Source organism: Ambystoma mexicanum, chromosome 8, assembly GCF_040938575.1.
Source record: "Ambystoma mexicanum isolate Mex_15411 chromosome 8, UKY_AmexF1_1, whole genome shotgun sequence".
NCBI classification, from domain to species: Eukaryota; Metazoa; Chordata; class Amphibia; order Caudata; family Ambystomatidae; genus Ambystoma; species Ambystoma mexicanum.
In genome coordinates this window covers 165,232,691-165,304,779 of record NC_090929.1, presented here as the reverse complement: position 1 = coordinate 165,304,779, position 72,089 = coordinate 165,232,691, and positions in this window count along the sequence as shown.

Here is a 72,089-nt window from a genome sequence, read left to right as displayed (position 1 = left end):
GGGTTCCCAAGTTGAATCCTCTTTCTGTTTACTGATAAATACTGCAAACCTCTTTGGGTCACCAGAAAATCGTTCGGGCGGAGCCAGAGGTACATTCCCAGGTAGGTGGCGCCAGGACTGGGTCCAAAAGGTCCCAATTGGGACTGGTTGGCACTCGGAACCTGGGTTATGGATCTGCTTCCAAGGGAGTTGGGAAAACCCTGACCTTTTGGAAGCAGAGATCATGACAGTCTGCCTGGCTTGTTAGACATGATAGCTAGTATACTGGGAAGATGATACATTAATTAATAGTTACTGTGAAAGAAAGAGTCTGGTCACTAGTTACTGTGAAAGAATGATTGCTGGTCATATTGACATAGAGTACTATTGGACAGTTATATATTTAAAATCCACAATTCTTTGAAAAATGGCGTCCCTTGTCTTAAAGATACCCTGTCCAATGGGAAAAAATGATAATCTCCTGATGGGTTTATGTTTGTCAATCCTGGAACCCCGATGGACAGGTTCGAGCAATGTTAATGTTTCATAAAAAAGAATACATTTCGTTGTCCGAATTCAGGCCTCTTTCAACTGTACGAAATTTACAGATCAATTTAGCTTCCTCTTGTCTTAATTTCAACTCTTGGTTCCCTCCTCTTGGTCCTAAGATCACTCTCTTAAGTCCGGCAAATTTTAGAGTTTTTTTGGTGTCACATTGATGTTCCTTTTGCCAGTGCTGGGCCAATGGTGAATTTGTGTTTGGATTCCCTATGGATGAGAAATGTTCTCTGATCCTGAACCTTAGTTCTCTAATGGTGCTCCCTATGTAGATCTTATTGCATTCACAAATGATAGTATATATAACGTATTTGGTTCGGCAGTTGATATGTTCAACGATGTTATAGTTGGTGCCATGTTGGTCTTCAAAACTTGTCAAATTATCCATCGCATGTTTGCACATTGTGCAAGTCCCACATTTTCTGAAGCCCTTCGTTTGTTTCGGTAACCAAGTAATGGTGCTCTCCGGTCTTAATTCTGGAAGTAGCGATGGGCTCAATATGTTTTTGATAGTTTGTGCCCGTTTATAAATGATCAATGGGTCGTCATTAATGTAGTTCCTGACATGTGGGTCCAAAAGTAAAAGGTGCCAATTTCTTTTAAGGATACTTCTCAATGTTCCATTGTTTTTACAAAATGTGGTAATGAAGCTGACTTCTTCCTTTCGGTTATTGGTTTTGGGTTTCGGGGTTAAAGTCTCTTTCCTGTTCAGTGCTCTAGCTTGTGTCTGTGCCTTCAAAATAGTCTTGGAGCCATATCCCCTAGCCTTAAATCTTCTTGAAAGCAGATGGCATTCTCGTTCAAACACCTCTTGTTCAGAACAATTGCGACGGGCCCTGATGTATTCTCCACTTGGAATATTCCTGATAACCGAGTTCTGATGGCAGCTAGTTGCAAATAGAGTTGAGTTGGCCTCTGTTGCCTTCCTAAAAGTTCTGGTCATCAATTGATCATCTTTCACATAGATGTTGAGGTCTAGAAAATCTATTGATGATTTACTGAAGTTTCCAGTAAATTCTATCCCCATGTGATTGTTGTTGGCTCTGTTCCTGAACTTTTCCAAATCGTCCTGTTCTCCTTGCCATATCAGTAGAACATCATCTATGTATCGAGTCCATAGAATCACGTGTTCTTGATATGCTTCGTCTTTGTAGACATGCTTGTCCTCGTACATCGCCATAGTCAGATTGGCGAGGGCGGGGGAAAATTTAACCCCCATCGCCACTCCTCTTGTTTGCCGGTAAAATTCCCCATTAAAAATGAACACATTGTTTTGCAAAGTCAAAAGAACCATTTCCTTGAGCATGTTGACTGATTGGAATTTAGATGCAGTTTGTATGGAAAATATATAGTCTATTGTTTCAATTGCCGTTTCATGTCTAATGGATGTGTACAATGACTTCACGTCCCAAGTGGCTAGAACGTAATCAGGTTCCCATTTTATCGAAGCTAATTTGTTGATTGCAGAAGTTGTGTCCTTCAGATATGCTTTGGTTTGGTTTACCAGCGGGCTAAGTATACTGTCAATGAACTCTGCCATGTTCATGGTTGCCCAGTTGATTCCACTTAAAATGGGTCTTCCTTCTGGTATTCTCTCAAAAGCCTTGTGAATTTTGGGTAAAAAATATATTGTTGGTAACGTTGGTTGTTGCATGTCCAAAAAAGCTTTTTCTTCATCTGTTATTAGACCTTGCCTGTACCAATTGGTTATAGCATCTCTTAATTCAGTTAGAATGTCCTGTTTTGGATTACCTTCAAGTTGTTTGTAACATGAGGGAGTGTTTAGGTGGTTCATAGCCATTGTTACATAATCTTGCCTGTTCATAACCACAATTTTTCCTCCTTTATCCGCTGCTTTTATAGTCAAATTGTGATTTCGTTTGAGGTCCAATAATGCTGTTCTTTCTGTTTTAGTCAAATTATCATAATCATGTTTGATATAATTTCTGTTGTTCTTTTTCTTTTTAGTATTGTTGTCCATGAGGTCATTGAGATCTTTGGTGACTGCTGTGTAGAAGGTGTCCACAAGGTTATCTGGCATTAAATTAGGGGTGAACTTGGATTTCACTTTCAGGTCCCTTGTTAGAAGGCTGGTTTGTTGTATCTTCAAATCGTGTATGGTTTCATGAATGGGTCGCTCTACTGTATCATGTAGTGAGCTCAAGAGATGGATATTTCTTATATCTTTGATCGTATAGTCACTGTCTTCAATGTCTGGTTCTTTGGCATGGAACATCGAGACTTGCGTTGCGAAAAACTTCTTAAGTTTCAGTTTCCTAATAAACTTGAACAGATCTATGTGTACATCTATTATGTCAAAATTGGTGGAAGGGGCAAAAGAGAAACCTTTATTCAGCAAGGTGATGTCTTCCATTTTTAAGTGATAATCAGACAGATTCAAAACTAGGTCGTTTGTTGGTTCTTTCTTGCTGCCTCTCTTGCTCCTGCTCTTGTTAGCCGCCTGAAATCTTCTAGAGCGTCTGGATTCTCCGTGTCGACCACTCCCCCGCTGACCCCTCCTCCTATATTCTGAGATTGTGGATTGGACTGTTGGGGTAATAAAAAATGCACCTGTTTTTGTAGATTGTTTCTGTTGCTTTTCTTGTACCGTCTAATTTGATTGAGGAACCCCTGTCCCTCAGTTATTTTTTCTGCTGTTTCTGAGTCCTTTGTTTGATCCCCTTCTGATTCTGCATCCGAACTGCCTGGTGATGTGTTGGGAGAGCTCTCTCTTGATAGCGGTTTTGTAAATTGTTTGTATTTCTCTTGAAAAGTATACACCTTGTCATCCTGATAATCCCTGTCGTCACGAAAAAACTTGCGCATTTTTCTTAATTTAATTTCATCTTGGTAGTCCTTCAGGATTTCAAACATTTTTTGGTAGTTTTTCTCCTTTGTTACTTCTAAGGCCTTGGCCTCTGTAATCTCTTTTTTGATTATGACTATTTGTTCCGTTATTCTCTTGTGTTCTCGTGAGGCATGTTCAATTAAAAGTTCCAGCATAGTGTTGGAGCTTTGATTGAGATTCTGTTCCCATAAGTCTGCTAGATCTTTGTCGTCATCTTTGGTAAAATCCGGAAAAATCAGGATCCTTAAACCTCTTGGTATTTGCTTTTTGGTTACATCATTTTTTAATGATACAATCTCCCAATACTTGTCAACTTCTTTCTTTGAGGCTCTTTCCAGTTTTACGAATTTGTACCGTAGATCCTCTCTAGGTTTGGGCAGATTGGATGCAAAAGCATGAGCATTGCTGCCCTTATGGGCAAAAAGATTTACGGCATCCGTTTCCCTTGTTTCTAAGTATTCTGCCATTGTGGGTCTGGTATCTGGATTAATCCTGGTCTGCAGGTTCTGAAGTACCTGTTGCAAAAGACTGAAAAAATGTGAGGAATCTATTTGAGGTACTTCTCACTTAGAACTCTGCGCCCTCTTTATTTAGTACTTCAGTTTAAAAGGTCGCATGGAACTAGGGTAACAATGGAGTCTTTGATTCCTCTACTCCATTAGGAAGAGACAAAATGAAAGTTGGTTACCCTTAAGATGTGCTCCTGCGCCCATTATTGAGAAATCCATTGTTTGGAAAAAATCACACGACGTTCAATTTGAGATTAATATTTGTCAATTTATCTTGAAAGATATTGCCCTGTGGTGATAACACGTGTTTCGACGTATCCAACGTCTTTTTCAAATCAGGCCTTCATAATACATGTACAATCAATTTGAAGAGCAATTTACAAAAATAAAAATAACAAAGTGTGGTAAACAAGAAAACACAAAATAGATATTCATTTGAACCGTTAAATTCAAGAAAAACAATTGAAGGTCATTGTTAATTCATTCATAAATTGAAGAAAAAGGAAAGAAAAATAGTCGTTTGAACGAGAATGCCATCTGCTTTCAAGAAGTTTTAAGGCTAGGGGATATGGCTCCAAGACTATTTTGAAGGCACAGACACAAGCTAAAGCACTGAACAGGAAAGAGACTTTAACCCCGAAACCCAAAACCAATAACCGAAAGGAAGAAGTCAGCTTCATTACCACATTTTGTAAAAACAATGGAACATTGAGAAGTATCCTTAAAAGAAATTGGCACCTTTTACTTTTGGACCCACATGTCAGGAACTACATTAATGACGACCCATTGATCATTTATAAACGGGCACAAACTATCAAAAACATATTGAGCCCATCGCTACTTCCAGAATTAAGACCGGAGAGCACCATTACTTGGTTACCGAAACAAACGAAGGGCTTCAGAAAATGTGGGACTTGCACAATGTGCAAACATGCGATGGATAATTTGACAAGTTTTGAAGACCAACATGGCACCAACTATAACATCGTTGACATATCAACTGCCGAACCAAATACGTTATATATACTATCATTTGTGAATGCAATAAGATCTACATAGGGAGCACCATTAGAGAACTAAGGTTCAGGATCAGAGAACATTTCTCATCCATAGGGAATCCAAACACAAATTCACCATTGGCCCAGCACTGGCAAAAGGAACATCAATGTGACACCAAAAAAACTCTAAATTTTGCCGGACTTAAGAGAGTGATCTTCGGACCAAGAGGAGGGAACCAAGAGTTGAAATTAAGACAAGAGGAAGCTAAATTGATCTGTAAATTTCGTACAGTTGAAAGAGGCCTGAATTCGGACAACGAAATGTATTCTTTTTTATGAAACATTAACATTGCTCGAACCTGTCCATCGGGGTTCCAGGATTGACAAACATAAACCCATCAGGAGATTCTCATTTTTTCCCATTGGACAGGGTATCTTTAAGACAAGGGACGCCATTTTTCAAAGAATTGTGGATTTTAAATATATAACTGTCCAATAGTACTCTGTCAATATGACCAGCAATCATTCTTTCACAGTAACTAGTGACCAGACTCTTTCTTTCACAGTAACTATTATTAATGTATCATCTTCCCAGTATACTAGCTATCATGTCTAACAAGCCAGGCAGACAACCACAAGGGCACGTGTTTTCACATGACAGAGTATGCCGTACACTTTTACCAAAAGAACCTTGAATTAGATTTATAGATATGGAAATTTGTGTTAAAACAGGTTATGATATGCAAGATATGCTCAAATTTGTACGTGGTCAACCCTTTTAGACAAGGGGCGTAAACAATGTCATATTTATTCTATTTCTACTTTATTTGGGAATTTAGAATAATCGACATGAGAGGGAACAAGGTTACGTACGTAACATTGGGAAACCAGTAACTTAGCCCGTAAGATGGCGCCCAAGCCAGAAACAGTGACAATCGACATGAGAGGGAACAAGATTACGTATGTAACATTGGGAAACCAGCAATTTAGCCCAAAAGATGGCGCCCAAGCCAGAAACAGTAGTAGGACTGAAGTCGCCTAGCAACCAGTTTATACAACAGACAGGGATCGGGTGGACACGCCGGTACGCGGACGGAAAGAAACAACGAAGCAACCAAGGTGAGTCTAACAGTAAGAGCAGCCCACGCAGACACAGGATATGCAATGCAGGCATGCGGACCCTCGTAGTTTCTGCCTCTGCCAAATACATTTTCTACATTTGACGGGGCTATCACGGTGCAGTCCTATGGCAATCGTATCGCTTTAAAGTCACGGCATGATTTTGATGTGGATTTTCAGTCCACGCAAACAAACAGGAATGCGATTTATCTTGACCAAATGTGCGTAGGGTTTATTGGCTTTTTAGCCCTCACAGTTACCGTGCAATGCATTCACAGTATACCAATTGTGGAAAAATATGTAGATGTAGCGTTGCTTCCCGTGTTTTGAATCAAGGAAGAAGACACCCCCACCATATGTTAATATCACAGGCGTCAAATTTTACAGCCGGTCATGGTAATAACTTTGCCCATGCCCAGGTTTGAGAATTAACAACTACAATGCTATGAAGGGATTATAGGAATTTTTAGAGTCGCTTAGGTGGTAGGAACAAGACGAATATTAACGTTTCCTTGCACTATATTTTTTGCGAGTTCGACTATGACATGGTTAACCTATTGATTACACATGGGCATTTTCCCCCATAGGTAGCAGGGATTATCCCATGACTGGACATGAAAGCTGACAATTATAAGCACATCCACGCTATATAATGGGTAAGATATCTAATTATCATGGGTACATGATCACAGTTATTTACACCTAACCGACACATGATTTTCATCAATGATTTCATAATATATATTTTTTTCCCTTTTTCTTTCTTTGTGTTTTTTCTCTGATTCCCACAAACCTCCTACCCCTCTCCCACTCCCGAACATGGCCATTTTTCTATTTTTCTTTCCTTTTTCTTCAATTTATGAATGAATTAACAATGACCTTCAATTGTTTTTCTTGAATTTAACGGTTCAAATGAATATCTATTTTGTGTTTTCTTGTTTACCACACTGTTATTTTTATTTTTGTAAATTGCTCTTCAAATTGATTGTACATGTATTATGAAGCCCTGATTTGAAAAAGACGTTGGATACGTCGAAACACGTGTTATCACCACAGGGCAATATCTTTCAAGATAAATTGACAAATATTAATCTCAAATTGAACGTCGTGTGATTTTTTTCCAAACAATGGATTTCTCAATAATGGGCGCATGAGCACATCTTAAGGGTAACCAACTTTCATGTTCCTAACCAGTACATCAAAATGTAATACAATGAAGGTCACACTTTGGTAGGGAAAAAGCAATGAGCAGTAAGAAACCATGTGCATCAAGGATGTACAATTGAGGTGCAATACTGCCTTCTGTAGGAAAAACCACGCTGAAAGGAATCCAACCACCCAGACAGGAACCATATAAAACACCATTTCATCAGAACGATCGATCAGGCACAGGTGATATTTTAAGAATATTTATAAGCGTACCCAATAACGCACGCAGTCCCATTTACAATTATATTCATACTATTTTCATTTATACACACATATATATCGTTGCAAGGAAATGAAGTCCACAGATAAATTCAATCCTGGGTTCATAAGGTTAAAGGCAGAGCTCATGAGGGCATGCACAAGCCATGAGAAGGGAAGTGTTGAAGGGGAAGCAAGAAATTTTTACAACGAGGAGTTGCAACGTTAATTGTCGGTTGAACAGTTCATAATGGTTGGAACGGTAAGTTGGTGCCAACCGATGCAGTCTTTGGGAAAGGATGTAGAGTTATAATTTGTATTGCCACTCTGTCCCACCTCACATTGGGATTGGTTGAAAGTTATTAAGTCATTCACCTCACAAATACTTATCATGGAACAGCCAATCTACAATTAAGTTTAGAAAACACACATTATAAGGAGTAACATCCAATCAGCACTATGGGAGGGAAGATGATCTCAGTGTTCATTAATAAACTGATGTCTTGGCCTGGTCATGAGGGTAGGGTAAGCCAATAGGGCTAGGTATTGTATCAGTTCACCTATAGAGGAAATTATGTTGCCCAATCACAGGCTGGGGATGTGTGAATAATCTGTGACATGTTGTTGTCACCACACCTCTGATTGTTACTATAAATGCAGCCATTTTGAATGTCTTTTTGATAATTCCCAGTCTGGGCTGTGTGTAATAAACCTTTGTTTTTCTCACATCTCTTAAATTTATTTTTGGCTCATTGGATTGATTTTTATTATTCGATTTTGGGACTTACCTTACAAGCCAATTTGCTTTCTCTATAATTGGTTTGTGATTGTTTTATTATTGTGCCACTTCTTATTTTATTGTAAACACTTTGGCCTAAAGTACTCTATAAACCAAAATAAAAGTTTAAAAAATACAAATATTGATGATAAAAGAAAAAGTGAAGTGATTTATTTTTGTGTGATACAATTTTTGATGAAAAACATTCACACATAATACAAACATTCAATAATAAAAGTGAAGTAATGGAGGCTAATGTGCCCATTAAAAATGGGCAACTTAAAGAAAGATCAAACGTTTTTAACTAAACTCTTTGATTTTATTGAACACACTTTGGCCAATGACTTTTGGCACCAGAAAATGGATGCCCGGTAATTGCATGTTACGGGAGCATCGAGATTTACTTCACTGTTGGTTATCACACAGGTGGATGCAATTGCAGCGAGTATCTCAACGATAAAGGGGAATGAGAAACCCTATTGGGTGGAGACCTTCCGAAAAGAAAAGCCCTCTAGTTATCCCTCCAGAGTGTGATATACCTATGAAGACATCTAGTGTGGTCTGCTAGGGGGCTGGGTGCTTCCCAGGACCGGTATGGACTGGGGGGTGGGGCAGTATGTGGAGGATCCCAGAGATAATCTACTTTGTCCCGATCTCCAAGCAAGGGCCATCTGAGACGTCCACCTAGAGGCTGTGCTCCTTTAAGGGAGCAAAGTTCATGCCCATGGGTAAACTCTAATGATTTTCCCTTTAAGAAATTCCAGCGTGGCATGTGAAGAAATTTTGTAGCAAAGGGAACCAATCCTTTCATCGTTGAAAGCCAATACATGTTCAGAAACCCAGGGGCCATTACAATTTTTCCCCCTCGATCCCTCTTGACAAGCATGTCCTAGCAGCTGTGGGACATGTATTCTTCTCTGACACTCCAAATTCAGGGATGTTTCTCGCTCCTCTCTGGCTCTCGCTTTGGAAACCTATGATTGCAGCACATGAACAGTTTACGTTTTCCTGATGCTCAGTCGGCAACCCCCACCAACAGATTGACACTTCCGTTCTTTTCGCACTTGCTTCACAGAGCCATGTTTTTGCTCAACATGGTGTCCATTTCCCACCAGCCCCACAACACTGGGTAGGGGTGGGGGGTCTCCAGCACAGAAAGCACTGTTAAACCACTCAGTTAAACATCAAAGCCCCATAGAGACAGAAATCCAGCTCCATCAAAACCATGTGAAGGAGCCCATATCAGGGCTATAGGGCAAACTACATTTTAAATAAATCGTAAACAAGCCCTTTACATTCTTGATCTACCCCAAGCTCACACAGGTGCAGCCATCTTGGACCACCAATCGAAGCTCCTCACCCAGTCCCAGACACAGATGTAGACCCTTACATGGAGTCCAGCCCAAGGGGAGGGTCCACCGGGCTATAGAGCCTCAGACAAGACGTGTGCATATTTGGAATGCGAGCTGTTAAAACCGGTTTGAAGTCAGATGGAGAAAGTGGAGAGCGATTGGAAGAGTGGAGGACAAATGGAGTTTGAAACAAGAGGGTTAAATTTATATGATGGGGCTTGGATAACCTCACAAGTGGGTTGTTGAGAATCCAGAGGATGTTATTGGGAATATCAGGAGGCAATATGAGAGAGTCACAAGCAGGAGGTTGACGAACACCTAGAAGAACCAGGGCAGACCTTACCATCCTTGGAGCCACAGCCACTGAAAACCACAATCTTCCCATGTTCTACTTACAATCCATCACAGCCAAGGACTCATTACAGTCCTCTACATTGTCAATGCATCCCTTACCCAATGCATCTTTTCATATACACTTAAAACTAGCCAAATATGAATCCTACTGAAAAAAACACATTTAACTTAGAGACTGCCCAGCCAAACACATTCCTACCACTCATCTTATGTTAATCGAAAATATCATCAAATCCATTGATTTGAAACTATACTAGTCTCACTCACAGCACAATGTCCTTCAAGATAATCTGTTTCCAGGACAGAATACAGCAGAGGCAGCCACCACTAGGTATTGATGACACCCTTCACTGCAAAGAAGATCCATGCCTACTGGTCCTGCTTGATCTCTCCAGCATCTTCAACCTTATAGACAAGTCCTGCATTGACATCATTGTTGCACATGTGGGGTTGTAAAATGTGGACCTACTTTGCTTTTCAGCATATCTAAAAGAAAGACATCACTTCATCAATACAGGCCTTATTTGGTCCAACATGGTCAACGGCAGAAACTGGGTTCTGATATTAGAAATATAAATTGAACCAAAATTAAGGTGATCAGTTTCTTTAAAATAATTAGGGTAAACAGATCAAATATAATAATTGAAAAAACGTGTGTATATATATATATATATATATATATATATATATATATACACACACACACACATTGTAAAGTATTTATAATTCATAAATACGGATATAATATGTAAATTTAATCCATAGAGCCAAATTCAATAATTCAACTAATTGGGGGTCATAGTAGAGCCCAAAATTGCAATTTTTAGAATAATGGATGAATTAGTCAACAATTAACATTAACTTTCATTTTTTTATTTTATTTTTTTATTAGCATTTTCAATCCAACATTTACAAACAGTAACAACGAGTAATGTAAATAATCATATTCTTCAAATTTGCTTTCCAATGTTTCTTTTTAAACTTCCCAAACCCTCCCCCCTTTAACTGCCTATATACATAGGTCCAGCTTATTATTATTCTACCACACTTTCCCCGGTTCCGTCTTGTGTGCCTTGAGCAACGCCATTACTCGTGTTGAAACAATGACACTGTCAAGGCAATCAATTGAAGAATGTCAGTTCCCAGTTCTGTTTTTGTTCCCCCAGTGCCTTTACCCACACTCCCTTTTCTGCCGTTGACCATCTATCAATACTTGGCTCCTTAGAAGCTTTCCACCGCATGGCTATGCTACATTTGGCTAGTACATAAATTAGGTATTTGCTCTTTACCAGAGACTTCTGCTTCGTGCTTTTCTTAAACAGGCCCAGCATACATGCTTCTGGGGATTGGATATCAAGATTAATGCCACTTTGAGCTACTTTACTTGCTACCTTCCTCCAAAACCACTTCACCACCAAACATTCCCAAAACATATGTATCAATCGTGCATTCTCTTCCATACATTTGGGACATGCCTGCTTACTTGACCGTTTAAATTTTGCTATTGCAGCTGGTGTTAGATATGCCCTTTGTGTTTATTTCATTTATATAGCGCACCAGGCCCGAGGGCAACCGGGCGCATCACTTAGTTATAGGCATGGTATAGATAAAGCATTTGAATAGAATATGCATAATATACAAGTTATACAGGTAATATGCAATGTACAAGAACAAGTAATAACAGTAAGACGTTGACGCTATTGTTATGACTCAGGGGGCCATGGGATGAGAGTCACAGAAAGTCTCGGGCAGACAGCCAAGCTGAAGCTTTACGTTTGGAGGCCGGGAAGGAGGATTCAGCTCTAAGAGGATTAGGTAGCGAATTCCAAAGCTTCGCTGCTAGGACTGGGAAGCTGTGTCCACCAGATCTCTGAAGGTTCAAACGCGGGATAGAGAGGCAGTTGGTTTGGGCGCTTCTGAGTGGTCTCGCAGTGGTGTGTAGTGGAAAGCTGCTGGCTAGGTAGCTAGGGGCTTGGTTGGCAAGGCTTTTGTGTGTGAGCGCGAGTGCTTTGAGAGAGACTCTTTGGGAGACTGAGAGCCAGCGAAGACTTCGTCTAGAGTCAGAGATGTGGAGGTTCCTAGAAATATTAAGCGCCGCTCTAATGGCATTATTTTGGATGATTTGTAGTTTTTTAATATTGCATTGGTTGGTGCCCAGATAGAAGGCATTGCAATAATCAATTTTGGATAGGACCAAGGTCCTGGCTAGTGTGGTGCAGTTGGCTGGTGAGAGGAAGGGGCGGCATGAGCTTGCAGGTGAATGATGCCGCCGATGTTACTGGATTGGTTTGCCTGGTTAGTGAGAGAGTGGAATCGATGTAGATTCCAAGTGTTTTTGTATCCTTAGCCACTTTGATGGTGTTGCCATCAATGGTGAAGGATTTAAACGATGAGTCAAATTTGCTAAGTCTATGGTGGGAGCCAAGGATGATGAGCTCGGTCTTTTCGTCATTTAAGCGCAATTCATGCTGAGCCATCCAGGCCTGGATGACTTGATAAATAGCGTTGATGACTAGAGAGTCGGTTTTATGGTCACCTGTGATGGGGATAAGTATCTGGGTGTCATCGGCATAGTTGGTATACGTGACACCCAGAAGATCCAAGATGTCAAAAAGGGGTTTTGTAAATACATTGTAGTGTGTTGGGGATACGCATGATCCTTGAGGGACTCCACAAGTGACTGGTGAGGGTTCTGCGGTGGCAGTGGGGGAGAAAACCCTCATCAATCTGTTATCCAGGAAAGAGGTGATCCAGGCTGTGGATTTGTCCGAGAAGTGGGAGGCAGTTTTAAGGTGGTGGCAAAGGATTTGGTGATTTACTAAATCGAAGGCCGCAGAGAGATCTAAGAGGAATAAGAGGGCCAGTTTGCCCTTATCTTTGAGGTCTTCAATCTGAGTTTTAAGGTCTAGGAGAGCAGTTTCAGTACCGTATCGTGGACGGAAACCAGATTGCCTCAGTCCCAAAAGATTATTGGTTTCCAGATAATCTTGGATCTGCAAGTATGCAGCACGATCAAGAATTTTTAAAAGGAAAGGGACCGTGGTGATCGGTCGGTAGTTAGTGGGTATGTTGGCGTCCAAGGTTGGTTTTTTTCAGGAGAGGAATAACCCAGGCATCCTTGAGGTTGTCCGGGACAATCCCAGTGCTAAATGAGGAATTTAAGAGTGTGGTGATGAAGGGCGCTAAATTATGTGCGGCCTCCTTAATAATGGCAGCAGGGCATGGGTCCCCCTGACAATTGGAAGGTTTAAGGTTATTAATAATATGTTTAACGTCAAAGATGGGGAGGGGTGAGAAACTGAAAGGTTTCAAGGATTCAGTGTTGGAGTTGATATTAACCTGGGGGGTTTTGTATTGCAGGCTGGGCTGCAAGCTATTTTTATTTTTTGTTAATTTTAGTTTGGAGGGTGACAATTTTTCCAACGAGGGCCTTTTGAATGTTAGCACACCAAATGCTGTCTTTGGAACAGGTGTCTGGGGGAGTGGCAAGGGATTCCAGTTCCTTTAAGATTCTAAATAACTCCTTGGTGTTGGATTGGGCAAGTTCAATGTGTTTATTGTACATCTCTTTTTTAGCCAAGAGTATGGCTTCTTTGTAGTTTAGGGTAGCTAAGGCAATACTAGCTTTGTTGGCTTCCGTTGGATTGCTTTTCCATCGTGCTTCAAGAGTCGTTTTTTCCTTGCATAAGGTTCTCAACTGTGGCATGAACCAAGAGTTAAGGTGGCCCCGAGGTTTAGGTTTTCTCAGTTTGGAGGGCGTGATGAGATCAAGCGCTTTCAGCATTGTCTGGTTGTACGTGTCTACCAAGACTGTAGGATCAGAGCATGAGGATGAGAGATCATTGAGAGTGGGGAGGATGAGTGGGAGTAGTTTGGCGCAAGTTATATTGCGCTTGTTTCTAGTGGTGGTAGCGGGTGCTATACTGGGAATCGAATGGATGATTTTAGTAGGGATGCTGAAGGTGATTAGGTAGTGGTCGGTCCATGCACATGGTTGAATGGATTCAACATTAGTGTCACAGTTTAAGTCAGCTATCCAATCATGAGTCCTGCCCTTGGACTGAGTTGGCAAAGTGACATGTTGTGTGAAACCTAGCTTAAGTAGCAGGTTGTTGACATCCGGGGGCATAATTGGGGTCTTGGTAGCCTAGATTGAAATCACCTAATACAATGATTTGAGACTTGGTCTTGGTATTGTCAGCGATGATGTGGAGTGAAATGGTCCGGTTGGGGGTGATGGCTAGCTTAGCTGTGAGTAATTCTGCTGGGGCGATTTGGCATGGAGCGGTAAGGCGGAGATTGATCGAGGTTTTGTGGATAATGGCAACACTGCCTCCTTTAGTTTGGTCAGTGTTCTGGTCACTTCTAATAATAGTGTAGCCTTTAGGGATAGCTAGGGATAGCAGAGGTCCTGAGGCAGCATGGAGCCAGGTTTCAGTAATGGCTATGAAGTCCAGGTCATTAGTTGTGATGAGGTCAGCCATGTCGAGTGCGTGAGCCGTGAGTGACCTAGTGTTAATCAATGCAGTCTTAAGACGAATTGTGGGGTTATGCGGTTGGGTACTCGAGTCAGGCATAATGTCCGGTATGGGTATAGGTGCGTGAGGGTGGGCAGAGGCTGTGGATTCGATGCAAGATGGTTTGGCTGGCAAGTTAGTTAGTGGGACGGTGGGAGGTGTGTGGGAGTTTAGCTCATAATCTAAGATTTCGAACAGGCACAGTGCAAGGTTGGTTAGGAGTGGGCTTCATGGCAAAGTGTTCGAGCCAGAGGGACGGCGAGTTAAGGTAAGGTTTGGCAGGGGGTCGACCATAGTTACCGGGTTAAGGTATTGCTGCTGCGTGCTACTCGAGGTCCCACAGAGGCATAGCTCGTGTGAGGTGGGATGCATGTTAGGTACAAGTAGTGTTGCACAGGAAAAGGAAAAGTGGATGTGTGGGCAGATCCATGGTGGGGCTGCAGTGGGGTTGTTATACCAGAATGATAGTGGTCCCAATAATGCTGATAGTTTAAGGATGAGACATAATGCAAGGTAAATGCAGACAAAGGTAGAATTCTGGGCAAGCATAGTAGCAGGTATATAGGGGTTGCAGCGTCGAGTCTGCAGTAGCAGTAGAAGTTGGTTAGTACTGCGTCAATAGATTAGCTAGGGAGGACTAGATTTGGATTTCCTAAATACAGAAAAATTCACAGTTGTGTCTGTATATCAATCCCAGATAAGGCAAGCTCTAAGCCGCTTACTAGTCTAGCTGTGGGTGCGCTAGGTTTAGGTACCCGTAAGTGCAGCAATCTAGTCTTAGAATATGTGCACACCTAGATTCAAATTTCCATAAATATAGCAAAATTCACAGTTGTGACTATGTATCAATCCCAGGTAAGGTAAACTTTAAGCCGCTTACTGGTCTGGCTAAGGGAGCGCCTAAATACAGTTTCTAGTGGATGCAGCGGGAAGCACAATTAAGTCAATACATAGTAGTCACAATTGTAAAGTGAGCCCTGATAGCTGAGCACATATACAGCAGAATGTGGCACATATAAAACAGGTACCAGAGAGATCATGAGCATACATAGAGACTATCTAGTCATGAAGCACTTAGTTGAGTCGCATAGTCCTATATGCAAGAGTTCGAGAAGACATGCATAGTCAAGAATGTCTGCCGGAGCTAGCTTATCATTCAAACATGGTCATTGGTATGCATTTCACATCAGATATGCAGAACATTACACATAAGTGCGGTGCCGTTTTGCTGGTGAAATTCCTTGTGGCTAAATTGGGCAGGTGGGTTGATTTGTCACAGAGAGGAAGCAGGGTTGGTAATAGCTGGGTTGCTGGTTCGGATGCAGGTATGCTTAAATGCTTAAGGTGTCCGGGGGCAGCCCTACACTATTACAATAGGTAATGTTACGGGCGGACACCGTTGAATAGAGTTACAGATGGACTCCTCCACACAATAGTGAGGAGGCGGGTAGGTGGCGAGCAGATATCAATACGCTAGGGGAGGGGAGCGTGGAATGGCACTGAGCGAGCAGTTTACCTTATGCGGATGGTGAATAGAGGGTTAATTGTCAGACGATGATGGCATAAAGGTTGTATCGGTGGTCTATCCAAGGAGGGTGGAGTGTTTCTGGGCTGCTGGGCTGTTGGCGTCCTGTCGCGGACAGACGCAGACAGACCCTGGCCTTAAGTAGCAAGCCTTAGGGGTAGGCAGGCCGGCTGACGCCTTCCGGTCAGCCTGCAACAAACAAATGCTCTGGGGCAGCCAATCAGGCGGAGCGACTTGGTTGCTAGGCAGCAAGACGCCTAGTTGCAGCGCTGGGGATGCGTAGAAGCGGCGGCTCCCATTTTGGCACGCTCGTAGGCGCTGTCAGCACGGGCAGTGCATTCGTCACGGACGGCATCTGCGATGTGTAGGGCTGGAGATGGAGGTAGAGGAAGGGCCCTCCTCGTTGGGGGTAATGGTGGTTGATGTAATATAGGTGTAATATAGAGTTGAATTAACTGAGGTCTGGCATTTCTAAAGATTTTATTCTGGTATAGGACTATACTCTACTACTCCTTGTCTTCAAACGTTCTCCCCAATTCATCCTCCCATCTTCCCTTGCATTTCAATTGATCAAGGTGCGATCAATCAATACCTCATAAATTCTGGAAATAGTATGCCCTCCCTCTGAGATGTTGGAGTGTTTCTGTGTCTTCACACCCTATCGTCTCCTCCGCGACGGCTGGCCACCTACCTTTTATTGTACTAATCATGGTCCTGTGTAGTAGGAACTGACCCTCGCCTCGTGTATATTCGTGGCCTAAGTTCAGTTCAGTAAAATCTAGCAGCCTGCTTTCGTTACTCAGGTCCCCTATCGCTGCGATCTCGCAAGACTACCATTGTACCCTCTCTCTCACTCTATATCCATGTATATCCGTCATTAGCGCTACCAAGTGTCTGACGCGATATCGTGTCTCCTAGTCACATGGTTTTGCAGGTCCTCCATCATATCTGTATCCTTAACTTCACTAAACAGGGCATCAGGTTTGCCAATCCGGTGCCAGGGAACTCTCGATGTGTAGCTGTAGAATTCTCCCTGCCAACGTCTCTCTTTGTATTCCAAAAGGAGAACTACAAAGATGGCAGTCAGCCGAAAGACAGGATCGCTGCAGCCGCCGAAAACCAGGAGTCGAAAGGTAGTCCAGGAGACCCTGGTGGAAGACAGATGGGGAGACCCCCGAATGGACCTCGGGATCTGTCTCAGACACAACTTCACAGATGCAACTTTACAAGACGAGAACCAAAATACAATCAAGGTGTGGACTTAAACTGACTAAGAAAGAACATGAGTGTACACCAAAAGAACATAAACTGAATGGGTGAACACTTACCAACAGCTCTCCGGTGAGGCATGATGGAGGTGCTCTGCAATACCCAATCTACCCTATACCCGACGGCACGAGGATGCATAACCGGCACAATATGCAGTCTCTAGTTCGTACCTGTCCCACCGAAACGAGGATGCCTTACGAAGTTAAGCGCAAAGAGGAAGTCTCTAGTCCAGGCGCGCAGTATTGGGCAATGCAGGCTCTATCCAGATTCTGTACCAGAAAGCTTTGACAACGCTGTGAGTTCTTCCGGTTGCAGCGTAGAATGGAGTCTGAGGTAATGATATGTGGTCAAAAAAGAACAGTCATCAGGCAGTAACAGATGAGGTGGTGTTCCGAGTCGGCAGCGTGCGAGCAGTGAAGTATCCAAATCAGCGGGCAGATGCAGGTCAGTTAGCAGTTATGCAGGAGGTTACCACTTGGGGGGAAATCGAGGATACTTGGATGATAGGGAAAGGAGGGGGAGTAAGGTAAGGCAGGTCAAGGAGACGGGCAAGGATAATAGAACCAAAACAAGAACAAGAGTCTAGGGGAAAACTGGCTAACGCTAAGATTGAAACAATCAGAAGCGGCGAGTGCGGTCACCGGGAAGTGTTTTAACGGGTGGCCGTACGAGCGCGTGACTCCTCCCCCATGAAGTGCGATAGCGTTGTTTTGTGGAGCGGCAGCCAGAGACACCATGGTAACGTGGATGCCGTAGCTTTGTGCTGGTATTGGCGTAATGTGAACTTTGTAACTTTACGTGTGGGATAATGGGGAGACTTCCTCGGGGCATTCCTGACAGTTTCCCACCACAAAGAAGGCCCCTGCATATCCACCCAAAAAGCAGCAAGTAGTAGTGGGGCATGAATGTTTCCAGCCGGCTCCCAGGTTCTATCCTCCGGACCGTAACCTTTCCAGTCCACCAGATATAAATGTTTCCCACAACGAACCTTAGTGTCCACAATGCGTGATACCTCATACTCTTCTGCGCCCTGCACGTTGACAGGTAAGGGGCGACCAGGCAACCTGGTAGTAGAAAGGCATGGCTTCAGCAAGGAAACATGAAAAACCAGATGAATGCACCAATCCGTAGGCAATTCCAACCGTACAGTGACGGGATTAATGACGGCAGTCACCCAGTAAGGTCCAACATAGCATGGTAAGAGGAACCTACAGCCTGGTATGTGTAGATTCTGGGTGGCCAACCAAACCTTGGATCCTACACGATACACAGGTGCCGGGGATCTATGAAGGTCTGCATGGATTTTGTGCTTCAACTTGGCCTTTTGGAGTTGCGCAGACACCCCGTCCCGTATCTTGGTCAGATCTCTTACACAAGCAGTAACAGCTGGATTGAATGGAGATGATAGTGGCTGCAACGGAAGCATGCGTGGGTGCCGTCCATACATAGCATAGAACGGTGTGGTCCCGGTTGAAGTATGGACGGAATTGTTATAAGCAAACTCTGCCATACCTAGGAGAGAAAACCAGGACTCCTGATACTATATCGTAAGACATCGCAGATATTGTTCCAGTGTGGCGTTTGTCCTCTCTGTTTGACCATCCGTTTAGGGATGGTAAGCAGTGGAAAAACGGTCCTGGATCCCTAGTGAGGCCGTCAGAGCATGCCAAAAACGGGAGGTGAATTGCAATCCACGATCAGAGACAATAATGTGAGGTAATCCATAATGCTTGAATACATGATGTAGGAAGAGTTTGGCTAATGCTGGAGCCGTCGGAAGTCCTTTGCATGGAACAAAAAGGGCTAACTTGGAAAAGTAATCTACTACCACCCATATAGTATCGTGTCCATGGATGCATGGTAGGTCAACTATAAAATCTATGGATAAAATTAACCATGGTTCGCTGGGTAGCGGAAGGGGCTGAAAAAGGCCGATAGGTTTGGCCGAAGGAACCTTGCACTGAGCACAGACGGCACAAGAGGCTACGAATTCCAAAACGTCTTTGGACATTTGTGGCCACCATGACCAACGTCGCAAGAGATCCAACATTTTCCTACCACCAGGATGAGCAGTGAACTTGGTGTCATGACACCAGTGCATGGCTGTAGTTTGTGTTTCTGAATCAGGTAGATATACTAACCCGTTGTGGTATGGAATGCCCTGCGACAAGGTCAGACCCAGATCATGAATTGTGGTGGCATTCTCCTTCCCCCACTTGATGAGAGCGGAGCGTAGAGGATTACGTATTCCGCATGCACAGACCACCTGCGAAGGGAGTAGGATGGCACGCTCGTTCAGAGATGGTGGTGAAGCACTGTGCATCCTAGAAAGAGCATCAGCTTTGGAATGCCGAGAACCCGGTTGGTATGATACCTGAAAGTGGAACATGGAAAAAAAACCCATGCCAGCAAGCATGTCTGGCGGTGGTGCATTTCACCGACTGCAAGGCCAATAAGTTCCGATGGTCGGTGTAAACACGGACCGGAATGAGGGTTCCCAATAGGTGATGGCGCCAAACTAGGAACGCTTCCCGAATGGCCAGGAGCTCTTTTTCCGTAATGGTGTAGTTGGTTTCATAGACCGTGAGTTTCCTAGAATGGAAAGCTACTGGATGTAACACCCCAGTTTCCTTGCACTCCTGTGATAATATAGCATCAATAGCCACATCAGAAGCATCTGCCTCAACCACAAACAGGAGGTCAGGGTTTGGGTGCATCAATACAGGGGCGGTTGTGAACGAGGACTTGAGACGTTCAAAGGCTGCCTGGGCCGTTGGATTCCAAGAAAAACAAGTCTTTGAACTGGTGAGCGAGGTAAGAGGCGCCACAATACTAGAAAAGGCTTGAATGAACCAGTGTAGTAATTGGCGAAACCCAAAAAGGACTGTAGTTGTTTCAAGTTTGAGGGCGTTGGCCGTTCCAGAACAGCCTTGACTTTAGCATCGTTCATTTGTATTCCTTTGTCCGTAATGTTGTACCTCAAGAATTCCACGGATGTCACATGGTATACGCACTTCTCTAATTTGGCGTACAATTGGTGTTCCCAGAGTCGTTGAAGGACAGAGGAAATGTGATCAACGTGGGTTTTATAAGATGAGGAATATATGAGGATGTCGTCTAAATAGACTACCACATAAGTATCCAAAAATCTCAAAATACGTCGTTGATAAAATGCTGAAAAGTGGCAGGGGCATTGCAGAGGCCAAACGGCATGACACAATACTCATAGAGGCCGTACTTTGTCTTGAACGCCGTTTTCCATTTATCCCCTGACCGCATCCTGACGAGATTATAGGCACCTCTTAGGTCTAGCTTCGTGAAGATCTTAGCCAAGCCTAACTGGTCCAAGAGCACAGAGATCAAAGGTATAGGATATTGATTTTGTATCGTAACTGCGTTCAGTTCCCGATAGTCAATACAGGGACGGAGATCCCCTTCCTTTTTAGGAACAAAGAACATGGGCGATGCCGCCGGGGACCGAGAAGGGCGAATAAAACCCATATGAAGAGCCTTGTCGATATATTTCTTCAAGATGGCGTCTTCTTTGACAGTTAAAGAATACACCCTGCCATTAGGTATCTCAGCACCCGGTATTAGATCTATCGGGCAAACATATGGGCGATGTGGTGGCAACTTCTCAGCACTCCTGGCATTGAATACATCTTTGTACGGGGCATACACTGAGGGAAATGTCGTAGCGACCACCGCTCCCACCAATGGTGCGACCCCCTTGACAAGGACTCACCTCAGGCGGGTGGTTGGAGCAGCAATGGTTTGTGCAGTACTCTGTTGAGAATGACACAGTATTCTTGGCCCAATCGACACTTGGATTATGTTTCTTTAGCCATGGTAAACCCAGTATAAGCTTAAGCCGGGGTGCAGCAATAACATCAAAGACAATGACTTTAGCATGGCCCATATATGTCTTCATGAAGAGTGGTTCGGGTTTGTTCCGTAACCAACCCTGACAAAGCGATGAACCATCTACCGCACTGAACATTTCCGGGGTACTCTTGGCATTGAATAGGACCCCGTTCTCACGAGCATAAGAAAGGTCAATGTAGTTTCCAGTAGCTCCGGAATCCAGAATGGGTTCCCCAACCCATGTCTTGCCAGAAACCGGTTGAAACACGGCCGTAACCGTGAGTGGAGAAACACCGAGGGGTTCTAAGTGTGTTGGACTCAGTAGAGGACCCCCTTCTACTACCGAGTCACGGCGTTTCCCGATTTCTTTGGTTTCTTAGGGCAGGCTTTAAGGAGATGGTCCGAAGACCCACAATAGAAACAAAGATTGTGTAGACGCCTTCTCTCTTTCACTAGGCATTAAGGGGCCTTTAATGGCTCCGATTTGCATGGGCTCAGGTGCGTTAGACGAGACAGCAGGGGGGGTGACCAAGACAGGCATTGATTCCCTCTTTTCACCCTTTCTCTCTGCCCGTCAGGCATCTATTTGGAGGACCAGATCCAGTAGTTCATGATAATCTGTCGGTACCACGGGAACCGTGGCTAGAACATCTTCAGATTCTCTGAGAGTCCTTTGTAGAACAGAGAGGACTTCTTATCCTCCGGCCCGGCTGTTTCAGTTATCAACTGGTTGAATTTAGCTATATATGACAAAAGGGATGAATCACCTTGTTTAATCCCCAATAGTTCTAACTCGGTGGCTTGAGTTCGATAACGGTGTCAAAAACACGTCCCATTGCCTCCAACAGGGCGTCGCAATCGAAAAGCAGAGGGCTACCGGCTTCTAGTAAGGGATTTGCCCATGTGGCAGCATTACCCGCCAAATGGGATAAAACAAAGGCCGCCTTGGTGGCTGAATCTGGAAAGGCGGATGCTCTACACAGAAAGTGCAGACGGCACTGATTTAAGAAGGTGCGGTAGACTTTGGGATCCCCATGGAACCTTTCCGGAGGTGCCAAAGGATGAGGCGAGGCCATGACCAATGAAGGCTGAGCCGGGCCTGAGGGAGCTGCTGCGGCTGAGCCTGAGGGAGTCGCAGGAGGGGGGAATGACTGGACCAGCCGAAGCCCAGGCCTGTAACTCATCAATCCTGGCTTGGGTGGCAGTGTGCGCAGCCGTCATATCGGTGTGCAACTCTGCCACAAGCTGCATAAGATTAACCAGAGTGTCATTGACATCCATTGTCGGTTTATAGGCTTCTGATTCTATCAGGTTTTCCAATCCGGTGCCAGGGAACTCTCGACGTGTAGCCGTAGAATTCTCCTTGCCAACATCTCTCTTTGTATTCCAAAAAGAAAACTACAACGATAGCAGTCAGCCAAAAGACAGGATCGCTGCAGCCGCCGAAAACCAGGAGTCGAAAGGTAGTCCAGGAGACCCGGTGGAAGACAGATGGGGAGACCCCCGAATGGACCTCAGGGATCGGTCTCAGACACAACTTCACAGATGCAACTTCACAAGAAGAGAACCAAAATACAATCAAGGTGTGGACTTAAACTGACTAAGAAAGAACATGAGTGTACACCAAATGAACATAAACTCTCTAAGAGTCGCCATCCTTGCTAGTGGGAATAGACATGATTTGCTTTTGTTTATTCAGAAACCCGGCAGTGTGCCGAAATTGTCCAACACCTCCAACACATAGGCAAATTATCCTCCGGATTACTCAGGCACAGCAATTTATCATCTGGTACATTGACACTATGTGCTTCACCCCATCTATTTCTATGCCAGTATTGCTATATTCCTGTCTCAGAAAAGCCGCAATGGGTTCTGCTGCCATTATGTATAGCATTGTGGACAACAGGCACCCCTGTCTCGTCCCGTTATGCAGTTCCCATTTGTCAGAAAACATAGTACCAGTCCTAACCCTAGCCATCGGTCGAGTATATATTAATTTCACCCACTTCATGTAGTTCAGACCAATTTCCATCTTAACCATGGTGACATGTAACCAATCCCAGTGGACAGAATCAAACGCTTTGGTAGCATCCAATGAAGCAACAGCGCTTTGCTCATCCCTCTCTTTCGTGCAATGGATAACATAATGCAGTCGTCTCAGATTCCCGGCAATACCTCTCCCTGGGACATATCCAGTCTGATCATAATTGACTAAGGTTGGCATGACTTTCCTAAGTCTATTTTCCAGGAGTGCCGTAAGGATCTTACCATCCTGGTTTAATAAACACAATGGTCTGTAGGAACTACGATCTGTGTTTTAGCTTGTTTGGTTTGAGGAGCGGGATTATCATAGCCTCTCGCATACTTCTCACGAGAATTCCCAAATTTTATGCCTCATTGTATACTTCGGCCAGTAGTGGCTCTAACAGATCTACATAAGCCTTATAGAACTCCCCCGGAAGCCCATCCACACCCGGGGCTTTTCCCGAGGGCAATGCTCTTATAGTGGCTGTCACTTCTTCTGGGGTTATGGTCTCCTCTAGTATGTTCTTTTGTTGTTCCTCTATTCTCGGCAGGGTGATAAGATCTAAGGTGTCCTGCAACTCTTCCTCCCGCTCTATACTTGGGTCGGTGTATAACTCCTTGTAATATTCTGAAAAACTGTTATTAATACCTGCTTGTGTGTTTACCTCCTCCCAGTCTGTGTTTAGGATGCAGTATATTGAAGATCTTCCATTCCTATTTTTATATAGCCAGGCTAGCATTCGACCTGGTTTATCCCCTTGTGCATGACTTCTTTCTGTATATCCTGCGTAGCTAAATTTACTCAGCCTATCCCAGTGTGTTATACACACCTGCCTCAATCTGATTTCTTCCTCTAGATGATCCTCTCTCGCGTCCCCCCACCTTTCCATTTCCAATAATTTACTTTCCGTATCATGTAAATCTTTAATGATGGCTTTCTGCACACCCCCTGCTGTAGCTATCATCTCTCCTCTAATCACCACTTTATATTTTTCCCAGATCGTACTCACTTGTTTGACACTGCCCTCATTGACTTCCATAAAATCAACCATGCTTTTTTAAAATATGTTCATTAAATGCTTTATTTTGCAGTGATTCGGTTCTCAATCTTCAAGTAGGTATGGGGTGGTCTTGGGGCCGACGCCCTCCATACTGTTAAAAGAGGAGCATGGTCTGACAAAACCCTAGCCTGGTATTCAGCCTCTGTAAATTCCATCACGTGTTCTTCCACCATGAACAAATAATCACGTCTAGTGTGAACTCCGTGTGGGGCAGAGAAATTAGAGTATTCTCTTCTGTCCCCATGTAATGCCCTCCATATGTCTTCCAAATGAAAATGGTTCAAGAGTGTGCTCAAGGCTGGTCTTTTGTACTTTGTAAGGGACCTAGCCATAATGAGATTCAGCATGCTATTGAAATCTCCTCCCCATAGCACCACTCCCACTCTGTAAAGGCCTAGCCTCGCATACAATGACCTAAAAAAGACTAGCATCATGATTAGGAACGTAAGTGTTTACTATGCATACTTCCCAATACTGTATCATGCCATGTAGTATAGCCTTCCGACCTTCAGCATCAGTCTTAGTGTTTAGTACTTTGAATGGGATAGCAGGGTTTACCCATATTAGGACACCTCTTGCGTATGTTGAGTATGTGGAACCCACCAACACTGTGCCCCATGCGCTATCAAGTTTCTTATGTTTATGTGCATTCAAGTGTGTTTCCTGTAATAGCGCAATCCCAACTCTATGGCTTCTTAAATACATAAGCACTTTTTGAAATTTGACATAGTTATTGAGACAACGGACATTCCAGGTCATTATTCGTACCCCTTTAGCCATCATGCGCTAATTCCCAAATTACTGGTGGGACCTTTGGACTGCCCTCAGATCCAACCGGGATTGTGTGTAGAGTACTACCTATTTATACAGGCTTCCCTCCACACCCCACCACATAACAAAACTTCCCCAAACTGTAACTGTTCAGCCATGCCTCGCATGCTTAGACTTATCCTGCTTCCCCTCCTTGAACGACAGGTCGAAATCTGGGGCCTCTGGTGTCCAACGAGTGGGTACAATAGCGTACCCTGTAAAAAAGTATGTGGGGTAGTAGGTTGTCTCCTTTCTTTTGTCTTTTTCCTCCTGCAATAGGCCACTTCTTCTGGTTACAAAATTATGTTTGCTCTTCTTATCAGTTTTATTCCCCAATGGTCCGTCTTAGCAAATCCTCTAGCGTCGAAGTGTTCCAGTCGTTCAAGACATCCGATAGGTGCAGCCGGGCCTCCTGCTCATCTCTCCCTTCTATGATCACTCCGCAAGTGGTGGGATCTTCGCATTATCCATCCAGTCCTTTGCTTCAGACGGCATCTCGAAAAACAAGGCCTTTCCATTGTGGAGGATCTTCAACTTGGCCGGGTAAATTAACGAATATTTAAGACCAGCTTTCTTCAATGTCGCTTTTGTAGTGGTAAATTGTGTGCGGCTCTTTTGTACCTGAAAGGTATAGTCCGGGTATAGCCATCTTCGTGGATGCCCTCTGTATGTCGCTGTTAGGGAGAATTCTCTTTTTGGGCTGAATTCCCTAACCTAGTGAGCCCCCCAGCAGCTTTGCTGGATTTCTGGAGTTTGTTTTTTTTTCTCCTGCCAAGAGTGAGACTCTTTTTCTCACACTCTTGGACATGATTTGTGGTGTTCCTTTGACTGTCAATGTGTTTTATGGGCTATGGGGTCCTTTACTCCATAGGGTCTCATGTGTTTTTACTACGTGTGTTACACAGCACCCTCCGTGCAGTGACACAGGGGTGTCATAGTGACACCCCACCATAGACTCCATACCCTGGGACTGGCTACTGTCTCCCAGGGCATGTAAAGTCACCATTGGCTTTACTAGTCCCAAATTATGAACAGAAACCAGTACAAACCATCATATTGTGGACGTACTGGTCGGGGCAATTCGATTGCCCCGGGGTCTGTTAGTTGAGGGGGCATGTCTCCGTCCCCCCTGATCGAGTTTTGGCTGGTGGCAGTGGATACCACTTTTTATATTCGACCGCAAATATATCCCTATGGGATTTTCCCATTGTTCGAGGCTACCAACTTTAATTATTTAATTTTCATAGCCTCGAACATACCGCCGGTTTATTTATTTAATATTAATTCGCTGGTTGGTATTTTTTGCCAGGACTCGATTCTAAAATGGCGTTTGTGTTCTCTTCTGTGACTCCAACCCAAGTCGAGCCCTTTGTTCCACTTTTGGCGGGCTTCTCCACAGAAGCCACCAAAAGTGGTGCCACTCTGTCTGGGTACCACAGGGGGTGTGGGAGGGGGTTTAGGCACCCTGGACTGAGTTACCTTGGTAACTCAAGTCGCACTCTTGTGTGATTGTCCCAAGTGGTGAGCCGGCCGGCTCACCACTTAGCATGTTTGATTGACAGCTAGGCTGAGTGAATGGGGGTGTGCTGCATAAAAGCAGGGCTTTGGGGACTGGAACTTCAGAAGTCACCACAGGACCTGAGAATCCGACGAGGGAGAAGCTGAGCCGACCTGCTACAATGACACCACCGGTGGAGCCCTGCGGAACCGACTCACCACTTCCCGACGACAGAGAAGATCTCCCTGCTGGAGAGTCTTCTTCCCCTGACTGGTGGGCACAACCAGTTTACCTTCTTTTCCTCGCATCCCAGGACGTCGTGTGGTCGAATTGCCCGTGCCAAGCACCCCGGCAACCGGATAGCCACTTACCACTGGACCGTGAACCAAAGGACCGCTCCTTTTAATTGAGAACTCTGCGGCTGGTTTCTTCCCTGGCAGTGTAACGGACTCCTGTCTTCCTCCCCGACGAGATCCTCTCTTCCCCCGGACGAAGCACCGACTTGCATCCGCTGCCAGGAACAACTGCCCCCGCTGGAGTATTCTCTCCACTTTAAGGTACCGTGTCCGCCAGGCTTCCCTTTCTAAAGATTGCTACAAGGTAATAATAATCCCTTAACCTTCTGGACTGGGCTGCCGCCTTGACCATCTAACTGGTCCCCTTTCTTTTGGTCCAACTCTTTCTGAACCTTTTCGAGTCTTTTGTGCACTTTTTAACCGTGTGACCTTGGACACATTTCGTTCTGATCCTCTTAAAGTGGATCCGGCTTTCTGAACTCTAACTTCACGGTTTGACTCTACCTTCCTCTCTTGCTGTGTTCTTGTGAAAGTGTTGGGATCTGTTTCAATTTATATCCTTCTTTTCTCTCCCTTTTAAAACGGATTTTTAGAGTGCCATCTGCGTTAAGCATGAACCTGCATGCCAGTCAGACCCAGTTCAGGACAGAGCTGCAACAGGGGAGACTACGTAAGCCGAGCGCTCCAATTCAGGATAGAGACGCAAACTAACCAACCCTACTAACAATTTCCCTTTTCTGCATACACCTCTCAAACTCCAAACCAAGCACAACCAAAACCTATAGCACAACAAACCGCACAATCTTCACTACATGGCAACAACAAAACAAAAACACACATAGCCTTGCACAACAGTACACGACGACTACCAGCCGCAAACACCCCAGGCCCAGCCAACGGACCCACCGGGCTGAGGCCGCCAACAGCACATCACTGCTCTCTTGCACTTTTCCTGCTTCCTCCCACTAACCCATCCTCCCCTCCTCTTCAGAGCCGCCAGAGCGCCAAGGGATCACTACGGTGGTGATAGTGCGCAGTACAAAAAATATGTCCTTTAACATTAAGCGCTCACCGCTGTCTGAAAATAAGTGGAGCTTTACTTAAGACTTGTCTAATATTCTTTTAAGGGAGTGTATATCTTTTAGTGACCGTGTTTTTGAACTGCTTAATATTAGTGCCTGTGTGTTTTTTTAGATGTGGTTTTAAATAAATAATTATATCTCTTTTACACCAAGCTCTGGTCAGTGTTTGCTTGTTCTACTATGTTCTTTTGACCTATTGTGAATACTCTGTATACTGCCTAACTCTTCTTGAGGGAAGTCTGACTGCTCAGCCACAGCTACCAAGTGAATTTGTGTGGTACAGACTGCTACCAAGTGGGTTTACTGCCAAACACCTGTAGTCTTAAATCTTTTGCAGTGGTCGCAGAGGGAACTGCACAGGTTTCTGACTAACACTGGTGTACAGCGGTGGGATTTGTATTGAGTATACACTTTAGAGTGCTTTTTGAACACTTTAGGACAACTAACCACAAATCTTAGCACTAAAAAGGTGATTTTCTAACTATGGGCCTCATCACGACCTCAGCGGTAACCCTTAAATCCGGCGGTAGCGCTATTACTGCCAGATTTAAGGGTCCGCCGAATCAGGGCTTTGGCGGATTTCGCCCCAGCTCTGAGCTGGGGGGAAATCCGCCAAAAAATGTGCGCTATTACCGCCGGCGGGAAATCCGAGCCCAATGGGGAATGGGGCATTCCCGAATGGGCTCAGTGGGGAATGGGGACTTACATTACCGCCAAACTCGTGATCCGGCGCTATTAGCGCCGGGGAGTTCGGCGGTAGGGCTAATACCGTTACCGTTACCGCCCAAGTCGTGATGAGGCCCAAAGTCTTGATAATGAGTCAGAAGAGGAAAGTGAACCTAATGAAGTTAGCCACTCTGAGCCTCTGTCTGCCTTACCTACTGTACCTACTGGGCCTATACCGGGTCCTACATGTAACCCTGCTTATTTTGAACTTGAAAAAATGAAGCTTGAATTAGAGTACAAACGTTTTATTGCTCAATCTGAAAGAAACCAAGAGCTAGAGTTCAGAAGAATGAATGCCCAGGCTGAGCAGAAGCAAGCTGAGTTAAGACACAGAGAAATAGAGCTTAATTATGAACTAGAAATGAAGAAGTTGTGTGTGGAAAAGGCTTCTCTCTCCTCTGGTTCCTCTAGGAGTTCCAGTCCCAAAAGACCCCGGATGCCTAAGGAATTAGTGGGTATGTATGAACCTAAGTTGGATGTGTTGGATTGGTTAAACATGTTTGCGTATAATCATGGGCTCCAGGACATCACAGGGAATGAGTTACTCCCCTGGTTGTTCTCTAGGCTTCCCCCTGTTGCAACTGATGTGGTAATGGAGTTGGGGGAGGTGGATAAGAAGGATTATGAATGTGTGAAACTAGCTTTGATAGCTAGATTTGGGAAGACCCCTTCCCAGTACCTTAAGAGGTTTAGGACCCTCAAAAAGCATGATGGTACCCCTTGGGCTACCTGGGTGAGTGAAAGTTTGAAAAACTTCGAGGGATGGATTAAGGGTTACAGAGTTAACACTTATGAAGGAATGAAGAATCTTGTAATGTTGGAGTCAAGTTATGATGCCTGCTCTCCTGAGCTCAGACAGCACTTGGCTGATTCAAAGGAATTGGATTCCAGGAAGTTAGCTAAGGCTGCTGACTTGTGGGTTGCCAACAGGGCCACTCACAAGGATTCTGGGGCTACTCAGAAAAAGAATGAGGGAAAACAGCCAAAAAGGACTCCAAAGAGAATTCTAATAATTCCAATTCCAAAGAGGGCCCCAAACAAAACCCAAAGGGTAAGCCACAAGGGAAACCAAATCAGGCTAGTGTACCTTCTGGTGCCAAACCAGAAGGAGGTCAGAACAAGCCACCATTCCAGAAAGCATTTGGTAAATGCTTTGTTTGTGGCTCTACTGACCATGTGAAAGGAGATCCCAGATGTAAGGGTAAACCTTCAGGGGTCCAGATTGTCTCCTTAGCCTTCGCTCCAGAGGAAGAAGTACAAATGGCAAGTGGAAACTTTCTATTGCTGGCTGATGAACCCATTGGAGTCTCAGCCAGTGTTTCTTTAGTGTCTCTGGGTTTGTGGGAACAACAGAACTTAGATGTCTATAATTCTATCCCAGATAATACTAAAGAGTATTATAAGGACAATGTCCAAGTGAATGGTCAGGAGACTCCAGCCATTAGGGACACTGGGGCCAGCATAACTGTGGTGGACAAATCGTTTTTTCAGGCTGAGGATGTTGCTAAGGCACCCAAACGCCTCACCAAGTTAGCTGGAAGGCCTGTGCAGATGCTTCCCCAATTACCAGTTCTCATCCAGTGTAATGACATGACTGTGAAGATACCTGTCAGCATACAAAGTGAGGTGCCAGGAAGGGTTCTGCTGGGTAATGGCTTAAAAACTCTTGGAGTAGTGTCACATACCCCCAGACCTCCTAGTAAAAGGTTACAGGAGCTCACCAGACCTGCAAGGGAGAGAACCATGAGAGGTACTCCCAAGGAGATGATGAAGAAGGAGATCACTCCTGCTCCACTGGAGATGTCAGCTGCTGTCTCTAAGAAACTTGAAGGAAAAGGGAAACCTAAAACTTCTAAAAAGAACCTCACAGCCAGCACTCCAGTGCAGCCAACAAGGACTTCCCCGAGGTTGTCCAAAGTTACACCAGTAACTCCCCCTCCAGCTGAGGCTGAGAGGGAGGTACAACCCTGTGTGGTTGAACTAGACTCTGAAGAAGAGCTAGTGGAAGGCCAGGAACACATTGGAGATTTGGATCCTGTTGACCATCCTGAGCTGCAGTCTTTACTGGCAGAAGGTGGACCCAACAGGGCAGACTTCAGTAACGGACAGAGAGAATGTCCAACTCTGGAAGGTCTTCGCCACCAGGCAGATGCTCAGGCTGAAGGGCAAGAGCCTGGGAAATATAGGTTACACTGGGAAGATGGCCTCTTCTACAGTGAACCAACAGAGTCTGCACCTGGGGACAACAAACGACTTGTAGTACCCCAAGAGAACAGACCACAGTTCTTGAAGTTAGCCCATGAGATTCCTTTGGCTGGTCACTTGAGTTTCAAGAAGACTAAGGAAAGGCTCTCACTCTACTTTTATTGGCCAAAGATGGGGGCTGAAGTAGATAAGTACTGCAGGAGCTGCCACACCTGCCAGACTTCTGGTAAGGTTGGCTCCAAGAATGTGGCACCTTTAGGGCCTCTGCCTGTAGTGGGAGTCCCATTTTAGAGAGTAAGGATCGACATTGTTGGTCCCCTTGATCCTCCAACCTCCTCAGGAAACAGGGTATACTTGTAGTAGACCATGCTACTAGGTACCCTGAGGCAATTCCTATGAGGACTGTTACAGCTCCGGCTGTGGCTAAGGCCCTCCTTGGTATTTTTACCAGGGTCGGCTTTCCTAAGGAAGTAATCTCTGACAGGGGGTCGAATTTTATGTCCCACTTCATGAAAGCCATGTGGAAAACCTGCGGAGTTACTTACAAGTTCTCAACCACATACCACCCTCAGACAAATGGACTGGTTGAAAGGTTCAACAGAACCATGAAGAGCATGATAGGTGCTTTAGAGGACCCCCTTAAAAGAAAGTGGGACCTTCTACTGCCATGCCTTCTCTTTGCTTATAGAGAAGTCCCTCAGGAGGGAGTAGGTTATTCTCCCTTTGAACTTCTTTATGGTCATCCCGTCAGAGGTCCATTGGCCCTGATCAAGGAGGGGTTGGAGAGTGCTCCTTCCCCCAAGCTAGTCAGAGTGACTGACTATGTGATAGGTCTCCGGAGGAGAATGTCACAAATGATGGCAGAAGCAAGTGATAACTTGAAAGCTGGACAAGCACTGGTCAAGCACTGGCATGACCAAAAGGCTAACATGGTTGAGTTTGCTCAGGACCAGCTAGTTCTCGTTATGATTCCAACAAGGCAGAGGGCCTTGCAAGACAAATGGATGGTACCCTTCAAGGTTGTGGGTAAACTTGGAGAGGTCAACTATCTGGTGGACTTGGGCAACCCCAAGGAGGCTCCAACAGTCTTCCACACCAACAGACTAAAAGTGTATGTCTCCAGACCTGATGTAGGAGCTTTGCTTATAGCATCATCAGAGGAAGAAGAAGAGAGTGAAGCTCTTCCTGATCTCCTCAGAGGCTTACCTTTAGACAAAAAGATTGAAGGAGTAAATCTCTCTTCAAACCTGACACCTGAGCAACAGGAAGAGTGCAAATCTATGTTAAATCAATCTGCCTCCCTGTTCTCACTTTCACCAGGCTTGACCCCTTGGGGACAGCATGACATACTCACTGGTGACTGTCTGCCAGAATGTCAGAGAATGTAAGAACCCACATCAAAGGTGAGGTCAGCAAGATGCTTGATCTCAGGGTAATAGAGCCCTCTACTAGTCCATGGTCTAGCCCAGTTGTGTTAGTACCAAAGGCAGGATCTAAGGAACTTCGATTCTGTGTGGATTACAGAGCTCTTAATGCAGTCACTAAGACTGATGCCCACCCTTTGCCAAGGACAGATGAGTTGGTAGATAGACTTGGTGCAGCCAAGTTCCTCAGCACATTTGACTTGACGTCAGGTTATTGGCAAATAGCCCTGACAGACCATGCCAAGGAGAAAACTGCATTTTGTACCCCAGTTGGCTTATACCAGTTTAAGGTTATGCCTTTTGGATTGAAAAATGCACCTGCTACATTTCAAAGGATGGTAAACTAGGTTCTGAATGGGATGGAGGACTTCTGCATGGCATACTTGGATGACATAGCAGTGTTCAGCAAGTCCTGGGAAGAACATGTGGACCACCTGAGATATGTTTTGCAGGCTCTTGGAAAGGCCAATCTGACCATAAAGGCGAGTAAATGCCAGATTGGACAGAGTAAAGTGGTCTACCTTGGACATGAGGTAGGAGGTGGAGAAATAAGGCCTTTGCCCAGTAAAATTGAAGCTGTGCAAAATTGGACAACACCTACTACTCAGACCCAGGTGAGAGCCTTCTTAGGTCTCACTGGGTATTACAGGAATTTCATTGAGAACTATGGGTCGATAGCTTCTCCACTGAATGTCATCTCCTCTCCTAAATTCCCTAAAAGGGTTAGGTAGAATGAGGAATGCAATCAGGCCTTTGAAACTCTGAAAAAGGCTCTTTGCCAAGCCCCAGTACTCAGAGCTCCTGACTACCACCAAACTTTCATTGTGCAAACAGATGCTTCAAATGTAAGAATAGGTGCAGTCCTTAGTCAACTGGATGGGAAAGGTAGGGAGCACACCATTTGCTTCATCAGTAGAAAACTGAAGGATCCTGAAACAAGGTGGGCAACCATTGAATGAGAGTGTTTTGCTATTGTGTGGGCTCTGAAGAAGTTTAGGCCATACTCTTATGGTTCTACTTTTGTCATTCAGACTGACCACCAACCCTTGAGATGGTTAATGCAAATGAAAGGGGAAAACCCAAAACTACTGAGATGGTCAATCTGCCTGCAAGGGTTTGATTTCACCATTGAGCACAGGTCAGGGTGTCACCACCAAAATGCTGATGTTCTCTCTAGGATGTATGTCATCGACTAGAGGTATGAGATTCATCCAGGAGTGGATTAAATCCTCCTGTCCCTTAGTTTGGGGGGGGCGAGTGTTAGGGAGAATTCTCTTTTTGGGCTGAATTTCCTAACCTAGTGAGCCCCCCAGCAGCTTTGCTGGATTTCTGGAGTTTGTTTTTTTTTCTCCTGCCAAGAGTGAGACTCTTTTTCTCCCACTCTTGGACATGATTGTAACGCTCACCTGATTCCCGCAGAGGCGCCGGTCTTGACTGGGTGAATGCCGTATCTTCAAAGGTGATGTGTAACACACGGTTGGCTCTTTGGCCTGGACCTCTGTGCACTGTATGTCTGACTCGAAGAGTAAGATGTCTGCAGATAGAAAATATGGGATTAATGAACTGGGGTTATTGGGTGCCTCTCTCCTCTTCCCTTTCTCTTTTCCTGTAGAACCCCAAAGGTTAACGCCCTCACCTTAGGTAAGTGAACGCCGAGCTCTCCATCTGCCTCGGGGCAGGGTGCCGTAACCAGTTTCTTCACTGGATAAGGGTGCAGGCCTCTTGACCTCAGAGGACTGCTGTCCGTCGTTAACTGCACGAACGGTAAGTTCTGGGCACTTCAAATGTCTTAAAAGTCTTTTGTAATGATATCTCTTGTTTTGCAGGGTTCCGGCGATGGAGGATGGCGGGCTGATGAGAGTTGAGGATCGAACCCGCGTGAGGAATAGAAGCGCCTGGAAGCACATAAGTAAGCGCTTGTAGCCTGCTTCACGATGCGCACTAACTGTCCCTTTTATCTTGCAGGTACAAGTTCGGAGCTTTAGAGAAGCTGAAGGGTGCTGGAATACCCACTGGATTCAGCGTGGGAAGGAGGAATGGCACGTGAGTAATAAAGTTGCCCAATGACTTTAAACGCACCTTCTTTTGTCTTTCAGATGCGGGATGCAGCGCCGAAGGCCTCCGGAGCGTGCGAAGAGCTGGTAAGCTTTTGTCTTTCAGATGCCGGAATGCAGGGCGAAGACCTCCGGAGCATGCGAAGAGTAGGTAAGCCTTTGTCTTTCAGATGCCGGAATGCAGCGCGAGGCGTTGGTGACAGCCGATGGACCAGGTAAGAGATGTGCTGCCACTGAAGACCGTAGTGCTAACCTGTTCTTTCTTTGTCTTTACAGGTGCTGCTGAAGACTGGATTCCAGGATGGTAAGCCTTTGTTCCCTTAGACCCAGGATCAGAAGCAGAAGACACGATGAGCGTTCTGCTGCAGAGAATGCAGAATAACACAAAGCAAGATTCATCCATCGGGTGTGGTTTAAATAGCCTCCTGTAGTGCTTAGGTGTCTCCTTCCACAGCCACGCCTAGGTAAGAAAAGAGTTCCTGCTTTCCAGAAGAGTTCCAGTGTTCTGAATCTAGGGAGTGGCTCCTGCCCCACCCAACAGGAAAAGTAGTCCCAAACAGAAGAGGATCAGGGGTTCAACTGGCAGGTAAGTAAGCAGCATGGTCTGCTGCAGGTAAGTCCACCCAAGCATTATGAGCCCGGCGCTTCCAGCGCTGGGACTGGGCATCTTTATGAGCCTGGTGCCACTGGCGCCAGGACAGGGTCCAAAAGGTCCCAATTGGGACTGGCTGGCACTAGGAACCGGGGTTATGGGTCTGCTTCCAAGGGAGTCGGACAAGTCCTGATCTTTTGGAAGCAGAGATCATGACAGCACCCCCCCCTCAAGGCCCCTCCCAAACCGGGCTTCTCCGGGGGTTTGGGCTTGTTAGGAAATGTTCGATGAAATCTTTTGATTAGACGAGGCGCGTGGACATATTCTGCAGGTTCCCAGGATCTTTCTTGGGGACCGTAGCCTTTCCAGTCAATCAGGTAAAATAGTTTAGATTTGGAGATCTTGGAATCCAGGATGCTTTTGACTTCAAACTCGAGTTCTCCATCAACTAGAATGGGTTTTGGAGATGTAGTTAGTCGGGTTTGAGGTTGCACAGGTTTTAATAGAGAGACGTGGAAGACCGGATGTATCTTCATGTGAGGGGGCAAGTCCAACTTGACCGCTACTGGATTTACTATGGTAGTGATGGAATAGGGACCAAGGTATCTTGGGTTGAATGTGCGTGGTCCTTTTAGAGGTAGATATTTGGTGGATAACCAGACTTGATCTCCTACTTGATATTGGGGGGCTTCCTTCCGATGTTGGTCTGCTCCTTTCTTGTATTGTTCTTTAGCCCTTTGAAGGTGAGAAACGGCTTCCTTAAAGGCTTGGGTGATTGTAGAATGCAGGTGGTCTACTGCTGGTGTTCCAAGATCTTGGAGTGGATCCAACTCCGAGGTTCGAGGGTGACTACCGTATAAAAGAAAAAACAGGGTTTTCCCAGTTCCCGAGTGGACAGAGTTATTGTAGGCATATTCGGCTATCCAAAGGATATCTTTCCAAGTTTTTTCAGTTTGTTGTAGCATGCAGCGCAAATACTGTTCCAGAGTTTGATTGGTCCTCTCGGTTTGTCCGTCGGTTTGAGGGTAGTGGCTGGTCGAAAGTCTCACATCAATTTGAGCCGACCGACAGCAACTTCGCCAAAAATGAGAAATAAATTGACTACCTCGATCCGAAATTAGAACTGAAGGAAAACCGTGCAGTCGGACGATGTTTTCGAGAAATTCTCGGGCCAGAGTTGCTGCTGTTGGTAAGCCTTTGAGTGGAATGAAATGCGCCATCTTGGAGAATAGGTCCACGATTACTAGGATCGTATTGTAACTGGAGCATGGAGGTAGATCGGTGATGAAGTCCATAGAAAGTGTATGCCAAGGGCGAGGCGGGATGTCAATAGGGCGTAAGAGGCCGGCTGGTTTTTCCTTTTGACTCTTGTTTTGGGCGCATACTCCACAGGACATTATAAAGTCTCTGATATATTTTTTCCAAGACGGCCACCAGAAGTAGCGCTTGATCTTTTCCGAGGTCTTGGTCATACCGGGATGTCCTTCCATTAAAGAATCGTGATACCAAGAGATTATCTTTTTCTGTAAATCTGTGCTGGGCAGGTATAACCGTTCTTGGAAATATAATAGGTTGTCCTTCACCGTAAAGTCCTTTCCCTGCAGATGCCAATTCTGTATGTCTGCTGGAGTTACCAGTAGCCTGGCTTTATCCTTAACTTCCTCTATGGATTGTGTGGCGATTACACCTAGAATTCTTTGTTCGGGAATGATAGGTACAGGTTTAGGATTGATCAAATGTTCTTCCACTCCCATCCGAGAAAGGGCATCAGCTTTAACGTTTTTTGTACCAGGTCGATAGGTAATTATGAAGTCAAACTCGGCAAAGAATAGTGCCCAACGGAGTTGCCTAGAGGATTGAGCTTTTGCGGTTTTCGAATATTGCAGGTTTCGGTGATCTGTAATCACAGTAATGGTGTGTCGGGCCCCCAGAAGATAATGCCGCCAAGCCTTAAAGGCGGACTTGATAGCTAGAAGTTCCTTATCAGTAATAGTGTAATTGATTTCAGGAGGCGAGAATTTGCGGGACCAAAATGCCACGGGATGCAACTGATTGGTTACTGGGTCCTTTTGTGATAGAACTGCCCCCATGGCAAGGCTCGAAGCATCAGTTTCAACGATGTAGTGGAGTTCTGGGCGAGGATGTTTTAAGATCGGTGCAGAGATAAATCTAGTCTTCAAATTCTGGAAAGCTTGTTCCGCCTCGGTAGACCATTCAAAACGTTTGTTTTTCTTTAACAAGGCGTTGATCGGCTGGACTATTCGAGAGAATTCGGGGATAAACCTGCGGTAAAAGTTAGCGAAGCCTAACATGCTTTGAACACCTTTTACGGAGGATGGCGATGGCCATTTGAGAATTGCATCGACCTTCTTTGAATCCATACGCACTCCGCTAGGTGATAATATGAATCCCAAGAATTCAACTTCAGTCACGTTGAAAACACATTTTTCCAACTTAGCGAAAAGTTTGTGTTGACGCAATCTCTCGAGGACCATTTTCACGTGTTTCCGATGTTCAGTTTCCGATGAAGAATAAACGAGGATGTCGTCAATGTAAACAACAACACACACATCTATGAGCTCTCTGAGGACATCGTTCATAAAATATTGAAAGGCGGCCGGGGCATTGCAAAGTCCGAAGGGCATGACCTGATATTCAAATAGCCCATACTTGGTGCCAATTGGGACCTTTTGGACCCAGTCCTGGCGCCAGTGGCACCAGGCTCATAAATATGCCCAGTCCCAGCGCTGGAAGCGCCGGGCTCATAATGCTTGGGTGGATTTACCTGCAGCAGACCATGCTGCTTACTTGCCTGCCAGTTGAGCCTCTGATCCTCTTCTGTTTGGAACTACTTTTCCTGTTGGGTGGGGCAGGAGCCACTCCCTAGGTTCAGAACACTGGAACTCTTCTGGAAAGCAGGAACTCTTTTCTTACCTAGGCGTGGCTGTGGAAGGAGACACCTAAGCACTACAGGAGGCTATTTAAACCACACCCGATGGATGAATCTTGCTTTGCGTTATTCTGCATCCTCTGCAGCAGAACGCTCATCGTGTCTTCTGCATCTGATCCTGGGCCTAAGGAAAAAGGCTTACCATCCTGAGTCCAGTCTTCAGCAACACCTATAAAGACAAGAAAGAACAGGTTAGCATTACGGTCTTCAGTGTCAGCTCTTCACTTACCTGGTGAATTGGCTGTCACCAACGCCTCGCGCTGCATTCCGACATCTGAAAGACAAAGGCTTACCTACTCTTTGTGCGCTCCGGAGGTCTTCACACTGCATTCCGGCATCTGAAAGACAAAAGCTTACCAACTCTTGGCACGCTCCGGAGGCCTTCGGTGCTGCATCCCGCATCTGAAAGACAAAACAAGGTGCGTTTAAAGACATTGGGGAACTTTAATACTCACGTGCCATTACTCCTTTCCACATCTAACCCAGTGGGTATTCCGGCACCCTGCAGCCGGTCCGAACTTGTACCTGCAAAATAAAAAGACAGTTAGAGCGCATCGTGAAGCAGGCAACAAGCGCTTACTTACGTGCTTCCAGGCGCTTCTATTCATCACACGGGCTCCATCTTCAACTCACTTCAGCCCGTCATCCACCATCGCCGGAACCCTGCAAAACAAGAGACATCATTACTAAAGACTTTAAAGACATTAGAATTACTTGAAACTTACCGTTCGTGCAGTAAACGACGGACAGCAGTCCTCTGAAGTCAAGAGGCCTGCTCCCCTTATCCAGTGAAGAAACTGGTTACAGCACCCTGCCCCGAGGCAGATGGAGAGCACGGCGTTCACTTACCTAAGGTGAGAGCGTTAACCTTCGGGGTTCTACAGGAGAAGAGAAAGGGAAGAAGAGAGAGACATTCAATAACCCAGTTCATTAATCCCATATTTTCTATCTGCAGACATCTTACCCTTCGAGTCAGACATACAGTGCACAGAGGTCCAGCCCAAAGAGCCAGCCGTGTGTTACACATCACCTTTGAAGATACGGTATACGCCCAGTCAAGACCGGCGCCTCTACGGGAATCAGGTGAGCGTTACAACCGCTCCTTTTAACTTAGAACTCCGCGGCTGGTTTCTTCCCTGGCAGTGCAACGGACTCCTGTCTTCCTCCCTGACGAGATCCTCTCTTCCCCCGGACGAAGCACCGACTTGCATCCGCTGCCAGGAACAACTGCCCCCGCTGGAGTATTCTCACCACTTTAAGGTACCGTGTCCGCCAGGCCTCCCTTTCTAAAGATTGCTACAAGGTAATAATAATCCCTTAACCTTCTGGACTGGGCTGGCCGCCTTGACCATCAAACTGGTCCCCTTTCTTTTGGTCCAACTCTTTCTGAACCTTTTCGAGACTTTTGTGCACTTTTTAACTGTGTGACCTTGGACACATTTCGTTCTGATCCTCTTAAAGTGGATCCGGCTTTCTGAACTCTAACTTCACAGTTTGACTCTGCCTTCCTCTCTTGCTGTGTTCTTGTGAAAGTGTTGGGATCTGTTTGAATTTATATCCTGCTTTTCTCTCCCTTTTAAAACAAATTATTAGAGTGCCATCCGCGTTAAGCGCTCACCGCTGTCTGAAAATAAGTGGAGCTTTACTTAAGACTTGTCTATTCTTTTAAGGGAGTGTATATCTTTTAGTGACCGTGTTTTTGAACTGCTTAATATTAGTGCCTGTGTGTTTTATTAGATGTGGTTTTAAATAAATAATTATATCTCTTTTACACCAAGCTCTGGTCAGTGTTTGCTTGTTCTACTATGTTCTTTTGACCTATTGTGAATACTCTGTATACTGCCTAACTCTTCTTGAGGGAAGTCTGACTGCTCAGCCACAGCTACCAAGTGAATTTGTGTGGTACAGACTGCTACCAGGTGGGTTTACTGCCAAACACCTGTAGTCTTAAATCTTTTGCAGTGGTCCCAGAGGGAACTGCACAGGTTTCTGCCGAACAGTCGCCCCCATTCCTGGAGAATGCTAGGATCTTCTCTCTGTCCTTGTAATTGAGGACCTTTGCTATTATAGGCCTTGGTGGAGTTCCTGGTAGTGGCCTCGTTACCAAGGAACGATGAGCGTGGTCTACAGTGAACCCCTGAGTCAAGTTTCTGGCGCCCAGTTCCTGTAACAGTAGATTCTCTATATAATTGGTAGGGTTAGACCCCTCTGTTCCCTCCGGTAGGCCCACAATCCTAATGTTGTCATGCCGCGCCCGTCCCTCAGCGTCTTCCGCTCTTTCCTCCAGTAGCTTCACCTTTTGTCATAGAATGTCTACTTCTTTGGACGTCTGCTTACATTTCGTCTTGTTCTCTTGCACTTGTGTTTCAAACTTGCTGGTACACTCCGCCAGCCCACGTACATCTTGCCGTAACAGGCCTACATCTATCCTTGGTTCATCAATATCAATCTTGGAGTCTAGGGTGGTCTGCATTGCAGCAATGGCATTAAGGATTTGCTGGTTTCCATGGTCAGCAGCTTTGTTGTGGCCCTCAGCTTGTCCTGTTTTGCTATGTTTGATTGTGTCATCCTCTGGGCTCTCTGGGCCCTTTGCGAAGGCTTCTATAATAGTCTGTTTGCCTTTCGCCTTCTGCCTTTTCCTGCCATCAGTTTTGATGGGAATGGCACATGCCCACTCTTAATTGGTGCGCCCCCTAGATCTTTTTAGTTTATGGCCCTGCCTTATCTGCACTTCAGGGGTCTGTCGGGACGTTTTGTTGTTACTACTTGCCGAGCAGTTCTTCCGAGTGTCTGTAGTTGCTATCTACTCAGTTGCGCCCTGGAGTGTATTGGCGTATTTAATGGGTGCGGTTCACTGTGTCTCTTCCTTAGAAGCTTGGATCATGCTTAGTGGGTTTGCACCTAATTGTCCACTATGTTTTGGCAGTCCTCTACCGGGGGTATTGCCCTTTCTACCAGTTCCCCCGCAGCTTCATTGCGGTCTGACCAGCCGTCTGTTGGAGGACTGACCATCTGATAATTCCTTCGATTCCACGATGTGTGTTGTGTGTCTTAAGCAGTGCCCTCCAGGTATGAGGTATGTACACTAACAGTTGTGGTGTGGGGCTGCACATCTGCTATCAGGATCTGAGTCATTACTTCCTGAAGTCTTTGAGGCAGCGGGGCGCAAGGCATCAATGATTATAGTGCTCTTGTTTAAAAGTCCATGGCTTTAGGTGCGTCTTTTATCCCTGTGTGAGTTCCAAGCTTCAGATGGCTGTCTGGCCCTCGGTTGTGCTCCCTTTTATTTTGTGATGAGAAGAGCCTGGGCTGGGTTATAATTCCGCTGCTTGTCCAGCCCACTAATGTCAGGCCCTCATTAATGTTTTACTCGTGCTCTCATGCGCTCTTGCCCAGGCCTCCGCGCCCACTGAGTCTTTAGATTGTCGCCGTATCCGATTTTGGGATTCTAGGCCTTCCCCTCCAGGCTATTATTTCTGGGTATATTGTTTTCTGTAGTATTAATTTGCCTTCAGGAATTTGGTAACTGAAGCGCTACTCATTTCTAGAATGCCCATATTCCAGATCTTCAGCAGTCCTATCCATGCGCTGCTTATCTATCACCCTGCCCTTTTGTAAAATGTAGGGATGCAGCCGTCGGTGTCACGTTTATTAGCTGGTTATCTGGCAGTCTGCCTTCTTGTGACATCCGGTGTCTGGGGTCTGTCCCTACAGCAAAGCAGCTCCGTAAGGACAGGCTGTCCCACCAACCTCATATCCGTGTTGCAATGAAAGATCGGTGGACTTTCCAGTTCCTTAAAATTTACAGGAAAGATATCGTAGTGTGGGAACAGACCCAGCCCTCTTCCGCCTCTGTAACGCGGTCAGCTCCGTGTCTTGTCTGCTTAGGTACAGCAGCAGCGGTCAGCTTCCACTGTGGTCCGCCTTGCCATTTCTATTTTTTTACAGGATTTATGCACTTCCCGGTGGCACTGTACCAAGCTATTACAAGGGGGCGGGGCAAGTGCTTAACCAAAGTCTCACCTGTTTTCCTGCTTCTCCAATATGGGCACTTTTTGACAAGCTCACGTTGGCATGGGCCCTCCCCAGCCCGACGCATGGCACTGCATAGTCAACTGGGGGCAGCAGTCATGCTCCTGACATGCCACGGTGGGCAGCATCATGAGCCTCTTCAGGGAGAAGGTCCCTTCCAGCGCAGCTCTGGCCTGCCAGCCCCTTTGTTCAGGTCCGTCTGCCTCGGTAGTCTCTGTCCTCAATGAGGACGATGTTCGCTCTAACCGTCCACGCTATCCGCACACCAGTACAACTGCCCCTGCTGTAGCCCTGGAGAGGGGCTTACTAGTATATTCACTCTGGGGCTACACCTCCCTGCCTCCTCATCCACAGCTTCAGGGGTTGTGTCGGCCCGATCGTTGCCTGGATTTCGGATCAGCTGTACGGGCTCTGCAGGCCTGTGCGCTTCCCGCTTCTCGCCTCGCCTCTTCTCAGCTCGCTCGCCCAGTCCTTTGTTCTCACCACGTCGCCATCTTGCCTGCACATTAGCTTCCCCGGTCGGAAACTTCTCACAGTCCACTTTTCGCAGCTGTTCACTCTGCAGTCTTTAAATTAGCACAAGCCTGTGCACTGCACCTTCATGCCTTCAATGGTATCTCTGCTGGCATCTGCACTCGGTATAACCACCATAATATTCAGGATCAATGTCCGATCTGCAGGCGCAACTCTGGGATGCGACCTACTGCATGGCTAGCCACGCCTCCAAAATTAACATTAACTTATTTCCTTTGGCTAGTTGGAATACTATCTTCCGTCCATCACCTGTGCAATACAAGGCTTTGTTCTCACCCCAGTTTTGTCAGCAACCGTTGGCTCTCCAGATGTTTTGGACTACAACTCCCTTCAACCCTTGCCAGAATAGTGGGTTCATGGGAGTTGCAGTCCAAAACATCTTGAGAGCCAGCGGTTGCAGACCCCTGCTCTACATGGAACCCCTTAGGGAATTCCTCTCCAACTTCATCATCAAGATGCACCAAAACATGGAGGGCACATAACTCTACCTCTGAATAAAATCAACAGACCAGTTTTGCTACCTCATATGAGCATGGATGTCAAGTGCATACATGAAACTGAACCTGACAAAATCTGAGTTCATCCTCATCGGGATCCCATCCAAATACATTGGAGTCTAAAACTGGCTCACTGCAATGAACTCTGGTGGATTCACACCGCGTATGAAAATTTGCTACTGTGAACCTTACTTGGAGATCATCATCACCATGAACCCACAATAGCCCGATACCAACTCTCTATCCTCTGCAAAATCAAATCCTGTATCGCCAAATCTCGAAGGCAGAAATTCCCCCTCTCGGGCATTTAGGCCACATTCTGGCCCCTTCTGAAAGCCATCCAGTGGGCTGCAGCACACCTCACTGCTAGCATGAATACAAATGCCACGGGTCAAGCCATAAAAAGAAAAAAGTGGGGGGACTCATTAACAAACCAATTGAATTGAGGCATCACGCGAAGGTAGCATATCAAGGTGCCCTCCGAAAAAATATGGGGGGACTCCGTCCACCGCGGCGTGTACCCTCTACTTGCTCCCTGCATATGGCTATACTGGTTATATAGTAGTTGCCAATAGATGCTCGTTGTTATACAATGCCTCACCTACAAAGTAATAACTGCCAATGCATCCTCATTCCTAGCAGAGAAACTAAGGGTATCAAAGTCAACAGAATACCAAAAGCATTGGACGGTAAAGCAAGAACTGCAAAAAAGAAAAAAGGAGCCATGCCTTCTCCTGTTATGCACCCTGGCTCTGGGAACAGCCTACCAACACACATCAGATTACCCTTTCCTGTGCATCATGTTAGGAATAGAAGAGCAAGCTCTCTGGCCACCTCCTCTTTCCCACCTTCCCCTGCCATCCTTACAGGAGAAACCTCTACTTACAGATCTGTGCTCTGCCTAGCTCCTGGCCTTCCTTCCCCCTCTATCCACTGATTGGACCTCATGCATGTACCTCCACCCCCAGCTGCAGTGCTGTGTTGCTTGCTAGCTAGGTCTGCACTATATAACTCCCAGATAAACTGCATGAATGCAATGTGATTTTCACTCTGCATACCCATTCAGTGCTCCCCACCCCATTGAAGAACAAAGGGTGTGGCCCAGTCTGCAACTGCCAAAGCATTGACAAGATGTGAAGTAACTGACCAATGCACGCAGGTGAGATGAAGTAGGAGGCCTGGAAGATGGTAAAAGGCGATGGAGGTGCTAGGATGGCAGCCAAGCTACCTGGCATGAGTGTGCTTCAGGAGATCAGATCAGCTAAAAGAGAGGCAGGCTGAGAGGTCGGATGTCTGCGACCCCAGGCAGAGCAAGTGAGGGGACGGCCCTCTCTTTGAAACCATTATTATGGGAAATGGTGTCTACTGTCTTATGCCAGATGAAGGGAGGATGTCTCTTTTCTGACTGCTCTGAGGGGATCGCTGAGGATTTACTATTCACCCTCGCAAGGAGAAAAGTGGATTGTGATCATTCATGAGACAACCTCCCACAAGGAGTCAGTGTTGCTTGTAAAAGCGATGACGTTAATTTTTCTTGACACGTGAATTGCACGGAAGGGTCCGTGTCCGTTTGCACTTAGATGCTAAAGGTCTCCTTCTGTGCAATTTCGGTCATTTCCAAAACAGAGTGGAAAAGTAAAGACTAAAAGATCAGCAAAATCGCCTAAATAACTTTGCAGGCAAACTTTACTAACCATTCCTATGGAATCTGCCTTATTTTAGAAGGTGTAAAAGTCAGGCAGATACCCTGGGAATCCTGTGGTTTTCCATCAGCATGAAAATACGGGCTGGAAGAAAATCCGTGCTGCTCTTTAAGTCGAAGCAATAAAGCAGCACGGAAACAAATATCCAGCTCTGCCCCCCACTCCACTGTCAAATGGCGCCAAAATCCCCCGGATTGTTCAAGTGAAGCCTAAAGTGCATAAAGTGCATACACCTTGCTTTTACACTTCACTTTAATGATCTGGTGGTTTTAGCAGATGTTCCTCAAAATGTTTAGGCTTCTAGCAGCAGATAGAATGAGTTGACGAATACTAAGTACACGGCCCTTTCAACAAAACCCACCACAGTATCGGCTTCAACACTCATGATTGACACTGCTTAAGTTGGACCACAAGGTTGTGGTGGTATACTAATTAGTTGTACACATTCTCAGCGCCCTCATCTTTGTTTTCTGATTCATTTACCAATTTGCAAGTTCCCCTGTCCCCCCCCCTCACCTTTCTGCCCATTAATTCAGATCTAGAGTTTACTCCATTAACAAAACTCGGCCATACATCTGGGCCAAGTTTTAAGACCTAGAAGGCTTTCTCCTGGGATAACGGAGGCAGATGTCAATGTTTCCAGTAGAGTAGAGCAGCAACATTATATTTTGCAGGTCTTTCATGTTATTTTTAAAGTGCCTCTTCGATAAGTGGCTGCTTCCAGATGCTGCCCATTAACAATAAGATTTTGTATCGATGGCACAGTTGATATTGATATTTTATTTATATCACGCTCGTACACACGTGTTTAAGAGTGCGACCAGGCAAAAAGGGAGGGGAACAAGGGAGAACAAAAAAGAAAACCGCAATCTTACTAGGCCCAATGACATTTAAGAAAGCGCAAGTGCATGGAAAAGGGGGAAAGGACATGGGGGGGGGGGGAGAGGAAAGTGCGGAGCAGAGGAGAGAAAACAGAAATTATTAAAAAAAAAAAATTAGGGCAATAAACCACGGTAGCGGCAGGTGAAAGTTAGTCAGATAAGGCATAACTGATAAGTGCAGGAGAAAAGTGGGAGGGTGACTGTATGGGTACAATACTTGGGGAAAATTGATAAGGTGTTTCAGGCCTTTTTATGGGATCATAAACCCCCAAAGCTGGGGCTTTGCAATTGCAGCTTCCTTGGGACAAAGGAGGTATGACTGTACAAAATGCATCTAAGGACTCTTGCCCTTTTTAGCGAACTCTATGGATGAATGGGCAGTAGCCGAGATGTGTATGAATGGTCCTTTAGAACCTGTGGCAATATTGATGAAGTGATCAAAAGAGAGAGCCTTCTGTTCAGAAAGAATTCCCGAAGAATTGCTGGCTAGAATTATCAAAACCTTCGCAGCAAGTGCAATGTTTGCGAAGGGCTCATCCATTTGGCTAAATCATTCTATTAGGATAAATACAAAGATGTTTTTCTGGCTCAATTGGTACCTGGAAGCAATAAAATGGATTGAAGATTTATTTGAGAATGGGAATTGGCTGTCTTTTAAGAATCTTAGGGATATCAGGGGTCTCAAAGACTTATGGCGAATATAGATCTGCAATCTACTATGTCGTCTTTGGAAATGCTAACTGACTTAGATTTAAAGGAGACCATTATACACATGGAAAAACAGGATCATATGCTCGTCAGTTTACAAGCTTTTGAATGGTGCAGCGGAGGGGAACGGCAAGCTCTTGGAGACGTGATCAGGTTGCCTTAACTCTGAGGTGACAAACCAGATGGGGGGCAATCTGGACGACTATACTCAAAATGTCTTTTAATTTGGGTGAAAGAGCAAGACAGATCAAGTTGTTGAGTAGGATATATTGGACTCCTTAGACGATGAACCGACAAGGATCAAGTGAATTCAGCGCATGTTGGTTTTGCATGCATAAGGTTGGGTCATTGGAGGATATGATTTGGGACTGTACCAAAGTGCAAAACTTCTGGGGTGAAATTGCTGAAGGACTGAACCAAGTACTAGGCGTGGACTTAGAATATGATTTTGACACTCTGATTCTGGGAGGAGATGCGATGTTGCCGGACCTGCCATACTCACAAAAGAGTTGGCAGTTCAGAGTATCTGTGATGGCCAAAAAGATTATTCTAAGGGATTGATTCTCAAGTTTGCGCAGTGAGCGTGCTAAAGAGCACGATTCACTGCACCAAATCAGGACACCCAGGCTCCACCACTATTCTCAAATGCACCGTGGTTATTGCGCCTGTTTTTGTGCATAACGGGCGCAATGCAGAAATCTCGGCAGCACTTTTGTAAAATAACATAATCGTTATTTTACGAAAGTGCTTCCAATGACACGGGTGTACATGAACACTTTCGTTAAATAACAACATATTCGTTATTTAACGAAAGTGCTGCTGAGAACACTAAACCCTTGTTTACTGAAGCCAACAGTAGTGGATTAATTAAACAACCATACTCCCCCTAACAGCAGCTTCAACGTTGCATCCTGCCCTGACACAGGATACAACGTTGAAGCTGCTTACTTTATTGGTTTGTCTACCCACCTGCACTGCGACCGGCGGCCTGTGGCACTCCTCCACAATACCGGCACTGAAATGGTACCGTATATGTGCACCACTTTAGCACACATTTAAAAGTGGAGGAGTGTCACAAGAATACCTGTCTTAAGTGGCAGGTAACAAATGTGGCGGTTGCTAGGTTGGTTTCCCACCCATCCTAGCAACCGCCACATATATTCCGAAAGTGGCGCATACATATCGCCTTCGGAAGAATGCACCACCTCCAGAATAGGTCTTAAGCACCAAAAAGGTAGCTAACGCTTTTAACAACCTTTTCGGTAATTTACACCCCCTTGAAAATCGGGCCCTAAAGACTGGAAATCCACCAAATATCCAAATCAAGCATTGTGGTTTCAAGAAAAGTACACACCTTCCCACATTGGGAGCGTTAACTTATATCAGAAAAGGTGCAAGGTTTTCAAGGACATTTGGAGCAGAGGTTTGGAGATGCACCTGGAATAATCGCACGTTGCATTGTTTTTAGGGCGAGGGGTGTGTGGTTTTCTTCTTTTTTCCTTTTTTTTAGTTTTTTTTTTTACCTCTGTTCAGGTGTGTGAGTTCGGCTTTGTGCGTTGTATTAAAATGTTATAACATTTTGATAGAAAAAGAAATCTTGCACTGCTACTGCCCATGATACAGACCTGCCTGTTCTCTGCCTTTTCTATGTGTGCTGAAAGCTTGCACTGCTGCCTGTGCCTTTGCCATGTGCCTGGTAGAAGCTCCCATTGCGTCTTGCTGATATGCATGATAATCCTGGACCCACAGTGTGCACTGCTGCTGCACCTGTTCTGCGCATGTGCAGAAAGATTTGAAACAGGGTTGTTTTTGCCAATGCTGTACATGTGGCGAGTCGTGTGTGAGCAGAGTTTCTCTGCTGCTGTCTGCACTTCACCTGCTGTGTATGTGGCATTTGCTATTTCCTGTGCTGCACCTGTGCAGTGACCACGTGATGCTCACTCTGTTACTGCCTGCGCCCTCTCCGTTTTGTGTGTGAATTAAGCATTGCCTCATCTGCCTTCTTTTACCAGGTGCAAAAGACAGACGGATTCACTAGCAATCCCTTAGCTATTCACGATCATGAAAGTGTCATGTTGGTGTAAAACCAAGTGGTTTTTAAAGGCAGAGTGGCAGGCAGGTGGACATGGGAGGTCCGTTCTATGCCCCAACTCTGCCTCCACAAACCATGGAAATGCCCCAGGGCATCAAGAAAGGCATTAAGCCTTGCATACCAGTTTTACCCCGAGGTTTAATACCTTTATTTACACTCTGGCGGCTGATTTAAATACCTTCTCTTTTAAACATTTCACTTACTCATGTGTTTGCTCACAAGCATTCTTTATGGCATGGGCACATGGAATGTCCTGCATGATTTGCTCGTATCTTTGACACATCTGAGAATTGTGCATGTAATTTTCATGTGATATGTGACTGCATCTTATTCAGTGGGCATGTTTTCTGCATTTAAAGTATAGAAAAGCCCTCAACTGTAGACAGTTGCGCTGGAGGTTGATAGACTATTTTATCATTCCCATTCCCCGAAGGTCTTGCTAAGGGGGGGGGGGCGCTGAGGGGGCTATAACCCCGGGACCTTTGGTTATAGCCCGGGATAGAATCTCAGGGGCTACAACTAAAAGGCTAGAGAGCCGCGAGTCCCAACCGTCCCGCCATTCCCGTAGCCCTGGATCTTTTACAGACCTAGCAACACCCCTGCCATTCCCTCTTTTGCGCTGCAACCCATAGAATACAGCCTAGTCCCGAGAAACATTCTGTCCAGTTGTCACATAGTCACTGACCTAGCAGTCATCTATGCACCTGGACACAGCGCTTTGCTTGGATGTTATGTTTTAAACTAGTCATCTCTGCTAATAATTGAATAGTCACCTACATTCGAATTACTGTCTGTATGTAATGTAACTTTCCTTTATTTTAATGTTTGCACAAACTACGGTTTTCAGAAGGACCTACCAACTCACAGCGCTTTGAAGCCATAACAATGGCAGTAGGGGCTATAGAAATGTAACTGAACTTTATATGTATCACATGTGATCTCAACTTACAATTAGATGGTATTTGAAAGATAGAAGGTATTTACAATACCGCATGCTTTTACCATTATCATCATTCTCATAATATTCTGTCAATATTTTTGTTTGGGTTTTTCCATGCAGCATATGCAATATATTCAAAGTCAGTCTCGAAGAAGAAACTAATAGTAACCACAGAACTAAACGCTTTAGTGGGATTTTACCGCAAACCTTTTTTTCAAGGCATTTTTTACTGAAAAATTACCTAATGTTTTATTTTATTTTATTTGGGGGGCTCACCCCCCCCAAGCCTTCTGTTTCCACATGTTTTTAACGTCCCTACCCCCTTCCCCACATGTTTTAACCCCTTACCGCATATATATTTATTAGTAAAAAAAAATCGGTATTTTATCGGTAAAAATGTTTAGTTAAAAAATGCCTCAACTAAAATGTTTTCAGCAAAATCACTTGATACGAAGTAAACTAGAGGACCTCATTACGGGTTTGGTAGTGATTTGGGTGTATTTCTGTGTTTCCGCCACTCAGTCCTGTGGATTTAGTCGTGGTAACACAATGTTTGCCTCTTTTTTTTGGAGACCGTGGGACTCCATGGGGCTTTTGGCAGCATTCCACTGCAGCAATTCCCCAGCTGTTTGGCCTTGAAGTGGAGGATTTGCCCCCGACTTCTTGCTGGAGGTGAAAAGAGCATTTTGAGTCACATTTTGAGTTTGGTTGTAAATCTGTCTATTTGCCACCAAACTCGATTGCCACTCTGTCCTGGAATATTTTTGTTTAATTTGCTGCAAGCGGTAATTCCTTGTGGTAAATCTGACGGTTTTATTTGCCAGCAATGTGGATGATTTACTCACAGTTTTTACTTTGGCATGTGCGGTAATGTGGCATCATTACCGCCCCTTTATTTCCACTTTTCGCTGCTCTACTGCACTCGTAATGTGGCCCAAGTCCCTTGTGATCGTGCTTGTGATGCTGAGTTTTCCTGCTATTGCCAGATATCAATTAGCTTCACTGTTCAGCCTCTTGCTTGGGTCTATTTGCAAATCTGTCAGCTTATTGTTTAGAAGCTCTTTCTCAAATCCACAAACACCCGAAATGGACTGTATGTTTTTTTATTTGACAGTTTCAGCTGCTTAGTTTAAAACAAGAATGAGGACTCAGCAAGGAAGAAATGGATTTGCATTGCTCAGGCAAGCACTTTTTGGCAATTCATAAAGGAAAAAAGTTATTTCAAAAATGCAAGCAGATAGAATATTTCTTGTGTGGGGGCGGGGAGTGTAAGACTCCTCGTGTGGTCTCGTCTTGACGCCAAAGTTATTCCAAACACCTGCCAATGATATCATTACTATCTGTGCTTGAAGGCGGCCTTGGAGGACTAAATGGTTGAACCAGTTCGCGCTGGAGACCTCATTAGGCGTTCCACGATAGTTACCTATACCGACCGCATGCAGCATTTTAATGGTTCCAAACCGATTGTGCATGTCTGCTGCCACGGGGCAGTAAAGTCATTCCAGCCATGCAGTATTTCAGAATAACCACCTTTCTGAAATGTCCTATTTAGTGTCTACCAAACTATTAAAAAAAGGAATTCACCCCCTTTGCCTGCTTCCCATCTGTGGGATGGAAATGCGTTTGGGACTGCCCCAGTGAGGAAAAGCTGGGCGGTGTGGGTTCAATGCGGCGGTATTACGGTATACTGCCACATTACCGAACCGCCCAACTATGAGTTGGGTGGAAAGTTGGAGGACTACCTCGAGCTATGAGCAGGATGTAAATCTGCCAATTTTTTGCCGCATTTCGGTGGAATTGCCGCCAGCATAATTACAGCTGTAGTAATTGTGCCAAAATGCACCATGGAGTCTTATGGGCACTAACACCACCACTGCCACTTGTAATCCGGCGGTAATACCACCAAACCAAGTGGCGGTAACAGCAATACAATTTGGTGGTATTTTGGTCTCTGTGCTCTGGCAGACCAGAAAGAGGAGTTTTAGGTTATTGGGGAGAGAGGGAAAACACACAATGGCTTTGCTGATGTGTTGAGGTGTGCAGGTCAGAAGTTACCCGCGTGCTGTGTGCAGAGTGTATTGAGCAATGTGTGGCCCTGCAGCAGCCAATGGACCAAATAGCCTTGGCTGGGATTGTGATAGGAGACTTGCAGTATTCTGATATTTGATGTATGTTGGAAGGGGTGTTTAATTACCATGCTCGAGTGGTTTCATTGCTATGCATATACTGGGGGTTATGTTCGAGTTCCCTGTAGATTACGCAGAGGGGACCTGTTACATTTGCGCTTCGGTGCAAACAGGTGCCCTATTGGGAAGTTTCGTTATTTACACATCGGAGTGCAAAAGCAAGGTGTAAAGTGGGAGCAAACTCGCTGGCGTGAAAAATTAGTAAACCGTCTGCCATTTATGCACAGCAATCAGAATTTATACAGATTCTTATGAAATCCTCCTGCTTTTTTCTGGCGTAAAAAGTAGGTGTATTCCATTGGAATCCACAACACATACACACGCATGGAGCTATACATACCTTAGGCACTGATAATCGCAACTTCTAGCAGTAACGACAAATGATTCCTGAGAAAAGTAATGTATGATTGCACCATATTTCACGTAGTACCTACCATGGTGCGACATGCTCCATTGCCACCAAAGCAGCCAGAGGGGGTCTTGGGAAAGCCCGTTAGAATAGCACTACCTGAAGCTACCCCACTCAACAGCTCATGCACCTAAACACTGTTGCAACCGTAACTTTGTGAGGGAAATATTGGATTTCACGATTCACAAATGGCTGAATAAATGACTAATAGTCCTATATATTTTTTTTATATATAGAGCTTTTTTATGAAAATATCAATAGTTCTTAACCAAGAAAATAAACAAACTTCTTATTTCAAAATGTAAGACATTTAACATAAAAATAAACTGTTATCAGCTGAATCAGCCAAACAGTCATGGCAGTTCCAATCACTAATTCCCCGTGTCCAGCTGAGCTTTAATGTGCACCCATATCTTAGTTAGATGGTAGATGAATATTGTGGTGTTGCCTTCCATACACGGCACTGATAAGCAGTCGCTATCCAAGTACAGAAACCTGGAGTCATCTGTTCCAAATACAGCATTGATTCTTAGATCTTGTGTTTTGTGTAAAGCACAAAGGAGATTTTTACCAGTCTCAATTTCACTGGTAAGGCATAATCTGAATGTCTTTTTAAAAAATATATGTTTATTGTGCATTTGGTTACAAAATAAAACCTTAAGCACACATTTTTATACGAGAAAACATTTTCTTTAAAATGTAGCAATCCATAAGTATATTGATAATGTTAAGAAAATATTAAAATCTACAGATCTAATACATACATTTCCATCTATAACAACCAACATAACAATCACATTTTATACTGGAGACTGGCAATTTACAACAATTTGAAATATCTCATTCAATCTCCCTTAGTGTGGGAGGCACGTAAGCTATAGCAGTAGACTTAATGAGCCATTCATTTCCTCTCTACTTATCTGTTCAAGAGCAATTTTACCATCTCGATCCATACATAATAACCTCCGCCCATTATGATCAAAGAGGTGGCAACAATTAGGGTGCTCCAGAATTGATTTCCCCCTGTTGTCCATCTCTGTTACCATGGAGGCGTAGGGCTTTTCATACTGTAACTGTAGTTTGGGGCATTGCGTCAGTATATGTTGAGCGGATTCAACAGCGTTCTGACATAATCGGCACCTACGATCTTCATATGGGACACCTATCCAGCTTCCCGTATATTCATATGTAGGTAGGATATTTAGACGAAGGTAGGTGATATATTCCCTCATTTTCTTATTGCACGGTTTCAACAGGTATGAGGCCAGCCTATACACCACAACACCCTGTTGAGTGTATTCCGTGTAACGTCTTTTCTTAGAAAGTGTTTGCATCCTCTCAGTTCTGTCCCATGCCCAGGTCTTCTTTAACTGCCTCTCATAGTCAGGTATTTCTAGTATCTCCTCTAAGGGAACATTTATGTTATCACAATTTTCCCATGCCTCCTTGTGCAAGCAACTCGAAAAATAATTCAAGGGTTCTACTTGTAGTCTTTTAGCCACTAGCCCCATTATCATATTGTCTTATTTTGTTGTGACCACAAGAGAGCAGTACAGCTTGCAAGGCTTCAGTAATTAATGGGCCCTAAGAGAACGGAGGCCAATCTCGCATTGTACTGCCTCTATCGAGGTCCCTTTAGGTACATTTATCATAGATTTAAGGATTTTCCCTTCCAAATTATCCAAGGAAGTTATATATCTGGCCTAAAGCAAGTCCATTCCATACAACAGGGCAGGGACGATGCTACTTTGGTATATTTTTACATCACCTTCCACATTATTTCTGCCCATACTAGTAATATTTCGTTTTAATAGGAACCATTTCTTTAGAATGCAGGGAATAACGTAGTCCCCGTAATATGAGATCTTTGGTGGCACATTAATCGGGATGCCCAAATAAATATAGTGATTACTGACTTCAAGCTTTATACCATTAAGCTTCCAACTAAAGGAGTCTAGCTTTTTACCTCATTTTCCAAACGCCATGATTTTTGTTTTTGAATAATTATCAAATTGTTCTCTCCAGCGTAGCGAATCAGTGCATGAAGGCTACACTGGATTCCAATAGGTGTATGATCCATCAGTATTGTGTCATCCATGTACATAAACCATGGAATTGGATTGTTGCCTATCCGGGGGGAGGGGGGGCATTCCTCACATCTGTCAAATACAAAGTCCTACATATACATGTTGTCTAAGGGGGTGCCAACACACACCCTTGTTTTAATACAATGTTAGTTGGAACGTGGTGCGTTAAGTCCCCCTCTTAAGATAGGCGTAATGAAACTACTGTATCGCTATACAAGCCCTTGATGTAATGAAATAAGGTAGGGTCTAAGCCCCACGTCTTGAGCTTATTCCAAAGTTTCTGACATGACACATTGTCAAATGCCTTTGTAAAATCCACATAGCACACATACAGTTTCCCTCCACAATGTTTAGTATCCTCAATCATATATTGCAGAGCGCAGTTATGTATTGTGCTGTGAGATTTACGAAAGCCCATCTGACATTTATGCAAGTGTCCGTCCCCGTCTCTTCCACCCATTTAGTCAATTATTTGAATAGCAGTGTGGCAAAGATCTTAGCACTCGTGTCCAGCATTGTAAGGAGTCTATAATTAGTAGGTTTGGTTTCTCCATCTTTTTGTATACGGGGACCAGGATAGATTCTCGCCAGCTACCTGGAATGACCGTCTGTGCCATGATTTTATCAAACAAATGAGCGAGGATCTCCGCCCAGCACAAGGGATTGGATTTATACACTATGTTTGGCACAGTGTCCGGGCCAGGTGTCCTGGAGGTTTTTCGCCTTTTAATTACTGCTTCGATATCTACAGTTTTCCCCCTTTCTTTAGACCTTGTATCGTTGTAACCTCCTCTTTTTTAGGATCATGGTATAACTCTCCTAAGTATGATATCCAAACTTTCTCTTCAATGGGATTTAATTCAACTACTGTTTTCCATGCCAGGTAAGACCTAAAGAAGGACCAACATTTGTTTGCATTGTTTGTGCTCAACAAGTCAAACATGTTTATTCAATTTGCACTAGAAAGGGAGCTTTTATGTAGTCTAACCCAGTTTTTTAATTTAATGTTCAAATTCTTTAAGTGGGCCATGCACATCGATTTGGACAAGTCGTCCCGCTTCTTGACTTTTGCTCTCTCTTTTCATAGTGCACTCTTTTTTTTGGAACATTTCCATATCAAGAGCGCTATGCACTGGCTTATTTCTCCCTTTGCTCATAGCATGCAAATTCAGTCTACCAAAGGTTTTAAATGGTACTTTGATCGGGTCCCAATCATAGTCATTCATACTATTCACAAATGAGGAGAAATCCTCCTGGAAATGAGAATTTAGTCTCTCGATATTTGTGTTTGTCCAACAAATACAATTCCCCTGGGTACTGGGACGCATCTCACTCAACTAAGTAAATAGATTTGTATATAGCGCAACACTCAACTGAAGTTCTCAGGGCACACTTCTATGGTATAGCCCCATGTCAATACCAAGTGGTCACTAAGAATAGTCTGGAGTAGGGTTAAGGGGCTTCAGCATGGCCACATATCTTGACTAACAAACACATAGTCAATACAAGTGGTGGTCCTCCCATTGGTCCATGTATTCTCAATTGTGTCTTTAGTTTTACCTTTTAAATTTAGTCCCATTAAGTCATACATCTCTAGACACCAGTTTCTTTTTCATTTTTCCCAAGGGCTCTCGCCCATTTTTATAATGGTAGGGACTCTTTAATTCCATCTACATCAGGCAAGACACCCTCTTGCCCAAAAATATGTTAATTAAAATCCCCCACCACGTTCACTCGCCCAGTAGGGTGGTGATAGTACCAGTGGTCTAAAGTGTTAGTCACCTTTGCGTATATCATGTTATTATAATACATACTGGGAAGTTTATATATGTACATGAGTAGGAGCGGTGTCTGGAAATGCATCTTATCCTGTATGACAACAGAGAGTACACAAGGTAATTCTCTCCCTATAGACAATTTTTCTAGAAAGAAAGAAGTCTTTGCCCCTATGGCCAATCCTCCCATGGGTCGGCCATGTGCATTTTGCCTCGCTGGGCTACAGATTACATTGAAACCACCTATAAAAATTCTCGACTCACCAAGTCTCCTGTAAAAAAGACACATCACATTGAACTAATACATTTAAGCCAATTGGATTTGTCAAGAAGGAATTAAAACCACGAGAATTCCAGGAAGCCCACTTAAAATGAGCTCAGTTCCCTGTCCTTCACAACCAGTTAATGTCATTCTCTTTCAAGAATTCTAGGGCCCAAGATAATGGGCTACTCCTAGCATCTACAAGCCCTTCTTTGGATTTAGTGAGCGATGTAATCCTTTCCATAGGATCCAAATACTTCACTTCAGAGGGTCGGCTCCCCACACCCTGCTCATAGTTAATGTCCTGGCTACTGATATTCTGCTTCCAAAAGACAGTGAGCTGGTACCCCATCTGTAATATGTCGTTCTGGTGCAGTCTTAATAACGCTACTATTGCTGGCATTATGAACTCCATGATGACCCAATTTGTAGCACTGTATACATCTGGCAGAGTTAATTGAGTGATGTCCTTTCTCTTGATGTTTCTGAGTGCTGGTATCCGGTGAAGTAGTTTAATTACAGTAGTTTTATTCAGGAAGGGGCTGCTGGCTAGAGGGTGGATCTGCTCTAATTTGACCCACCTCCCCAACGTTGAGAGACCCTTTTTTAGCTCTGCAGCCATCTGATCTTTGCAGGCTTAATTACTTTCCATTTGTGCTGTCTTGCCATGATAGTCACTTGAGCTACGCCCAAGTACAGCCATCATAAGGGGGTCTCCATGCAATCATTGAACTTGTCTGCCCTTTTATCACTGGGTCCTCCTTGAGAGACACCCTTCCTTATTTTGGGTCACTGAGCTATTGGCGGCTTCAATTGTTCTTTTGATGAGCCAGACCATGGCCATCTTTCCACCGGGCCACGCAATTCTACTTGTTGTTTGCTGCCATCTACCAAGGTGTTAGAAACTATTATGGGCTCTCTTTCCCTCTGCCCTTGCAGTGTAGCCACAGGCTCAACTTTCTGTACCTCATTGCTCCCATCCATCAGATTATCTGATAAATGTATTATTGGCTGTTTTTTCTGTAAAATCATTATAGCTACAATTGAAGGGGATGTGAGTCTCCTTTTTGTTCCTTGCTCCACCTTGCCTCAACTCGGCCTTGCTTTGAGAGGGATGTTCTAGGATTTCCGCTTCATGTATTAACATAGACAGTTCCTGGTGCTCAACCCTCCTTTGGCCCTCCCCCAATGTAGGCTGGATTAGGTCTACTACATCCACCGTTGTAGAACGCGCTTTGTTTTCAGAAAGGGCCTGTGCCCCTAACTCGCCCCTAAGTCCGTTTTCCATGTTAGGGCACGTCCGTTCTGTGTGGCCGGTATCTGCCATAGATTCTAAATGGATGGGCAGGGCACTCGCGGCCCTAAACAAATTCCACCACTTTAGCCCGGGATTCCTTCACGCTGTTCAGTTGCAAGCGTAGTGCAAAGTAGCAATAGCAAGTAAATCGAGGCTGCAGTCGCATTTAAAGTGGGCTGAACTAAACGCACCAACTTGCTGCGTGACGTATTCGGGAGCGCAGTGCCCACTACATTTGATGTTCCTGATACCACATCCATGTCAGTGGTGCCGTCGCTCTGGCTCTCAATATCACCGTCATAGCTACTTTAGGGACTTGAGATTACTGCATGCTTCTGTAAGTCTGGTGAAATAGACAGCCTTGTTCCAATTACATTTGCCAGGGTAGACGAATTTAGAATCTGTTTGCCTCTACTGGACCCAATGAGTTTCTACCCAGCCTGTTAGAGTGCTTTAACAGTGAATTGTTGTTGTCAAAGGAGGTAGATAACAGCGGGGACAGTGTTGTGGGCAACCCCTGGGTTGTTCCCCTGCTGATCCTTCGATGTTAAAGGTGTCACGTTTGGGTCTGCCACCCCTGGATTGCTTTCCCTATTGGAACTGGTTTCTTCAGGCTTTGGTAAAGAAGCCTTCGGGCACTTACTCAGTCTTGCTCCCTCAGACCAAGTGTGCCCCCCTCCCTTTTCCAACGGCTGAACTGTTCCAAAATAGCCCAAAATGGAGGTAGGTTCACTGAGATTTCCTCCTCAAGTCCTCCAATGCACTTTCACTCTGTGCCTTAGAGGTGCCCGTCAGTGCATTCTCCGCTATCTTCCGCCCTGCTGCACTGCAGAGCCCCTCCTTCCGCTCCCCTCCCTTACTCATTTCTGTTGCTTTGGCAGTTCAGTTTCCTACTGCATGGAAAAACAGCCACAGTTCAGGGGTTCCACTCACCCGTTCAGAAGTGTCCAAATGCTTCCAGTCAGGAGCCCCACAGCGTCGAGCGGTAGCTGTTGCTGTATGTCAACGGGTCACCCCATCAGCCCAGCATCCCCAGGCAACCACAGACAACCACTCGCTCACCGCTCCGCGCCGCTAGTAGCTATATGTGGCTGCAGGCTGGGGTGCTGGAGCTCCTCCTTCAAAATTAACAAAATGGAAGATAGAGTCCCACAGACAACCACTCGCTCACCACTCCACCAATTTGCATTTCTGTTACTCTCTTGGAATAATGTTTCTAGCCCCCAAAACTTTACGCGTTTCCACCAGATTATATTTTATTTTATGTAATCTGTGCATAGAAATGAATTGGGGAAGGGCAAACAAGTAGTTTGCCAGTCCAGTCTGTGCGTTGCGTGAGCCCACATATTCTCTGCTACATCTCTTCACTGCCAAATCAGCCCAATTTGGTTTATAGTCACATGCCGTTATTTTAGATTAGAGAATGTTTTCTAGTTGGGCTTTGAATTATTTATGTCAATATTCCATTTCTGCTTCCACAAATATCCCACCTCAATGAGGTTGCAGCAAGTCGATATATTAGGGGATCTTAGGAATCTTACAGGCTCTATCTAAAATGGCTAAAGGGAGAGTGTTACGTCGAGCATTAACCAATTCTATGTCAAGACCGGAGGCGAGCATTATTCTTAAACTCCTTTAATGCCACTTCCCATAGCAGCTATTTTCAAAACGTTACACCTTCAGTTTCAACAAACTTTTCTTTTTTAATTGTAAAATAGGAACAACAGAAAGAAACAGTCCACAAAACTACCATGACCTGGGACTACCAATCCCCAGAGTTCTTGTAGTATTGACCTCTGTCTGTACACCAATCCGGAACCAGCACTGTACATGCCTTACTTCCTGCCTGTACTCCTTCCTCTTTCTTTGCTGCTTCCCTTGCAGATAAGTCACCTTGGGTTGCTCTTAGAGTGTCTAGGTGGATGGCATTGAGAGACAGTAGCGTGCGAGATGACTGATGATTTTGAAACTGCGAGCAGCACAGTGCGATTAGTACGGTAGAGAGGTACGATTCAGAAGGATCACCTTTGAGGTAAAGTGTGAGTACTATGGGGCTGGATGCGCACAGGGATACGGAATCAGAGGTATGTTAGTAGAAGCGGGGAGAGCACCAGGACCGCGCGTCATCTCGCATGCTCCATGTTACCGGTGCTCTCCCTCGCGGTATCAGACCTTATTGAAGTAGTAGCCGCATCGAAGTAGTAGGTCCTTTACAGCCGCATAGCGGCTTAAAAGAAAGGACCTACCGATTTTCCACATCACGTAGATGTGTGCTGGTCGCAGAGGTGCGTTTCGCTTTTCGGAGTGATGTATGCAGCGCGCACAACAAGCAAGCGTTTTCTGTCCACAGAACCTCCGAAAAGGGGAGATTTAGAGCACGGAGCATCTCGCCCACAGTGCCCTCAGCTAGGCATTAGCAATACAGGCACAGACAGTAAGTTGGGTCAATAGACAACATAATATCTAGGGACACCCTTCCCCATAGTGAAATGGAGGAGGGAAGCACCACTCCTGAATACAACGAAGAGGAGTGGGAGGGAGATATGGACCTGTTTCTCAGTTTTAAGAGGGTCCTAGGGGATTCGCTAGCTATAAGCGGTATCCCAAGGGGTGAGACCCATCCTAGAGCACCTAGAGGCTCTAGAATCCCTCAGAGCAACAAAAGTCCCTAAGAAGAAGACGCGAAAGCTCAGCCCAGGACAGGGCACATCACAGGGCCTGCATTAGAAGCAGGCGTCAGCGCAGAAGGGGTGGACAAGACCCGGAAGAGCCCCCACTCTTCTGCCCCCCTCGTCACAAGTCAGGGGTGCAGAACAAGCCCTGTGTGGTAGCCGATCCCTTCGACAAGCTGAAAGCATATTTTTTTCTTCAAGACGGCGGTGCCGAACCTCAGACCCTCTACCCCAGGGGTGTTAAATACAGGGGCAGCCGAAAAAGGTAGAGAATCCTCGCAAGAAGAGGATGAGGAGGTCGGAGGAGGAGAAACTGGACAGTGATGACAAGGGGCCGCAGAACCCGGAAGAAGTGGAAGACATAGAAGACATGTTCGACCTGCACAGTATCAGACACCTGTAGTCCTCAGAATGGCTGCCCTTCTCCAGGGTGGCGCAGTATATAACCCAACGAATTTGCAAACCGCTGGAGAGGGCGGTGCACTTCAAAATGAGGGAAAAGTGTCCCAGGCCAGATCTTCCGGGCAAAGTCATGGAGACACATGAGCTGGACGCCAAGATGGTCACTTTGTGACTAAGGCCATGAACGACGTCAGACGAGGTGTGGACCGCGCCTGGAAGTCCTGCCAGGATAAAGTTCTGGATATGGTAGGTCCCCTGGTGAAGAACATGGAATTAGCGGAAAGGTCCAGGGATACCAGGGAACCGGTAGATCTGCATACGTTGGCCAGCTGGGCCTAGAGAGCGGTTTGCTTTCTGGGAAATGGCAGTTGCGCCCTATCAGCGGAGAGGTGGCATTGACTGTTGCTGAAAATTGACAGTAAAGTTAGGGTACCTCGCTGATTACGAGGTAGGGAGGCGGCCAAAGGGTTGCTGTTTGGTGAGGCGTTCACCAAGGAGATGTCCCGCTTTGTGGGGACCTATATGGCGTTGGAGAAGGCTCTGACCTCCATCCATAAAATATTTACCGGGCAAGTTTTCACCGGGACCGGACGCCTTAGAGGCTGCATGGCCGGTCGCGCCTTCGCAAGACGGCCTCAAGGACCCAGGACACAATGCTGGGAGAACAGACAACAGGATGCTTTCTTCCCCGCCAGAGGGAGAGGATTTAGCGGAAGAAGAGGCCGAGGGAATTTCCAGCAACACAATGCTTCCGGCGGTAAGTGCGCACAGCGAGAGTTACCCCAAGGTTGGCGGGTGGATAGCATTACATATAAATATGTGGCGTGCGATATCAGGCGATGCTTGGGTTTTGAGGATGGTAGTGGGGCTAAGATTAGAATTCATGGGTACTCCACAACAGACCTGGGTCCCAATCAGTATAAGAATGTCAGGAGAGGAAGAGTGGCTCCTCGAGAGGGAGCTTCTAGCGCTAGCGGAGAAAGGGGCGATGGAGAGGTGTCCCGACGGGAGTACCGGGTTTTACAGCAATATGTTCCTAGGGCACAGGAAGGGAAAGTCGAGGCCTGTTATCAACCTGCAAGAGTTGAACGGGTGGCTAGTTTACAGGCACTTCAAGATGGAGGGCATCCATCTCCTCAGAGAACTGTGATGCAAGGGAGACTGACTAGCGAGACTGGATTTGAAAGATCCCTATCTAACCATTCCGGTAGAGAAGGGGTTCAGAGATTATCTCAGGTTCTTCTGGAGGAAGCAAAGCTGGCATTTCACGTGTCTCCCTTTTGGTCTAGCATTGGCCCCCTGGCATTTCACAAAGGTGATGAGGCCGTTAGTGGAAGCCATCAGATGCAGAGGTATCAGGATTATTATTTACTTAGACGATATCTTAATACTGGTGCAGAGAAAGTCGGTCTTGAGGGAGCAGGTGCTCTGGGTGAGCAATCTGCTATCTTCCCTTGGATTTCTGATCAATTGAGAGAAATCGGAACCCAGTCCGAGGCAGCAGATTAAGTTTCTGGGGTTCGTATTAGACACCAGGAAAGCCACCTTGGAACTGCCCCAACAAAAGATGAAGAAGGAGTTGAGTATAGCGATGGGGAAGCCGCATATTTCACTTCAGAGTCTAGCTCACGTAGTAGGGCTTCTGGCAGCATCAATTCAAGCTATCTTTCCGGGGCGTCTGCATTACAGAACACTCCAGAGGTTGAAGATCAGGAACTTGCATGGCGGAGTGAGGTATCATCAGCTAGTTCCTCTGGACGAGGAAGTGTGAGTAGAGCTACAGTGGTGGCTTCAGAATATGGAGGCCTGGAATGGCAGAGCTGTCATGATGCCTACCTCCAAGGAGCCAGGTCCGACCCAGCAACCCCAGAGGCAGGCATCATTTCCCCCAGGGAAGTGCCAGCGGGCCCAAGCTGGGGCCCTTTGGACACAGTCCTGGCGCCTTAGGCGCCAGGCTCATGTTGGACCCCTGTCCTGGCGCCTTAGGCGCCAGGCTCATAAAGCTAGACATGTGTTCAAGTGTTTTAAGGTGCACTTACCTGATGCAGACCATGCTGCTACATCCAGGCCCTCTTGAGGCCTGAATGGAACTACTTTACCTGTGGAACTACTTTCCCCTGGGTGTGGTCGGGGAAGGGTACATACCTGATCGGTGGAAGGATACATACCTGGAACTTCTTCCAAAGCTATTTAAACCACGCCCGATCAGCAACTCACACTTCGCGTTGTTCTGCTCCTCGCAGCTGGACGCTCACCGTGTCAGCTCCTGCTTCTGGACTTCAGCCACGCCTGTCAGCATCCTGGGTCACCTGCTAAGAGAGAATTGGAGAGAAAGAAGACCTTACCTGCTAAAGCTGCATCACGGAGACTTCACACCGACGATCCTGAAAGGGAAGACATCATTTTAAAAGCATTTCGCTTCGATCGCTGCAGCGCTGCATTTCACTCACCTTTCCTGGGCACCTCCATCTTCACCAGCGATCATCCGGATCCGCAGCCACTTCCCAGAGCCTAGAGAGAAAAAGACAAGAACACAAGGTGAGAGAAGGAAGGGAATAGGAAAAGCTCAGTTTCCTTCTAAGACTTACCTGTTGGGTCATTCCCATTTCATTTCGGGTCCTGCCGCTTCCTGGCATTCCGGACCCCGGCCCCTATGGGGAAAAAAGACAAAGACATTGAATGAGCGAATGCAAAGACATTACCCGAACGCTCATCCAGAATTTACCTGTCATTTACTGGAACTGCACGTTTCACTTCGGGTCGGCGCCATATCTCCGGCATTCCGAACCCCGGCCCCTAAGGGGAAAAAGACATAAGCGTTAGCGCTTGCTGCAATAAGACAATGAACATTATTATTAAGCTTGATCTTTTGAACTTGCTACAGAACTCTTACAGCGCCTTACCTGAATAGTCAAGCTTATTTGAACTCCCATCAAACCTCAATCCAGTGAAGTAACTGGGTTTCAACGCGCCCCTGCATCAGAAGCAGGATGGAGAACTCATCCTTCCAGACCCTAAGGTGAGACTTCACGGGGAATCGAGGAAGGGTATCGTGGAGGGTTGGAAGGGAGTGGGAGGCTTGAGCATTATTCCGTCAGTAGGTAATACTCCCTTTTCACGCACAGGGGGATATTCCTGCGAGCCAGTGAGTCCATCTTCAGAGTCCTGCGCTTCACCATAGAAGAAGCATCAGCACTCGAAGCCAGACCTGCCCCTCCGTGGGAATCAGGTGAGCGTGACAGAACGCGAAGCCTACCCACAATTTCCCACCCGGGCGCTATGGAGACTTCCGAGACAGATCAGCTGGCCCAGCTTTTGGGGGAATTACGGGCAGAAGTGCACTCAGCCCGCCAGGAGACTAACGCTCTCAAAAGAGAACTGATCCTATCCAAGGAAAGAACAGATGACCTGGCCAAAAGGTTATTGCAGGCCCAGGCAGGGCACACTCCTTTACCTAATTCCGGAGATACTTCCACATCAATGGGTTTGAATAACCCGGTACAAATCAATCTACCTGGACACATGCCTTTGGCCCCGCCTGAACGTTTTGCGGGGGATCCCAAGAAATATGCCGTCTTTATGAACCAATGTCGTTTACACTTTCTATGCAGACCCGGGGCCTTCCCTAACGACCAGACCAAGGTAGCCTTTATACTATCTTACCTCAGTGGCAGTGCTGCCGATTGGTCTATTCCATTGGTAAATCAGGATGATCCCATTCTCCAGAATGTTCAGGGTTTCCAGGCCAGCATGGACAGATTGTTTGCTCGACACTCTCAAGGACAGGCCCTTGATAACGAACTGCTATCCTTACGACAAGGTAATCAGGATCTTCTGTCCTACGTTGCCACCTTTAATAGACTGGTTGTGGAAACTGGATGGCCAGAAAACAAAAGGATCACATTGTTTCATCGAGGCCTGCGCGGAGAGCTTAAGGATGTTCTAGCTCAGATAGTAGATCCACCGCAGGTCTGCGCAGACTACATAGACTTGGTGGTTCAACTTGATCACAGACTTCAAAATAGAAAAGCAGATCGGTTCAAGTACGAAACCCGAGTACCGATCAAAACCCACGCTAACTCCAAGAGTACCGACGTATCCGAACCTATGCAAATCGGCGGTGTTAAAGGACCATTAACACAGAAGGAACGAGAGAGAAGGCGGCAAATGCAACTTTGCCTGTATTGCGGAACTTCCGGTCACTTTCTTCGAAATTGTCCGGTTAAACCACCTAAGAAGGTGGTTGGAGCCACAGATAACGATTTATTGACACCTGATTCGGGAAATGACCTAGCCCGACAAGCGTAGGGGTCCGCTTGCCGAGCTTGAAAACAAACTCTTTGACCTCGCATTCTGTCATGCCAATGGTGCTCGTGGACCCAAAACAGCCTCAGCTGTTGCATGCTATAAAAGCATACATCGACAGTGGAGCTATTGGAAATTACATAGACCGTGAATTGGCTTCCAGGATTAAGCTCCCTCTCTGCCCGAAAGTAACCCAAGATGTCATTACTACAGTAGATGGAACCGAAATAGCCTCAGGGCCTGTAACGCATTCCACTGTTGAAATGACACCTCAAGGAGTCCGAATGGACTCGCGAAAGGTGGACGCCATCCTCAAATGGCCATCTCCTAGCTCGGTGAAGGGAGTTCAGAGCATGCTCGGCTTCGCCAATTTCTATCGAAGATTCATCCCGGAATTTTCCCGAACAGTCCAACCCATCACAGCTCTCCTAAAGAAAAACAAACGCTTTGAATGGACTCTTGAGGCCAAACAAGCCTTTCAGGACCTGAAAACCAAATTCACCTCTGCACCTATATTGAAGCACCCGCACCCAGATCTCCCTTACATTGTGGAAACCGACGCATCCAGTTCGGCCATGGGAGCTGTCCTGTCGCAAAGAGACCCAGAAACTAACCAACTACACCCTGTGGCCTTTTGGTCCAGGAAATTTTCTCCTCCTGAAATCAACTACGCAATTACCGACAAAGAGTTACTGGCTATTAAATCTGCTTTCAAGGCTTGGCGTCACTACCTTCTCGGGGCAAGACACACCATCACCGTAATTACGGACCACAGAAATTTACAGTATTTAAAGACGGCCAAGGCTCAATCTTCACGACAACTCCGATGGGCTCTATTCTTTGCGGAATTTGATTTTGTAATTACCTATCGCCCTGGCTGCAAGAATGGTAAAGCGGACGCCTTATCCCAGATTGGCATGGAAGAACCCAATTCGAGTTTAGAACCTGTGCCAATCATACCTGAACAAAGAATCTTAGGCCTAACTTCATTGCAAACTATTGAGGACATCCAAACGCAAGTAAAACAACTTCTAGACTCTTCAGCCTTACTGGAATGGAGTCAAAAGGGTCCTCATTACACCGTTAAGGATGACTTACCCTACTTCCAGGAGCGGTTGTTTCTGCCTAGTAAAGAATTGCAAGAACTTGTTATTGCCCATCATCATGAATCATTAATGGAAGGACACCCTGGTATCGCTAAAACGGAGGAAAAAATCAAACGCCTCTTCTGGTGGCCTTCTTGGAGAAAAGACATAAAGTCTTTTGTATTGTCTTGCGGAATTTGAGCCCAAAACAAGGGTAAAAAAAAAAGGCCAGCCGGCCTACTTCAACCCTTGGATATTCCACCGGCACCATGGCACACCTTGTCAATGGACTTTATAACTGACCTGCCTCCTTGTGCTGGTTACAACACTATCCTTGTAATTGTGGATCTATTCTCCAAAATGGCCCACTTTATCCATTTAAAAGGTTTGCCTTCAGCTTCCACCTTGGCCAAGGAATTTCTGGAGAATATAGTTCGCATACATGGTTTCCCTTCCATATTAGTCTCGGATCGTGGAAGTCAATTTATCTCCCATTTTTGGAAGAAGTGTTGCCAACTAGCACAAATAGATGTGCGGCTATCCACCAGCCACCACCCCAGACCGACGGACAAACCGAGAGAACCAATCAGACTCTCGAGCAATATCTTCGGTGCATGTTACATCAATCCGAGTTAAATTGGAAACACATCCTTTGGATCGCAGAATATGCATACAACAATTCAGTGCATTCTGGAACCGGACAAACTCCTTTTTATACTTTGTATGGTCACCATCCTCGGACCTCTGATCTAGATCCACCTCTGACCCTGGAAATGCCCGCAGTAAATCATCTGCATTCCACAATAACCAAAGCCTTCAAAGAAGCTGCAACTCATTTACAGCAAGCCAAGAAAAAGTATAAAGAAAACGCTGATTTGCACCGAAGTAAAACTCCTCCTTACCAAGTAGGAGATCAGGTATGGCTAGCAACGAAACATTTACCCCTCAAGGGCCCGCGAACCTTCAATCCCAGATTCATAGGACCTTATCCCATCAAGGCTATAATCAATCCCGTGGCCTTTAAACTGGATTTACCGTCTAACATGCGTATTCATCCAGTTTTTCATGCATCACTTTTGAAGCCAGTACAACTAGGGACCCGACTGTCCAAGCCTCCAGACCCAGTTCAAATTGAAGGGGAATTAGAATTCGAAGTTAAAGACATTTTAGACTCCAAGGTGTTAAAGTCCAAACTCTTCTATCTTGTTGACTGGAAGGGATATGGACCTCAGGAGAGATCGTGGGAGCCTAGTAACCATGTTCACGCACCTCGATTAATACAAAGGTTCCACCGGAGATTTCCGAACAAGCCAAAACCCCCGGATGGAACAACCTTGGGAGGGGCCTTGAGGGGGGGTACTGTCATGATGCCTACCTCCAAGGAGCCAGGTCCGACCCAGCAACCCCAGAGGCAGGCATCATTTCCCCCAGGGAAGTGCCAGCGGGCCCAAGCTGGGGCCCTTTGGACACAGTCCTGGCGCCTTAGGCGCCAGGCTCATGTTGGACCCCTGTCCTGGCGCCTTAGGCGCCAGGCTCATAAAGCTAGACATGTGTTCAAGTGTTTTAAGGTGCACTTACCTGATGCAGACCATGCTGCTACATCCAGGCCCTCTTGAGGCCTGAATGGAACTACTTTACCTGTGGAACTACTTTCCCCTGGGTGTGGTCGGGGAAGGGTACATACCTGATCGGTGGAAGGATACATACCTGGAACTTCTTCCAAAGCTATTTAAACCACGCCCGATCAGCAACTCACGCTTCGCGTTGTTCTGCTCCTCGCAGCTGGACGCTCACCGTGTCAGCTCCTGCTTCTGGACTTCAGCCACGCCTGTCAGCATCCTGGGTCACCTGCTAAGAGAGAATTGGAGAGAAAGAAGACCTTACCTGCTAAAGCTGCAACACGGAGACTTCACACCGACGATCCTGAAAGGGAAGACATCATTTTAAAAGCATTTCGCTTCGATTGCTGCAGCGCTGCATTTCACTCACCTTTCCTGGGCACCTCCATCTTCAGCAGGGATCATCCGGATCCGTAGCCACTTCCCAGAGCCTAGAGAGAAAAAGACAAGAACACAAGGTGAGAGAAGGAAGGGAATAGGAAAAGCTCAGTTTCCTTCTAAGACTTAACTGTTGGGTCATTCCCATTTCATTTCGGGTCCTGCCGCTTCCTGGCATTCCGGACCCCGGCCCCTATGGGGAAAAAAGACAAAGACATTGAATGAGCGAATGCAAAGACATTACCCGAACGCTCATCCAGAACTTACCTGTCATTTACTGGAACTGCACGTTTCACTTCGGGTCGGCGCCATATCTCCGGCATTCCGAACCCCGGCCCCTAAGGGGAAAAAGACATAAGCGTTAGCGCTTGCTGCAATAAGACAATGAACATTATTATTAAGCTTGAACTTTTGAACTTGCTACAGAACTCTTACAGCACCTTACCTGAATAGTCAAGCTTATTTGAACTCCCATCAAACCTCAATCCAGTGAAGTAACTGGGTTTCAACGCGCCCCTGCATCAGAAGCAGGATGGGGAATCGAGGAAGGGTATCATGGAGGGTTGGAAGGGAGTGGGAGGCTTGAGCATTATTCCATCAGTAGGTAATACTCCCTTTTCACGCACAGGGGAATATTCCTGCGAGCCAGTGAGTCCATCTTCAGAGTCCTGCGCTTCACCATAGAAGAAGCATCAGCATTCGAAGCCAGACCTGCGCCTCCGTGGGAATCGGGTGAGCGTGACGAGAGCCATCTTTTGGGACGTGCCGGAGATGGTCATAGAGTCAGATGTAAGCAGGAGCGGCTGGGGCACCAGGTGTGGTCATCTGCAGACAGGGGGGCGATGGTCAGAAGAGGAATTAAGGCTGCATATAAATTGTCTAGAGTTGTTAGCAGGTTTGTTTGCGGTGCCAGCATTCGCCAAGGACAGGGTAGATTGTTGCATTCTGCTGAGAATGGACAATATTTCAGCAGTGTGTTACATAAACAAGTTAGGAGGAACAAGGTTGAGAATGTTAGCAGAGATAATAAAGGACCCCTGGCATTATTGCCTGCAGAAGAAGTTAGTGATAGCGGCAGAGTATCTTCCAGGGAAACAGAACATGATAGCGGACTGGAACTCCAGGTATCTGGCAGATTCCAGTGATTGGATGTTGCACAGGAACGTTTTCGTGCAGTTGCAGGGAGTTTAAGGTCCAGTGAAAATTGACCTTTTTACCTCCAGATTGAACGTGCAAGTTCCATAGTATTACAGTTGGAGGATAGATCCTAGAGCTTTGGGGACGGAGTTGTTCCTACACAACAGGGGAGGTGCGCTTCATTACACCTTTCCCCCTTTCATAATGCTGATGAGGGCCCTGGCGAAAGTGCGTGTGGAGCGAGCAGAGGTAGTGATGGTGGCACCGCTGTAGAAATTGCAAGCATGGTTTCCGACTCTGATGGAACTTTCCTTGGATTTCCCGAGACTGATTCCGTGGGAAGCGGACCGGCTTTGCGATCTGAGAGGTCAGAGACACCCCTTAGTGCAGGCGAAGACCCCGAAGCTCCTAGCATGCAGAATTTCAGGAGACGATGGGACTTGCCAGGACTTTCGAGAGAGGCTGCAGATTGTATCAGAGATTCATGGGCCCCCTCCACTCTTAGGAGCTATGACGCCGCTTGGTCGAAATGGGAGGAATGGTGCGGGCAGCAATGTGTTCATCCCATTTCAGCATCTGTAGTTCAAGTGCTCAATTTTCTGGCAGAGATGTCGGCTAGTGGAAAAGCTTTCTGCACGCCGGGGGTGTATAGATCTGTGCTCTCCGCGGGGCACGAGGGGTGCGAAGGTCGATTTATTGGGCAACACCCAGCAGTAATTAGATTATTAAAAGGTATAAAGATGCGAAAGCCTCTGCTTCCCAAGTACTCAGTGATGTGGGACGTCGAAAGGGTCTTCTGCCTCTTTAAGCAGTGGCCGGATAATGAGTTTTGTCAGCGCAGCGCTTGTCCGGCAAGTTGGCTACGTTATTGTGTTTACTATCTTGTAGAAGAGTTTCTGATGTAAAGGCTTTAGAGGTTAACAGAAAGATCTCTCTATACGGAGGGTGTAGCTTTCCAGATTGCGCAGAGAACTAAGAGTGCATCTACGGTTTAGTTTAGTTTAATATTTGTATTGCGCACCGGACCCGGGGGTATCAGGGCGCAAAAGGCAGAAAGAATATTCTCAGCTTCGTTACATTGCTGTACGTTCATATACAATAAAGATAATACAGTAAATACAGTACAGTAAATAAAATAGGCGAGCTTGATATACAGTAAGTATTATACATACAAGTGAGGGGGGAGATATAAACAGTAAATAGAAATATGTATAATATGTACAGTGGTACCGGTCATATGTACAGGAAGTGTAGAATGTGCAGAAGTTAACTGGGAGAGGTAGGGAGGTTAGGGGAGTTAGATGTCATTTTCCTTGATCCATTGGATGTATTTAAACCTGAAGAGTGGGTAGGGTTGGGGAGTTCTTACGGGGGAGGGGAGTGAGTTCCAATGTTGTGCGGCTTGTACTTGGAAACTGGTGCGTCCGGTTGCTGGGGGTTATTTCATATCCATATTTTCCAGGGGAGCCCAAGTTGTGTGTGACACGTTGCAATAAAGAGTATGAGAGAGTGACGGGGAGCGTGAGACCAGCAGGTGTGCAGCAGTTGCTGATAGCTCGTAGGAAGCCTTTTCTTGCGATAGCCACAGCCACCATAGCTAGGTGGGTTAGGGAGGAAATGTGTTGGGCGGGCATAGACCTGAACATCTTTGGGGCTCACTCAGTATGGGGAGCTATGGCCTCCAAGGCTTTTGTAGCAGGAGCTTCTTTGCATGACATTTTGAAAGCATCAGACTGGTCCTCAGAGTCCACGTTTAAGTCTTTCTATTTAAACCTGTGGCTTCGGTATTTAATGTGGTGTTAGAAAGCTTTGAACAAGCATAATGCTTGCCTCCAGTCTTGACATTGAATGAAGATTACCAAGGCTGTTAGCGCCGGTAGTCTTGATTCTATTAAAAGACACAGAGGCGAGCATTATCCTACCCTCGTACGCAGGAAGGGATAATTAAATTAATTTTTGTCCATTTTGACTTGTCTCGTGTATATGCTTATATTACTGACGACCGTGTACTCCCGCCTTAATGATGTGTTTCTGGTTTGGGTTCTAGGAGATGAGGCCAAGAGTAGCTGAAGGAGACAGTGCTTCATCGTTGAAGAGCCCAATGTGGTACAGTCGGCTGGGAGTTGAATCTGGTCAGAAAGCTGTTGCAGTTTAAGTTCAGGAAGTTGGAAAAGTTCTCAGTTAATACAGTTTACAAGACATAAAAGAAAGAGGAAGGAGTACAGGCAGGAAGTGAGACATGAACAGTGCTGGTCCCGGATTGGTGTACAGACTGAGGTCAAATCTACAAGAACTCTGGAGACTTGTGGGGGTGGGTAGTCACAGGCCATGGTAGTTTTGTGGTCGGTTTATTTCTGTGTTTCCTATATTACCATAAAAAATAAGTTTCTTGAAACTGAAGGTGTAAAGTGCTGCTATGGGAAGTGGCATTAAAGGAGTTTAAGCATGATGCTTGCCTCTGTGTCTTTAACAGAATCAAGACTACCGCCGCTAACAGCCTTGGTAATCTTCATTCATTGTGGAACATAGCGTATGGCATCAATTTAAGGGACAATAGAGAACACAAAGACAGTTGGCTTCACAGATACTCCACCGGTGTTCTGTGTGAGAGTTTCTAGCAAAGATTGTAGACTAAGGGACTCCAATCCGTTTAACAAACTTTTGTTCTTTTACCCCCACGCCTCGTTGTCATATCAATTTTGTTACAATTTTAGCCTTGTACAAGGTAATAAGGGAAGAGATTGAGAATCCGCGGTATCTAATCAAGAGCCATTTGATAGCTCCCAGGAGTTGATGAATCTCCACTTCTAGAGTAACCATATGGACTTTCCACGTTAGGCGGTCGTCTATTGTGACTCCTCGATATTCCCTGCTTGTTCAATCTGACGGCCCTCAACGAGCCATTTATACCTCATTTTAGAAGTTCTTTTCTTGGCATGAAAGACAAGATTTTAGTTTTTGCAATATTAATCTTTAAATTATAGGTTTTCTGCATAATTCAATAATTTTTTGTGTAGGGCTTGTTCTCCCCTTGGTGTGTAGTTGAGAAGCAGGAGGTCGTCCGCATACCCCAACCAGCATATTTTAGTGTTTCCCAGCCTGTGGGCTAGAGATGCTGGAATGGCCAAAGAAAGTGTTAAATCCACCATATAAAAGTGGAACAATAAAGAGGTCAGTATACAGCCTTGCTTCAGGCCCTCACTGGAGGAGCAGTGAGTGTGCCCTTTTTTTTAATCAATTCTCACTCTAACTGTAGTGTTAGTATTATGATTATTAATCAGTATTATG